Raw genomic sequence first — 71,305 nt, 5'->3', positions numbered from 1 at the left:
AGAATTAGAGCTTGGGAGTGTGTCTCAGTGTAACACATTTGCCTAGCTCGTGCAAGACCATACGTTCCAAATCCAGCAAGAAATAAAAGAGGGATCAGTTGGAAAGTTGTGGTGGCCGAAGCATCAGTGGCCCAAATGTACACACATGAATCCTTATGGCCTCTTACTCGCTCTCACAGTGAAACCCTGCTAAGTGGGGATGGGGTCTCTGGTGTTTAATACAACATGTTGGATGCCATCTCAGTATAAAGAGCCAGGCAGTTTCCCAGGCAGGTGACGTCCAGAGTCCCAGAACACCAGAATTCTTGAACTTCTGCTGAGTTTTTACATGGCCTGTCTTCACTGGACCCCACACATAGGGGGAGGAAAAGGCTTTGACTTGGGAATGGGCCGATATTGTCGATTTTCTTAACCACACATAGCTTTGGTTGTTCCAACGCTGTTTAAAGCCTCTGGTACTTTTTTTAAAATTATTATTTGTTTTGCTTGGTTGGTTTTTATTCTTGTTTGCTTGCTTGCTTTTGCCGCTATGTCTCACATAACCTGGGCTGGCCTTGAACTCCTGATCCTCCTGCCTTTACAGGAATGTGCAACCATATCTAGCTAAACCCTCACCCTTCTTTTATGACTGCTATTATTGGTTTTCTGTGGTGCTAGTGATCCAGCCCAGGACCTTCCACATGCTGGGCAAGCATTCTTCCCCTGAGCTAACCCCAGGGTCCCCGTGTTCCTTGATTAGCTGGTCCTGCACTGGTTAGTTGCACTGATGGCTAGGCTCAGATCACTGTCTAAACTTCATTCTTCATGTGTCTTCGCCTCTCCCCTGCCCCTAGTGCTTAGATTAGCCCCTGACGTTTACAGGCTAAATGCTGTGCTCTGGGAAGACCCTTACCAGGCAACGCAGAGATGAAGATGGCTGGGAAGAGGGCAGAGGATGCTCTGAAATCCGGTTGACCCAGGCAGCTAACATCACCCCCCCCCTTTTTTTTCCTGGCTAAATCCCCACCACACACACCCCAGTCCTCGCTGTGTCTCTGAGAGCCCTCTCTCATTTTGTACTTACATTTTCAGAGCCTCGCTCATTAAAGGCAATTTTGCTTTCTGTTTTTATGGTAATTCTTAAACTCTTAAGTGAAACTTGTTTGAAACGGCTGTCACTCTATTATTACAGAAACAATGTAATGAAAATACATTTTCCTGGAAGACTCTGATGTCACAACCAGGAGAGAGAAACTGATCTTGAACTTAAATATTTGAACTTGAAAAGTATCAAGACAAAGAGATGAGGGAAAAAATAACAAAGAACTGGCAAATAAAGGACATTAGGGGATTCAGTTTCTTAGCTAACCAACAGGAGTTTGTGAAGAAGGAAAGACAGCAGAGAAAATGGTCAAAGAGAAAGCAAAAGACACTTTCAAAACAGTCAAAGGACACAGACCTCAGATGGAAAAACCTCAGAACGTTGAATGAACTGAAAGTACTCCTGGGAATGACCGTGGGAAATAACAGGCTGCCCAGGATACGGAGTGCACCATGACAGCTTCTATGGAAGGGCAAGACCCTTAGCATTAAACAAGACAGTGATGGTGACTCCTACTTAGTCGAGTGTTAAGATCACCTCGTGCTGCGTATGAGATTATAGGCTAAACATTCGCAAGAACCTGAGTTCAATCCCTAACACTGTTAAAATAAAGAAGTTTTAAAGAAGGAAGGAGGAAAGGAGGGAAACAAAGCCATGAGATAATGGCTCATACCTATAATTTCTGTGCTTGGAACTCTGAGGCCAGCCTGGGCTACAGAGTTGGGGGGGGGCCTTCAAACAGGAGCGTGAGCACAGAGGGCAGTAGATTCACACTTCCCAGGTATAAGGGCATTTGAGTTGTTATAGCCTAGGACTCAGTGTCCACGTCAGCCATCAATCAAGTGAAAGCATTCCCCATCACAGAACATTCAGGAATATCATCTGCACACACCTTAGTGTAAGACCGTATTTAATGGCATGCTCTAACCAAAGAAGAAAGAAAATCCAAGAATGGCAGCCTAAGTCACAGAAACTGACGGGACCCAGGAGAGCGGAGAAGGGAAGCGGATGAGATGAATGGGTTTCTTCCCTGTTGCTGTGATGATCATGGGCAATGTACAGAGGAAGGTGTATGTTCGCTTCTGATTTCAGAGGGACAGCCCACAAGAGTGGGGAGAGGCACGGCAGCCAGCTGTGGCCACAGGAGGCCAAAATCACATCTTCAGCTACAAACACCAAGCAGAGGAGCCAAGAGGAAGTGTGAGGAAGCTGTGTGTGCCCCCCAAAGCCCACCCCCAAAGCCCAACCCCAATGACTTTCTTCAGCCAGGCTACACTGCCTCCCCAAGCAGTACCACCAGCTGAGAACCAAATATTCAAATTTCTGAGCCCATGGGAGACATTGCTCATTCCAACCACCACGGGAAGTCCCTGAATGATGGCTGTCGATATTGAAGAATAGAAAGTTATAGAAGGCAGAGCCCAGCAGGGGGGCAAAAATCAATGGAATTTCAGCTGAAATGGAAAGTCGTGGGAAACTGAAAACATGATGAAATCGAAGAGTGAAGAAAATAAAAGAAAGAAAGAAAAAGAAAAGTGTCTAGACATGTCTACAGTGTACGACTGTAGCCCAATATTTGGGGTGTAAAGGCAAGAGGATTAGGGGTTCAAGGTCATCCTTGGCTACATATTGAACTCATTGTCAGCATGAGCTATAAGAAACTGTCTAAAAAAAAGTTTAAATAAATCGAAGTTTCAAATTCCACATCAAAAAAAGTATCACAAGAAAGCAAACATTAGTGACCAGGGAGGTACTTACAGGTAACCCTGGAAATCTGTCTAAAGGTGGAATGTAGCTGGAGACTGTGCTTTTGTTTTTCAGCCGCCCAGACATGAATAATCACACAGAAACTCTATTAATTACAACACTGTTTGACCAATGGTTCAGACGTATTCCTTGCTAGCTCTTACATCTTAGATTAACCCATTTCTATTCATGTATCTATCACAAGGTTATGGCTTACTGGTAATGTTCTGACATCTTTCTCCTTCAGCGGCTACATGGCACCTCTCTGACTCTGCCTACTCTCTCTATCCTCTGTCTCTGCTCGGATTTCCCACCTGGCTTTACTTTGCTAAGCCATTGACTGAAACAGCTTTATTCATCAACCAATAAAAGGACATCCAGAATCAGTGGAAGGAGAAAACTGACCCCCCCCAAAGCTGATCTCTGACCTCTCTGCCCGTGCATACTAATTGTGTACCCAGAATAATAGTCAATAATTTAAAAAGAAAAGTAAGTATAGATGAGATATTACTGTGTGAGCAAAGGATTGTGCTCATGGCCTCGTTATTGTAAACCCTGGTTGTTGATCTTAGACTCAACCTGTAGTAAAAGCAGGGAAGGCTTGAGAGATGGCTCAGTGGGTAAAGACCCTTGCTATGCAAGATTGGCGACCTGAGTCCTATCTGGAATCCACTGTGAAAGGAGAAAACCAGCTTCCACAAGTTGTCCTCTGACCTCCACATGTATGCCCCCCACATCATTCACACGCTAAAAAGCAAAGCATGAAAGACGTTATTAGAGCTATAAACGACAATGAGAGTGTTTTCAATCAAAACAATGGGAAAGTAGACAGGAGTCCCTCTCTTGTCTTCAGGGAATGGTTCCAGGACCCTGTGCAGATGCCCAAAGTCCCAAACGCTCAAGTCTCTTAAGTAAAATGGCACTATAATTGCTTGCAACCTATGCCCATCCTGTGATTACACCCAGCATCTAAGGCAGTGGTGTCGTTAGACTATATCGTTTAGGGCGTGTTGACAAGATAGGGTGTGTGCACATAACTAACATGGGTACAGCTTCTTTCCTGTTTACTTTCAATTCCCAGTTGGTTGTTCCTACAGAGACTAAGCCCATGGCTACTAGCTATTGACTGTATAACACAGAAACCTGAAGAGAAGGAGGTGGGGAAGAGAGAGAGTTGCCACCTGGTCTCATGTGGCTCTCGTGAGCCATAGTGGAAGGAGCTGGTGGATGGATCTGAAGTGTGAGCTTGTTTCCAACAGTCATAGTTGTGGCTGAGATAGCACCGTGACTCTGTCAGGGAAATGAACTGGAAAAGGGCTTGAGTGAGCAAAATTCTTCTCCAATGTAGCAGAAAGTGTGTGTATAGATTTAAGATGTAAAATAAAGAAACGGTGACATTTACTTAGGGATTGGAACTTCGGGAACCGCAGCTCAGAAGGTGAGCAGCTGCTGCTCTGGGGATTGAGCTGGAAGAAAAGACTTTCATTGACATAAATATACCCAGGGCTGAGGATAGCTCAATAGGAAGAGCGCTTGCTGTGTGCGCCTGATGTCCTGAGGGTGGATCCCCAGAACCCACATAAAAGCCAGACACAGCAGTGGCAAGCACCTGCAATCCCAGCGCCGCCGCTGGGAGCTGGAGGGCTGGGGGTAGAGACAGGAGTGTGTCTGTCTAGGGGCCAGCTAACTGGTGTAAGCAGCAGTGAAAAGAGCTTGTCTCCAGCACAGTACGAAGGTGAGGACCCGCCTCTGAGGCTGTCTTCTGATACCCACGCTCATGCTGTGGTATACACACATCTACACACACATATTACGTACACACATACACAGAGAATTCAATGTGTCATATGCTCTGTTGATGTGTAATAAATAGAATAGAGATATATCAATGTGTATCAGGTTGGGAACCTCCCTGCTTCTGCTACTGTGGTCCTAGGAGGAGCTTGGCTCTCCAGGGCTGACCCCTGAGTGGGAGATGAACAAGGAAGAACTGGCGGGGAAGGCCCTGGCAGCAGTGTAGGGCTCTGCAGGCTTGTCCCTTGTGCCTGCCTGTAGTGACTGTCCTGAGCCCTCCAACCAAGTCAGAACTCAAATGCAGGTAGTCTGCACACAATTCCACAATTCTTTTTTTGTTCCCCAAGACAGGGTTTCTCTGTAACAGCCCTGACAGTCCTGGAATTTTCTTTGTAGTCCTGGCTGGCCTCAAACTCCCAAAGATCCACCTATCTCTGCCTCCTGAGTGTTGGGATTAAAAGCATGCGCCACCATGCCTGACTCTAAAAAGCATATTCTTGTTAGTGCTAAATATTGATGGCTTTAAAGAAATGTGTTTAAATGACCTACAAGCCATTCCGAGCGGATGCTCAACCACCACTTTGCTTTGTTGTTGCTGTCCTTTCTACGCTTTGTCTGTGACACCCAATTTTACATAGGTCTGATCTTTATACACGTTTGTAAGCATTCTTACCTGCTGCAAATGGTGTTACTTGCCTCATAATTATCGGTTTTAATGGCTGCATAATATGCAGGATCATTTTTAATTAATCACAGTACCCTGTGTTAACGGTTCATTATAATGTCAAGTGTTTATTATTTTTTCATCTCCATTATATTTTCATATGAGGCTGTCCCGCTTACATAATGCTTTGTCAACACCCTCAACACCTTCACAGGGTGTAACAGGGACAGGCATAACCACCTTTGCCTTGAAAGTGGGGAAGCTAAGGCCCAGAGAGATCGAGCATCATCCAGAAAGCAAGGATGGGGGCAGCAAGTCTGTAGTCTTCCAGGGCCCTGGTCTCCAGGCCTGCTTCTCTAGTTCTGAGCATCGGCTGGTACCTTCATGGTACCTGGTTTCTTCCATTTTACAGATGAAGACGCTGAGGGCCAGAGTGATAAGATAACTTGCCCAATGTCACATGGCAGAGTCAAACTGACTCCGAAGCCCAGATCTCTTCCTGATAGTCCCCATGGCCACTAAACTCAGAGGGAATCTCTCCTCAGGTTCCCTACCCCGGATGTGACTTTCTGGCTCTTGTCCTTGTCGGCTGTTTCTATACACATCCTGGTGAGGTTTGGCTGTCAACTCTGTTTCTGACATACACTTTGTGGAAACTCACGGCTGGCCCCAGAGCCAGCCATAGAGGATACAGCTTTTTGATGAGTCCGTGGGTGAGAGTCTTGGTGTTTTCCTCTTGTTTGGGCTCGTGCATCCCAGGCTGGCCTTGGGTTTGCTGCATGGTGTTGCTGCTACTGGTGTTGAACTTGATCCCAAAGTGCTGGGATTACAGTTACACGCCCCTTGCCCAATTTATGCGGGGCTGGGGATTGAACCCAGGGCCTCATGTATGTGAAGCTGACCTGCCGTCAACTGGGCTATATCCTTAGCACTTCCTCCTTGCTTTTCATTTCCAGCTTTCTCCCATTTGAGTAACTGGCACTTGTTCTCTGATAAAATGCACACAATGTAAAATTCCCCGTCTTAGTCCCATTGTGGGTGTACAGTCGGTGGCTCTTGAGTGTGTTCACATTGATGCATAGCCACCACCATCATCTAGCTCAACAGCTGCCTGCCTTTGCACGACTGCCTCATTTGCAAGTCTGTACCCATTAAACCCTGACCCCTCGTTCTCCATCCCTCCCCTCCAGCCTCAGCCACCATTCTAATTCTTGTGAATTTCACTAAGCAGCTCATGCAAATGAAATCATGTAATGTTTATCTTTGGTCTCTGGCTTATTTCTCTGAACGCTAAATCCTCAAGATTAGTTATCCATGTTAGCAAATACCAGAACGTTCACTGGTGGGTTGTGTGTGTGTGTGTGTGTGAGAGAGAGAGAGAGAGAGACAGACAGACAGACAGACACTCAGACACTCAGAGAGAGAGAGGAAAATCACCAAGTAGGTTATGCTAGCTGTCCAACAAGCCCTAGGCACCAACACTGGAATAGACATGCCACCACACCTAGTTTTTTATTTTTTTATTTATTTTTATTTTTTAAAATTATTTATTTACTTATTATGTATACAATATTCTGTCTGTGTGTATGCCTGCAGGTCAGAAGAGGGCACTAGAACTCATTTTGGATGATTGTGAGCCACCTTGTGGTTGCTGGGAATTGAACTCAGGACCTTTGGAAGAGCAGGCAATTCTCTTAACCTCTGAGCCATCTCTCCAGCCTCCCCTAGTTGTTTTTTTTTTTTAACATGAATCCCGAGGTTTGAACTCAGGTCATTGGCTTGCAAAGTCTGAGTTCAAAGAGGGCAGTGGATGCCCTGGAACTGAGTTACAGATGGTTGTGAGCTATCATGTATGTTCTTTGCAAAAACAAGTGCTCTTGACGACTGAGCCATCCCTCCAATCCCAAAGGTCTTTATGTTTTAAAAAGTTGAATACTAGTCTACTGTGTGTTCACTGTTTTCTTAGCCACACATCCATTTATGGTCTTAAGCATCATTACCAATGGTGTTGGTATGAACATTGGTGTATGGGTCTCTCTCTCTCTCTGTCTCTCTCTCTCTCTGTCTCTCTCTCTCTCTGTCTTCATTGTCTTTTCTATCTGTACCCAGATCTATTCTATCATCAGATCTATGCTGATAAGTTTAGAACAAAAGCCTTCAATTCTTTCTCCTGTTCTACAGTGGCCACCGAGCAGAATGAGCTCTATGTAAGAGTGGGTGGTTGGGAGGAAGGGCTTGGCTGCTGAGTGCATGCTTGGGCATGCACATATTAGCTTTTCCTCATTACTGTGGCAAAGTGCTGGACAAAAGCAACTTGAGAAGGGAGGGTTTAGCATGAATTCTATAAAAAACAAGGGAGTCCTGTATTAGGGAATGAAAGCTGAGATCAGAGAAACAGTGCAGCCAGCCACTAGAGACCTTTTACCACCACTGGATCCCCAGACCAAAAAGGATTCTGTCCTCAGACTGTCCTCTGACTCCGTCCTCAGGCTGACTGCCTCGACTGCTGCCTCAGGCTGCACCGCAGACTGCAATGAGCTTCTGCCTCCTCCCGCCTAACATTCCTTTCCCCACCCAGCCATATCAGGAGGGTTTATCTGGGCTCACACCTTGAGGAGACAGAGTCCATTGTGGCAGGAAGGCAAGTGGTGGAAGCAGGAGAAAGCTGCCTTGTGGCATCCATAATCAAGAAACAGATAGAGAGAAATGCTGGCACTCAACTGGCTTCCTTGTCTGGTTTTTGTTCAGTCTGGAATCCTAGTCCATGGGATGGTGTCACCTACATCCAGGATGAGTCTTCCCCACTCAGGTAAACCTTTCTGGAAACAGCCTCAAGTGCATACTCTAGGGTGTATCTCCTAGGTAATTCCAAATTCAGGCAAGCTGACAAGGAAGATGAGCCATTACAATATGTATTTTAAAAAACATTTCCTGGGCTAGCAAGACAGCTCCTTTCCCAGTCTGATGACCTGAGTTCAATCCCTAGGGTTCACAGCATAGCAGGAACAAACCAGCTCTCACAAGTTGCCCTCTGACCTCCATTCATGCACCATGATGAATGAATGAAATAAATTAATTAATTAAATATAAACTTAAGAAAAATCTTGTGTCAGGTGGTGATGGTACACACCTTTAATCCCAACACCTGGAAGCAGAGACAGGCAGACTTTGGGATCTTGAAACCAGCCTGGTCTACAGAGCGAGTTCCAGAACAGCCAGAGATACACAGAAAAACCCTGTCTCAAAAAACCAAAAAAAGAACAAAGAAAAGTTTTGTGAGCTTCTGGGTTTGTTTCCAGCCCCACAAAAGAGAGGGGAGGGGAAGAAATACTCTCTCACAACTCATTACAAAAGAGGGTAACCCAATCTGAAAATTAGCAAAAACAGGAATCTTTCTCCAAGAAGAAGAGAAAGTGGCAAATGAACAACATGAAATGATGCTCTGTGATTATTAGGAAAATGCAAAATATGCACGGTAAGACGCCCGCCACATCACTCCCACTGCACAGTGAGACGCCCGCCACGTCACTCCCACTGCACAGTGAGATGCCCGCCACGTCACTCCCACCGCACAATGAACATCTACCACGTCACTCCCACTGCACAATGAACATCTGCCTCATCACTCCCATTGCACAGTGAACATCTGCCTCGTCACTCCCACTGCACAGTGAGCGTCTGCCACATCACTCCCACTGCACAGTGAGATTCCTGCCATGTCACTCCCTCTGTACAGTGAGCGTCTGCCACGTCATTCCTGCTGCACAGTGAGATGCCTGCCATGTCCGCACAAACAAAGGTGGACCTTAGTTTACTCTATGAACTTCAGCTAGTTAGTTTACTCTATGGACTTCAGTTAGTTTACTCTATGGACTTCATTGACTGTAACCAGTGTGGCAATCTGGATTAAGCCATTGATGGGGAGACACGGTGCATGGAAGGACGTGGGGATGGGGCAGGATGGGAAATTTATGCTTTCCGTTCAACGTCACTATAAATCGAAAAGTGTGACCATCCCAGTAGGTGTGATTTTGTTTAAAGATTTATTTTTATTCTATATGTATGGGTGTTTTCTCCGCACACATTTCTGTATATCACATGCACACAATGTCCTTGGAGACCAGAAGAGGGTATTGAATTTTCCAGAATTGGAGTTATAGCTAGCTAATTGTCATATGGGTGCTGGAATATAAACCCAGGTTTGCTGGAAGAGCAATCAGTGCTCTTAACTATTGAGCCATCCCTCCAGCCCAAAAGTAAGGATATTTTAAAGAGATGATTGGGCCCTTCTTTCTGAATGACAGATTTTTGGAAAAAATGGACCCCAAGCAATTGGAGCTTCTCCAAGTCTCTCATCTTGGGCAAAGAAAAGGCTGAAGCCTGGAGCCAGCCAGAGTGGGAACTTGCCACCCAATAAGAGATTTCAAGAAGTTCTGGTAATTTTCCAGACCTCCAAGCAAGAGAGACAGAAGCTTAGACAATGATGATGGGTGGAACCATGCCTTGGTTGAGACTGTTTATCAAAGCATGCTTCTTGCCTTCTATTAATGCCAGGACACTGAAGGTGAGCTTTGGGTTCACTGGGCGCCTTTGCTCCTCTTCCCAAGGTGGCCACATGGAATAAATGTCCTGCTTTCTGGTTTTCACTAATACTTGTTTGTGTAATTGGCCAACTGAGGGTGAGTGGCTAAGCCTGGATTGCTGAAAGACTGTCAGGGCTCTGACCCTAACATCTCTGGTAACTGAAGTTCTCTAACAAGTAAGTTTAAAAACAAAAGGAAGAGGGTTGGAGAGATGGCTCAGAGGTTAAGAGCATGGGCTGCTCTTCCAGAGGTTCTGAGTTCAATTCCCAGCAACTACATGGTGGCTCACAACCTTCTGTAATGAGATCTGGTGCCCTCTTCTGGAGGGCAGGGATATATGCAGGCAGAACACTTATACATAATTAATAAATAAATCTTGGGGCTGGAGAGATGGCTCAGAGGTTAAGAGCATTGCTAGCTCTTCCAAAGGTCCTGAGTTCAATTCCCAGCAACCACATGGTGGCTCACAACCATCTGTAATGAGGTCTGGTGCCTTCTTCTGGCCTTCAGGCATACATGCAGACAGAATATTGTATACATAATAAATAAACATTTAAAAAAATAATAAATAAATCTTAAAAACAAAAAGAAGGAAGAAATCTACACCAGAGATAAGACCCAAGACCATTATCCTAGTTGACATGAGCTCACCACAAAAGGTCACATACTGCCTGAGTGCATTTATATCAAATGCACAAGAAGACATGGGTTGGGGGACTCTGGGGAATCAGTGCTAAATGGGAGAGGATCTTTTTGTTAGTTTGTTTATTTGTTTATTTTGTTTTTGAATACAGCATTATTGAGTAACCCAGACTGGCCTAAAACTTTGAATCCTTGCACCTCAAACCCCGGAGTGCCAGGATTTCCCAAGTATAACAACATGTCCAGTAGGGGATGCATTTTTTAAAATATAAAAAGTAGTGGAAGCCAGATAGTGGTGGCACATGCCTTTCCTTCCAGCACTCGGGAGGCAGAGGCAGGTGGATCTCTGGGAGTTCTGGGAGTTCGAGGCCAGTGTGGTTTCCAAGAGTTAGTTCCAGGACAGGCTCCAAAGCTACAGCGAAGCCTTGTCTCAAAAAACCAAAAAAAAAAAAAAAAAGTGGAATTGACATATTAGTGAATGCATCTAAAAAATAGGACCTTAAATAAATTGTACAGCATAAAATTATATCTTAATAAAGTTACTCTACAAAGAAATAGTGTTAAGTAGTTAGTCAGATAATTAGAATTGGAAATTGTTAGGGCTGAACCCCTCAACAGCTTATAGAACAGCTGGAACCGCTGGGTGGGGCAGATGCCTGGCTCATGGTCCTGTCTCTGGTCCTGGGGGAGACAACGATGTCCCGTACTGACTGCAGGTCATTACTAGATAACTATCAAAACCCTATTCCCGGAGCCAGCAAGGGGCTCTCTGATAAAGAACAAGAGCAGACTGTTGCACCCTCCTGTCAATCTAAAGGGGCTTGTCAATCCCCTGGACAGCAAAACATTCCTCATTAAAGCAGCCCATACTGAAGACTTTAAGAAATAAAACAAAATCCAACCTTAAAAAATGTATACTGGCGCATAGGCTGGCTCAGTGAATAAAGCCACTTGTCACGTAAGACTGACCTGAGTTCAGTCCCCAGAACCTACCGAAAGGTGCTAAAAGAGAACCACAGCCCTCCCCACCACTCCCCGCCACACACACACACTTACACACTAAACCTTTTGAAAATGCAAAAATGTTAAGTTGGCCATTGTCCAGTCTCACCCACGGAAGTGGTTTCCTCCACAGCACCGCCCGTATTCATTACCTGCTTTCATCCCTCGCAATGCCCACTTCATTCTGATAAACTCTGCTTTCACAGAGTTCAGTGTGCTGCTTCTGAATTCTTTCATGGAGAGCTGGAAGCCCCGGGGAGTCCAGAGTGGTGGCCTGCTAACAGGAGGACTATAGTCTCCCAGAAGCCTGTTCTACTCAGCTTCCCAGTGGTTAAGAGTCAGTCGGCCTGGGTAACCCTTGAGCCAAGGCTTCTGTGTCCTGAGTGATGGATAATGGGTGTGGTGTCTTGCTGGAGGTTCCATCCATAGAAAAGTCGCTGGCAACTCCTCTGGGACAGGCATGTGGATGCCAAGCATGATCTCCAGCTGTGACAGAGATGGAGAGGACACAGCTGACCTGTGGCCACTGAATCAGCAAGAACAGAGGCCTGAGAGAAAAAGTCAGCCACGCTGCCTTTCTGTAGAGTACAATTTACGAGGCCTGGCTCCTGTCCTCAGGAGACACAGCCAACCTGCCTGCTCTCTCGCCTGGAGACAACCGCTGGCCAAGGGCCTTCCTGGGGCCCACCAAGCCCATACTTGACCTCTCCAGTTTAAAAATTAAGAGGAAATAGAAAGATTGCTTGGAAATGTCCCTGAAGGTCATCCAGACAGTGGCTTCTAGACCCTTGATTTCACACACAGCCTATATCATTCTAAAACATCCAAGAAGACTTTCAAGGTTCACGATGCTTTGTTTTGCTAAGTTTGCACAACTTCCTGGCTTGGTGAAGTAGCTCAGTGTACACATGGTATTTACCTAGCATATATGAGGCCCTGGTTCATCCTCACCATAACAAAAAGAAAATAATAGTAATAAAAGGAAACATTTAAAATCATACGTGTATGGTCATAACATGTATTGTGGAGGTCAGAGGACACCTGGCAGTTGGTTCTCTACTGCCACCATGGGTCTAAGGGATCAAAATGATGTCCCAGGATTGCCTAGCAAGCATCTTCGCCCACTGAGCCATCTTGCTGGTCCAAAAGGCAACTTTTCCTTTGTCAGTCTACCTATTTGTTTGAGTTAGGATCTTACTATAGTATCCCTGAATACTTGTGTAATCCCTCAAACTTGTGTAATCCTCCTGCCTCAGACTCCCAAGTGCTGGAGATTATAGGCATATACCACAATGCCAAGGTAAAAGGTAGATTTAAGAACTAATCTTATGCCAAGCAATGGTAGTGTTTGTTTGTTTTTTGAGACAGGATTTTTCTGTGTAGTCCTAGCTGTCCTAGAATTCACTCTGTAGACCAGGCTGGCCTTGAACTCAGAGATCCACCTGCCTCTGCCTCCTGAGTGCTGGGATTAAAGGCATACACCACCACTGCCCGGCTACTTCCAGGATCTTAATGCCAAGCACTTAGAGGTTCGGATCCAGCCTCCCTGACTGTTGACTTTTGTGAGTTCCTTGCCTTCTCTGAGTCTCAAGTGCCTTCTCTATAAATGAATTTGATTCTGAGTATTTTCTCTTTCAAGAGAATTATTACAAAAAAGATAAAAGGCTCTGTGGTGGGCAGTAGGCCCTGGCATTTCCTAGATCTGCCTAAACACACTCAGTGACGTCAGATGTGCTTTGTAGGCTCCCTTGGAGCAAATCTCATTCTCCTGTCATGTGAGCATCCCAAGTGCTGGGACTTTGCACGTGTGCCCCAAACCCAGTTTGACTAGTTCTTTGCTTTGTTTTGGTCATTGTTTTGTTGTTGTTCTTGTTGGGACAGGGTCACGCTATGCAGCCTTGGCTCAAAGTTACTATGTAGATAGACCGAGCTGGCCTCCAACTTACAAGGGATCTGCCCACCTCTGCCTCCTGAACGCTGAGATTATAGAGGCGTGCCTAGCTGCATTTGTTTGTTTGTTTGTTTGTGACAGGATCTTATGTAGCCCAGGCTACTCTCAATTTTGCTATGTAGCTGAGGATGACTTTGAACTCCTGGTCCTCCCTACCTCCACAACCCAAAAGCTGAGGTTAAGGATATACGTCACCATGCTTGGTTTATTCCGCCCAGCTTAACGCGTGTTCGTTTCATGACAGAAGGCAAGGGCCTAAGGGAGCAGTCCCAAACACACAAGTCCTTTTCTAGTCCTTATTTCCTTCATGTATTATTGAAGTTTCCAAAGCAAGTTTCGAGGTTGTCCTAGTTAGGTTTTATTGCCGATTTGATACAACCTAGGAAGAGGAAAACTATCTAAAATATTGCCCCAATTAGATTGGCCTGTAGCCATGTCTGGAAGGTACTTACTTTCTTGGTGGAAGATTGATACAACTAGGCGGAGCCCACGATGGGCGGCACCATCTCTAAGCAGGAGAACCTAAGCTACATAAGAACGTTACCAGAGTGAGTCAGAGAACAATCTAGCAAGCAATGACCCTCCATGGTTCCTGCTTCCAGGTTCCTGCCTGACTTCCCTCAAAGATGGGCTGTTGCCTGGCAATGTAACTTGAAGCAAACCCTTTTCTCCACAAATTGCTTCTGGTCACAGAGTTTACCACAGTAATAGAAAAGCAAAGTAAAACAGAGGTCAAGCCTCAAGCCAAAGGCCCTAGTCACAGAATAGATGTCTCATGTGGCCCATAGCTGGTGCTAGCCTTGAACTCTTGGTCCTCCTGTCTCTAACTTCCTGCCTCTAATTTTGATATGCCATGTAGCTGCCGAAGGAGAAAGATGCCAGAACCTTACTGGTGAGCTCTTGGTGATACACAGACTAATAGAAATGCCTTAGTTTGAGATGTAAGAACTAGCGAGGAATATGCCTGGGTGGTTGGCCAAACAGTGTTGTAATTAATATAGCTGCTGTGTGATTATTTGGGTCCGGGTTGCTGGGAAACGAAAGTGGAGCCTCCACTTATAGCCTCCGTGTACATTTGGGCACTGAAATTACCGGTGACCGTCACCAGGCCCTCCTAGCTCCTCTTTTTTTCAATGGCAAAAAGCACAGGCTGCCCTGCCCACTCTCTTCACAGTGCTCTGCCCTCTGCCCTGCTCTGTCCTCTGCCCTCAGTCGGGCTGACAGTTGCCAGCTGGTGCCTATGACGGGAACGGAACTGGAAGAAGCTCCCCATCTTGTCCTGGTGCACAGCCTGGGCCTGACCTCCGCTGATGAGACTTTGCTCCCAGGATTCACCCTGCTGACTCATCTCCTCAGAGGAATTCACACTGGCCAGGCAGCTGACCAGACGCAGGCCAGGTGGCTCGGGATCAAACGCATGCCACCCATACTTCGCTAGGGTCACCCCAGAGGCACTTCAGATAAATGGAGGCAGGGGACACAGACTGCTGTCCGAGAGGCTGGTGGAATGGCAGAACCTGCCAGAAGCCCCCCTCCCGTCTCCTCTGCAGAAGTCTTTCTCCCCCATGCATCCTTGCAGTCAGAGTTCACCTGTGCCACAAACCAAGGAGAAGTTTCCATCCATAGAACATTCAAACCTTTGAGAACAAACATGGGGAGGGGGGGGGCGCAGGTAGAAAAGCCCAGTATCCTTGTCGCAGCTCGGTGGCCACAGACTGGCCTCAGATGTCCCATTCTCTTGCCTCAGCCTCCTAAGTGCTCCGATTACAAGCACGCACCATCATTTCCAGCTCGACCTAGACTCTTGCAACCTCAGTTTCCTCAGCTGATGGATGGGCTTGGTAAAGGCTATTTCCCACATGGTGGTCAGCGCTGGTTGAGATGAACCTCACTGCTTCTGACTGTGACAGACTCGTTCAACCTGAATGTTCTGACTGTTCTGCAGCCAGTGGCGCCCAGAGGGTTAAGGATTCCGAACTGAATCTCTCTCTCCAACAGAGGAGAAAATAGTGCCACTTCCGGGGCACTTGAAGGACAGATTGCTGGGGATGGGACTGCAATCGGGCCTCGGAGAGGGAGAAGTGATTGCTGCCCTCATTAATATTACGGCTGGCGAAGGCTGCGTGGGACTCAATCAGGTAATTGAGGTCCCAAATTTCGTTTCTATCCAGATGCCAAGATTAATCGAAGTGACTTCTTCAAATGAATTCTTCGGAGCTTTCGGTGTAAGCACGGCATCCTCTGGAGTTAACATTTCAGACCTGAGCACACGGAGGCCTACTCTCTGACTTGGCTAGTGTAAGCGTTAGGACAGTCAAGGTCAGGAGATCTCTGGGTAGTTGCCAGCTCTGGTTTGACTCTAGGGACAGTTCAGTCGTGTGAACCCCTGGACATCCACTCTGAGAAGATGTCACAAGTCAAGACCACAGTGGTGACGGAGGCAATTCACTTGGATCAGTATGGAAATAACAATAAAAGCTAACCACAATCCATAACTAGCCAGGCCGCAATACTTCCCAGTGGCCATTAGGGCAGGACGCTGATGTCATCCGTGACAAACTCTTACTAACATTCGTCATGTACATTGTCTAACGTGCCTCTTCCATCCATTCCGGATGTATGCCTTTCAGCTGGGCACAGCCAACAGAGCGTTGCTAAGTGTTGGGGGTCACTACTGAAAGACCCAGTGTGAGGAAGTGATGGTGGAAATCCCTGGATGTATCGACGGGTCCACTCCACTTGTGTCTAGTGGCTAAATTTGGGCTCTTCCAGACCTAGTGTTACAGAACTGAACTCTTGATTTGTGGGCTCTGAGTCATTTTGATCATTTGGTGTCAGAATTGAATTTGATTGCTGGACAGTTCTCTGCTGTTACAGAATTGGAGAAGAGACTTGTAAATTCTCTCAGTATTTCAACATTGAGATGCTATAAATACATAGCTAAATTTTCCTCTGAGTATGCCTGTGCTTTGTTTTTTTTAAATATTTATTTATTTACTTATTATGTATACAATATTCTGCCTGCAGACCAGAAGAGGGCACCAGACCTCATTACAGATGGTTGTGAGCCTCCATGTGGTTGCTGGGAATTGAACTCAGGACCTTTGGAAGAGCAGGCAATGATCTTAACTGCTGAGCCATCTCTCCAGTCCTATGCCTGTGCTTTGTGACACCACTGTACCAGAGATGACTTTTTTGAAAAATTAGTGTGTGTGTGTGTGTGTATGTGTGTGTGTGTATGTATGCCTTGAATGCTCATGTGTACAAATCAGAGAACAGCCTGATTTGCCTCTGCCTCCTGAGCAATCTCATTGACTCAGTAGTATGTTTTAAAATTCATTTTTTTTCCTTTTTTTTAGGGGGGTGGTGGTTCAAGACAAGAGTTTCTGTGTGTAGCCTCGGCTGTCCTGGAATTTACTCCGTAGACCAGGCTAGCCTCAAACTCACAGAGATCCGCCTGCCTCTGCCTCCTGAGTGTTGGGATTAAAGATATTTACATTTACTACCACTGTGGGGCTTCAAATTTTATTTTCTAATTGTTTATTGTTGGCCCATGGGAAGATAATTATTGTATTATCCAAAGGATACTTGGAAGCCTTGCTAACTATTTGTAGTTGATTTTTAGGTATTTGTTTTGTTGTTAGTTTTTTTTTAGATTTGACTTTTGTTTGTATTAATGTGTGTGTGTGTCTATGTGTATGTGTGTGTGTGTTTATGCACTTATAAAGAGGTGCCTGTGGAGGCCAGAAGAATACATCGGATCCCCTGGAACTGAAATTATAGGTAGTTGTGAGCTGCCTGACATGGATCCAAAGACCCAAACCTGGGTACACTGTAAGAGCAGCTTGTGGTCTTAAACACTGAGCCATCTCTCCAGTTCTTGTGGGCTTTTTTTTTTATACAGTTCTTGGATTCCATGTATATCTCAAACCATCAATGGATAAGGACCGCCTTACTTCTTGTCCAATAGCCATAGGCTTTAATTTTTATTTTATTTTATTTTACTTATATTGTGAAACTCTCCAGTGCAATGCAACATAACAGTGACAAGAATAGACACACCCACCTTGATCTAATAAATAAGAATGGGGAGAAGTTATCAGAAAAGCACTGGCTATCAGGGGAGAAACCAGTGGTGCATTCTCAGAGGGGAAGATGCACCACCAACTCCATACATATGGGGAAAAGCACAGCACACTTGCAGGACACAACCTGGGAACAGAAGGGACCCAAACTGACCTTAATAAGAACAACGGTTCACTGTACCTGTGAGATGGTGTCGTGGGTGAAGGAACCTCGCACTAACCCGGAGAGGACCAACTCCACAAAGCTGTCCTCTGACCGCCAGATGTTCATGCTGTCACACTTGTGCCCATAGGCATACGTCACACACCTGTGTGCATGCACACACACAATAAACTAATTAAATAATTTAAAAAGAAAAACAGCTTGTTACCTAATGCTTGCCTCTGGCAAAGGCCTGAAAGCTTCTTGTTGAGATCAGGCCTCAGATAAGAAGGCCATCGACCATCTGTGGTGGCTTGAATGAGAATAACACGCACACCCCACAGACTCAGATATTTGAATACTTGTCCCCAGTTGGTGGAACTGTTTGGGAAGGATTAGGAGGTGTGGCCTTGTTGGAAGAGGTGTGTCACAGGAGTTGGGAGAGCTTTGAGGTTTCAGAAGACAGTCTCACTCTCTGCCTCCTGCTTGCAGGAAGAACCCTGGATACATAATTAATAAATAAGTATGTTAAAAAACAAACAAAAAACCCAGAAAAAATCTTAAAATGTTATTTATTTTTTATTTTACATATGTGAATATTTTGCCTGCATGGGTATATTTGAATCATGTAGTTAGTTACAAATGCTTCTTGAAGGCAGAGATTTGGGAGGGAAGCCTCTGGACTACAGGAGACTATCACAGAGGCAAGGAAATACTCAGAGTAGTGGTCTCCAAACACTGAGAAACTATGGAGGCTGCCCACCGGCATGTGACCTAGGGAACTCAACAACCTGAACCCCTGTCCCAACCTACTGGTCCCTTTTTAAGCAACATGAACTGAAAAATAAAAAAAAAAAAGAAAAAAAAACTTGTGCCAAGTCCAGGAGAGCAGACAGGTACCTGGACCCTCTCTCCTTCCACACTTTCTATAGAACCCTAAGAGACAGGACTGACAAAGAGAGCAACCCCCTGTCAGGTGCAAGGGACCCAACATGACCCAGGGGGACCAAGGCGATTACTGAAATGGAAGGCTCCATCCACTCAGAACACTGGGAGCTGGGATGAGACAAAGGAGCAAGCCATCACCATCTCTGCAGAGCAAGGGCTTTTGGGAGCTCTGGCATCAGAGCCTGGAATGCTCGTCATGCGCAGAGCGAGTGGGAAAAAAAAAACAACAAAGGCCCAGGCTGCAGTTCATCACCTGACATGTCACCTTGGTCTCCGGCTTGGCTAGCCCCACTCTCAGATTCTCAGACACTTAACTCATCTCTGTGCTACAGTGAAAAACATCTCTTGGCTGTTACAGCTTCAGCTGGATGGAAACTGCCCTGGGCTAGAGAGGTAAAGACACTAAAGTATCTATCTGACACAGAAGCATGGGGACTTGAGTTCAGAATTCAGATTTTACAAAGCTTTATAAAAAAAATGCTGACGGGGCAGGGGAGGTTGGAGAGGTGGCCCAGTGGTTGAGCATGTACTGCTCTTGCAGAGGACCCAGGTTCAGTTCCCAGCACCCAGAATCGCATGGTTCACAGCCACCTAGAATTCTAGTTCCAAGGGATCTGACGCCATCTTCTGGTCTCCACAGGCTATAGCACACATGTGCACACAACTCCACATGGACTCACACATACATAATTTAAAGCACATAAATAAAAGCTGGGTGCAGTTTTGTACATCTGCGACCCTACAAGTGTGGGGTGTGGCAGAGACAGGCAGACCCCCAGAGCTCACTGCCCAGGTAGTTTCGTCAGAGAATCCTGGGTTCTGTCAGTGATGTCCTCAGTTCTAGACCTGGTTTCGATCTTCCTGCATTTCTGGTGCATTTCTCCAGCTTCTTACTGTTGTCTCTGGTCTAAAGCGCCCATGTTCTGAACAGTCAGCTCCCTAGTCCTCTCAAAACCAGCTGTGAGATGGAATCAGTCCTTCTCTCTTCCCACAGCCTTTGGGGCACCTTTCTACCACAGTCCACCCTTTCTTGCTTTTCCCGCACCAGCCCTTAACAAGACTGTCTTTATTTAAATTGATCGACCCTCCAGGGAGTGTTCCCTCCTCTGTAAATTAATGGGGGCAGGCAAGGTCACAGATGTGGTCCGTACCAGTCCACAGACCTATTTAGGGCGTACAGTATTTATTTTATTTAGGTGAGCATTTTAAATTGGGAACATCTACATTAAAGTCTTGAGCACCGTCTGCTCTGGGAAACCAGGGCAGCTTGGGGGAACCAAGGCATGGAGAGATGTACCTTCCTTTGGGGACAGTTCAGAGCTCCTGGTTTTTCCGTTTTTTGTTTTACTCTTATTGTATGGTAAAGCAGCAGTCAGAAGTCTCCCTGTTTGTTTTTCAACAGTGAATCACCAGATAAGATTTCGCCAACTGGAGCTGGAGGGTTGACTCAGTGGTTAGGAGCACTGGCTGCTCTTGTTCTCAGAGCCCACCTTGGGCAGCTCACTGTAACTCTAGTTCCAGGCGATCTGTTGCCTGCTGCGGCATAATGCTTTTGTACACTGCAAAGCTCTGTCTCTCATATGGATTTAATAAAATGCCGATTGGCCAGTAGCCAGGCAGGAAGTATAGGTGGGGCGAATAGACTAGGTCCTCTTCTGGGAAGAGGAAAGGCAGAGAGTCAGTCACCAGCCAGACGCAGAGGAAGAAAGATGAGAATGCCTTACTGAGAAAAGGTACCAAGCTACGTGGCTAAACATGGACAAGAATTATGAGTGGATTTAAGTCATAAGAGCTAGTTAGTAATAAGCCTGAGCAATAGGCCAAACAGTTTATAATTAATATAAGCCTCTGTGTGTTTATCTGGGACGGAATGGCTGCAGGACCAGGTGGAACAGAAACTTCTATCAACAGTTTCCTCTGGCCTACCATAGGCATCTGTACACACACACACATACACACACACACACACACACACACACACACACACACACACACACATACACACACGCACACACACACACATACACACACACACATACACACACACACATACACACACACACACACACACATACACACACACACACATACACACACACACACAATTTTGTTTCATCATCCTAGAGCAGGGGTCTGGCTCACTGTTAGAATGCTCATTCATGCCAGGCTTATATACCAGGTGGCACATACCTTTAATCATAGCACTTGAGAAGCAAAGGCAAGTGGTTTTCTATGAGTTTGAGGCCAGCCTGGCCTACAGAGTGAGTTCAAAGCTAGCCAGAGCTATATGTTGAGACCCTTTATCATGGACAAGTACATGGGTTCCAGAAAGAGAGAGACAGACAGACTAGTTATCGATTTCATCATCCTAGGGTAGAGGTGTGGCTCCCTGGAAGAGTGCTTGTTTGTCTAGCCTGGACAAGGCCCTGGGTACCATCCCCAGCAACCAGAGCCAGGGGTGGGACTGGAAGAAGATTTAATCATCCTTAGAAATAATTCATGCCAATTTCCAAAAAAAAAAAAAAAAAGAAGAAGGAAAGAAAGAAAGAAAAAGCATCATTGTTTTTGGGTTCTACAGAGCACCTCCTCCTCATCCGCGAACCAGGGACAGCAAGAGCCAGCATCAAAAGCACCTTTGCGAGGTAATCCGACTGAATGTGGGCTTCTGGAAAGCACCATGAATGCCTGAGCAAATCCTACCCACCTACAGCCATTTAGGCAATTTCAAACACATTTTCATGGCATAATTACGGGAGGACCTTGGTGGTAAAACATGCCGCTACGAGCTTGAGCGAAATCAGCACCGATTAGGAAGAAGAATGCCTCCTCGCCTGGGAGACCCGTATCGGCTTCTCAAGGGGTTTCCAGCTCGCCTTTTCCCACCTGCCCGGTTGGCTCCAATCAGTTCACCATCGGGTCACTGGAAGAGCAATACAGAGCGGGCCTCCAGCCCCCAAGGGAACTCAATTAGCATTTTGTGGGGACTGGGCAGAATGGCTCCTAATGCTCAGGGGTTTGAGCTTGAAAGCAGGAGTCATATGTGGCTGAACACGAGGGATGGGGGCCTCTGTTGTCCTTCAGGAACCCGCCGCTGGCCTTGCCCCCATTGACAAGGGTAGGGGCAGTGGTTCTCACCCAGGCTGCGTATTAAGTACATTCAGGGCCTGTATCTGTACTATTGCCGACTGATCTAGGCAGGCCTTCAGAGAGGGCCAGATGGTACGGGGTGTGTGTGTGTGTGTGTGTGTGTGTGTCTACATGCACACAAGTGCATATGGGAGCTAGAGGTTGATGTCAAATGTCTCCCTCAATCGATTCTCTATATTATTATTATTATTTTATTATTATTATTATTTGAAACAGGGTCTCTCACTGAACCTGGAACTTGCCAGTTTAGCTGATTGGCCAGCAATCCCTTTACAATGACTTCTCACTGCTGAGATTACGGGTGTATGCCACCATGCCTGGCTTCTTATGCGGATGCTAGGACTGAGCTCAGGACATCATGCCAAGGCTGCAAGCATTTCATCCGATGAGCCTTTTCCCCCAACTTCTCATAAGGGATTTTTCAATACTCGGATTGCTCCTATGTGCATCCAAGGCTGAGAACCATTAAGTAGCATGAACCATGATTAGCATGGTTCCCAAAACATGGTCACCCTAGCAACCACATCTGCATCATGGGAAAGCATGCGAGATGAATACAAATCCTTGACTTCACCCTCACAGACAAGGTCAGAGCTCAAGGCCATGATGGGTATTTAACAGTATTTCAGGTGATCCTAATATGTACTTAAATGGGAACCCACCATGGTCACAGCTGCAGTCAGTCTTTGGTTCCCATCTCAAATCCACTGCTCACAAGCTCTGTAACGGGAGGCAAGCCAAGTTCAGTCCATACCTCCAGGAAATGGGGGTATTCAGTGCAACAGTGCACCAGAAAGCTGGTGTCTGCTTTGGCTCCCCATCTTCCCCGTATACAAATCCTTGACCCTGTCCATCCATCCTGCACACATAAGCCCCTGTTCCTCCTCATTGCCCCTCTGAGTAACGTAGGTTCTGTCTGAGGCCTGAGACGAGGCCCAGGGTAACGGTGGAAGCCGTCACTGCTGTTCACTCACCGCTCAGCTCCTGAAACCAACAGAGTCAGGAGGCGCCGAACACTGTGGGTGCTGATAAGGGGAAATGCAAAGAGATATTGGGGGGTAAGGACAGACCAAGGGTCTCTCCCGCACAAATCCTCAGTCCTGTCGGCTCGTGGACACCTCCTATACTAACCTGAGAGAAGCAAAGAGCCAGAGTTGGGGACTTTGCCCACTCCAGTGTCCCTGCCAACCAACAAAAGGCATTGAACTTGTTGTAATGTATCCCAGAGAGTGGCAGTCTGAGAACAGGAGAGGCAAAGCAGCTACTGCAAATACCAATAAAAAACCTGGATTTAGAGGTGGAGGCACAAGGATCAGGAGGTTAGGGCTAGCCTCAGCTACAAAGCTAGCCCACAGGTCCAAGTGCATCCTGAGCTACATGGCACCCTGTCTCAAAAAACAAAACAAGGGGCTGGAGAGATGGCTCAGAGGTTAAGAGCATTGCATGCTCTTCCAAAGGTCCTGAGTTCAATTCCCAGCAACCACATGGTGGCTCACAACCATCTGTAATGGAGTCTGGTGCCCTCTTCTGGCCTCTAGGCATACACACAGACAGAATATTGTATACATAATAAAATAAATAAATATTTAAAACAAAAAAAACAAAAAACAAAAACAAGAAGGTAGTGGGAGAGGGGAATAAATGAGAACATGCGTATGGAAACACCATGATGAGACCCAGTATGCTGTGTGAGAACTTTCCAATTTTACTTCGTCCTGTGAACTAGCTCGGTAGGTACAGCACTTCCACCAAACCTTAAGTCTGAGTTGGATCTCAAGATCCACATGGTGGAAAGAGAGAACCAAGCCTTCGAGCTGTCCTCTCACCTCCGTGTGTGGAGCCACGGCGCACACATCAAATTAATTAATTAAAAAACCCAGACAGGTGTGACAGCGCCCACCTTTAATCCCAGCACTCGGGAGGCAGAGGCAGGCCGATCTCTGAGTTCAAGGCCAGCCTGGTCTAAATAGTGAGACCCCGTTTCAGGGGGAAAAAAATTTTAAATGTGAACAAAGAATGTGGTCACATGTTCCAATGGCTTTACCCCATGTCTCATGTTAGGGGTTTTGTTTGCTTCTGACAGGTCTCATGCAACCCAGGCTTTGAACTCACTAGGCAGCTGAGACTGTCCTTGAACTCCAGATCCTCCTGCCTCCACCTCTCAAGTTAGAGGGGGGCAGGAGGAGTCAGGTAGGGGTTAGGTAGGAGGATTGCTATGCGTTCTAAGCTAACCTGAGATACATATCAAGATCTGACTCAAAAGCAAAGTCAGGTCACTGATGAATAATGCCATGGTTCGAGTCACTAAATCCCTAATGAAAATGGCCCCGAAAGGGAGTGGTACTCTTAGGAGGTGTGGCCTACCTGGAGGAAGTGTGTCACTGTGGGGTGGACTTTGAGGTGTCTTTGGCTCAAGCATCCCTCAGTGTGACAATCAGTCGACTTTTTGTTGCCTGCAAGATGTAGCACACTCTCAGCTCCAGCACCACGTCTGCCTGTGTGCCACCATGCTCCCCATCATGGTGATAATGGAGTGAACCTCTAAAACCATGGGCTAGCCACCCCAATTAAATGCTTTCTTTATAAGAAGAGTTGCCGTGGTCATGGTATCTCCTCACAGCAATGGTAAACCCTAAGACACCTATTACGTTTAGTCTTTAATGTGAGCAGTGTCCAGAAGCAGTGTTCACAGGCACACACTTGTATGTGTACATATACCTGTACACACTGCACATGCCAACAGCCAGTAATGGAGATGTCCCTTATCAGGAAGCCTCGTGGCTCCTGACTATGCCCTCTGGAATCGGTGTGCAGTGTAAATTGGTGTTGCAGGAGATGCACTTAGGAACTGTGTGTGTGTTGGGCGCTGTGTGGGTGACCTCTTCTGCCCTGCATTTTCCCTTACGAATGCAGGGTTGAGAAGATGAGAGAGAATGAGTTATTAACTAGACCCGGCGGGCTAGTGAACACCAGCAAATCCACAGGGGCTGTTGGAACAATAAACAAGGCCAGGGCAGCACCTAGGCTCACGGGAGCAGCCCTGAGTGCCCCTGAACGGAGCCAAGAGGCCTGGAGGGTGGCTGTCCACATGTCTTTCCGAAGGTGCGCAGGGTGTCACTGTCGCAGGTGGCCACGCCCTCCCTCCTGTCTCCCGCTGCCTCGTTCTTTCCCTCACAGCCCCTCTCTTTGAGACTTCATCACAAACTAGCTAAATTGCCTGGACGAGTGAGGCTGGCGAGGAGAGGCTCTGCAGCCCCTGAGTTAAGGGGGGCTCACATGGAGGCTTTTGTTTTTACCAGAGGTGATCCTGGTGGGTATCAGCACATGGCCCAGCCCCCACAGACAGCCTCTCCAAACTCTAACACTTTTGAAGGTAAAACAAAACTGTGACCTGTCTCAAAAATGTTGCTTTCATGCACCGAGAAGGTGACGAGGCTGGAGAGCTAAGAGCACACAGGGCTCTTCCAGAGGACCCAAGGTTTGCAGCACCCACGCTGGATGGCTCACAAGTGCCTGTGGCTCCAGCCCCTGGAGATCCAATGCCTCTGGAGAAATCTGAACACACGTTCATCCTACAGGTCTAAATGCGTGTTCTATGTTGTCAGAGCTTAGAAAGACGATTGCTCTCTGCAAAACCATGAACAGTTAGTTTCACAGATGTCACGTACCAGAGGCCAAACCAGACACAAAAGAATGTGTGTAAGAATGTATTACCCCATTGATATGAAACTTGATCAGGCAAAACCAAGCAGTAATAATAGCAGCCATAATGTTGTTATGGGGATATGGGCACTTAGAAGGGACATGGGAAGACAGTGTAAAGTCAGAAGTAGCCTGAGCTAGGTAGTGATTGCAGGGGTACATGTTTTTAAAATGCTTCATCCAAGGGCTGGTGAGACGGGGAAACGGTTAAGAGAGTGTTTTCTTTCTTTCAGAGGGTCCAAGCTCTGGTCCCAGCATTCACAGCTCAAACCATTCATAACTCCAGTTCCAGGGCATCTGACACCCTCTTCTGGTCTTCGTGGGCACGCATTCACTTGCACATATGCACACAGAGAGAGATGCATACATACCTAAAACTAAAATAAAGCTCTATAAAAATCTTAATAATTATGAAACAAGTTCTGTGGAGAGATGGCTCAGTCAGCAAAGTGCTTGCTGTCAAGACCCGAGTTTAGATCCCCAGCACTCAGATAACAAGGTGGGTGGGGCAACCATCTCAGCACTAGTAAGGCAGAGAAGGGAGGGCGGGTCCCTAGGGCTCACTGGCTAGTAGTCTGATTCAATGAATACCAGGTTCCCTGTGAGAGAGGTGGGGATGGCCAAGACGGTTCAGTGGGTAAATGCATTTGTCCTTCAAGTTTGGCAACGTGAGCCCCTTAAAGGTCAGAGAAAAGAACCAGCTCCACAAAATTGCCCTGTGACCTCCATACGCAGGCGGTGGCAGGAAGACGCATGTGTACAAAGAGACACTCAACAATAAGCAAACATTTTTACATGAGGGGAGAGCAAACAAGAATGACGCCCTACTGTGACCTCTGGTCCCGGCTCACGCACACTCACAAATGTGCACAGAGACCCACGTGTGCATGCACGTGGGCTCCAGTTTTCAAGAGAAAAGTACTTTAAACAACAGCTCTTGCGTTTTGACTTCCTGCAAATGTGACGGCTGGTCCTGGAGGCATCAGAGAGTGATGTTACCAGTCACGCGCCCTGAGCCAGCCCGAGCCAGGTGAAGCTCAGTTTCCTACGAGGTGAGACGTGGAAGCCAACTGCTTAACCTCCCTGCCTCAGTTTCCAATCAGTCGGTCATGAGGAGGTAATAGCAGGGCCATCCAGGAGGTGTTTGGAGAACACAACCAACCCTCAGCTCTGGGCCCAGCGCATGGCAGGTGCTTGGTGTGGGTCACTGTCTGACACGTGATGAGGGTGGGTCACGGAGGAAGCTGTCACAGAATCCATAGTCTTAGGAAGGGGCCCTGGGATTAACTCCCCATGTCCCATTTGCTCCCTCTGCAGCGCCTGGTCTGATGCCAGCTGCATCCCCACGCCCCAGGAGAAGTGCGTTCTCATCGACTCACAAAAGCCTGGCCTGGGCCACCAGAGAGGGCCTGAAATGCTCGAAGGTAATCCATCAGTTACGGGTTATCTCGTCCATCTTTGATTTGGGGTTCACTGAAGCATGGCCGATGCCTGGTTATCTTGGGTCCTGCAAGGCTCTCCAGTAAATAGACTTTTGCAAGAAAAAAAAAAAAAGAAAAGCTGTCTTCGAAAAACTGAAAGAAATCCCCCAACAGCACGTGTGCATCTTCTCTGTAGCCAGTCCCCAAAACACGGGCGGGCTGGGAAACGCCAGAGCAGCCTGGTCACCCACAGCGGAGCTCTTGCTTGAGGTCATCTTTGGGAGCCCCAGTGTGTGCCCTTATGAGCCAGAAGTCCATAATGTGGGGTTCAGACTCGGGGGACAAACTCTGCCCACATGTGCTGGTTCATGCCACCGCTGTTGTGTGGCCTGGGACAACAGTCTGGGCCCCTCTAGATTTTGTCATCTGTAACGAAGGACAATGGTTCCCACCTTGGGGACAAACTGAGATGACATCTTTAGCATTCACAGGATGGTGCCTGACTACCAGCCAATAGGAAGTCCTGTCTATAGCTCCAAGTGACAAGCACCATGCCCTGGTCACTCAGACCCCTAAAAGTAACAGTACTGGGTATTGTTATTTAGTCGACCCCAGGGACTTGGCTCCTAGTGGATGCAGATCCCGTCTATGGAAGCTTCCAGAAGGTAGGAGATCCATGAGTCGTGCCAGTGAACAGTCATAAACTACAGGAAATGTCAATTAACTGAGTTTTCCTAACCTTTCCCACCCAAAGAAGGTGACCACAGACCTCAGCGTCATTTAAACATGACAGCCGAGAGGGCCTTTGCAGTCAGTGGGTCCAGATTTTCACTTATACATAAGGAACTCAAAGAAGGCAAGTGACTTTCCCAAGGTCACACAGCAAAACAGCTGAGCTGAGAAGGCGGCTCAGGGTTCACGGCTTTGCCCAGCCCTTTCCTGCTACAGCCCCTTCGCACTTCTCCATCGATGGGCTTTCTCCTGGGCTACAGGCTCATCGGATTCTCTGGCACGTTCTACTGGAGACCCATTTTTCTTACTGAATCAGGCCGCCATTCGGTCCTGAAAGCCTCATAAGTCTTCAATGGATGAGCAGACCCCTTAATCTATTATCCCAGAGTCCTATTTATATATGTTTATCCATATGGCTATATAAATAGGGCTTGGAGACATATACGTGGCAGGTTATTGCTGTAGCATGGTTGTTCTCCCCAAGAGGAAAACAAAAATGATGTACGGCAGAGGCTCTCGCCCGGGCGCGGGCTCCGGGCTGATTTATTAAGAGCTAGGTAGCAATCACATGCTCTGAGGTAGGGAATCTATTGCAAAGTGATCCAAGAGCAGAACACTCTGAGCTCCAGACAACAAAAAACCACAAGTGCAGGCATGGAAGGAACCCAGAATCTGAGAACAGCTGGTCCTTAAGTACCAGTCGCCCCTAGTATACAAAATGGTTCTCATGTGTTCAAGTGTGTGTGTGTGTGTGTGTGTGTGTGTGAATGCACAAATGTGTGTACATATATATGGAAGATGTCTGCTGTCTTCCTCAATTGTTCTCCATATTTTTTATTATTGTTGTTATATTGGGATTGGTCTCAATGTAGCCTTGGCTGACATGGAACACACTATGTAAACCAGGCTGGACTCGAACTCATAGAGATCTACCTGCCTCTGCCTCTTAAGTGCTGGGACAAAAAGGCTGCGCTGCCATACCCGGCTATGCACCTTGTTGATCTGGAACTAGACTGGCTGGCCAGCAGGGCTCCCTCAGCTCCACTGGGGTTGCTGGTGTGCTCTACCCGCAGGATCCAGAACCCTGTCCTCACATTTCTTCGGCACCTTCCCAGCCATCCCTTTCCCTCGCTCTCCCAATCCAGTCTTCTTTTGGTTGCAAGTTTAAGTTAAAAAGCTGACAGAGGGATCTTGGAAGTCTGTGGATCAAGGACAATAATGGGACTGACTGATATGAAGGCCCCACTCCCCCAAACCTTAGCTCTACCTTCCTGTCTCTCTCCACTTGGAGGTCTCCAGGTGGAAGGCAACGCAGCAGCCAACAATGCCTATAGTTCTCAAGTTCCTAGCTTCTCACAGCTTCTACAGACTGGCCAGCCTGTCTCTGCTCCCGCAACTAAAACCACAGGGATGAAACTCATGTCCTCTGCTCAGCACAAGTGTTAGGATCGGGTGATGAGGAACCAGGGCAGCAGGATGGAGCGAGTGTGGGAGGAGCCTTTCTCCAATGCCAGTCTCTCAGCAAGGTGACAAGGATGGCTTTCTCTTTCATTCACAGTGGGAAGCCACGGCCCTTCGATGTCTCAGCATCTTCAACTATAAATCCAAGTGCCAAAGGGCTCCGTAAAGGCAGCAGGTGGGGGGGGGGCATGGTGGTGCAGGCCTTTAAACCCACACTCGGGAGGCAGAGGCAGGAGGATCCCTGGCAGGTCAAGGTCAACCTGGTCTACAGAGTGAACTCCAGGTTAGCCAGGGATACACAGAGAAACCCTGTCTCAAATAAGGGTGGAGGGGTAGAGATGAGGTTGTCACTATTATTCACTGACAGATTCTGGGTACCTAATCAATGCCTGCAACATGGTTGTATCTGGTAACCATCTGTTGAACAAGCAAATGGAAATGCCCCCAAATCTGGGGAAGATTGGCTGAGAGGACAAGAAGGGTCAGCCCTGAGAGTATGTGTGGGCACAGCTCTCACATCCAGTGTTGACATCTGGGACACTTGGAACTGCTAGCACCTGTGTGTACAGAAGTGGCTTGCCCAAGATCATGAGGTAGCATTAGGGGGCTTTTTTCATTGCTGTGACCAAACACCTCACAGGAAACAACTTATGGATGGAAGGGACATTCAGTCCATCATGACTGGAAAGGCCTGGCAGCAGGATCCCAAGACAGCTGGTCACATCGTAGCTGCAGTCAGGAAGCAGAGAGAGAACAGGAAATGGGGCTGGGCTATAAAACCTAAAGGCCCGCCCCCAGTGACTCACTTCCTCTAGTGAGTTTTTTTTTTTTTTTTTTTTTTTTTTTTTGCTTTTCGAGACAGGGTTCCTCTGTGCAGCCCTGCCTGCCTAGGAACTTGCTCTGTAGACATCCTCAGCTACATTAGCAAGTTTATGAGAAACCAGCCTGGGCTATGTGAGACTGTCTCAAAACAAAAATAAAAACAAAACCAGAACAAGTCATCTTTTAGAACTATTTTAAAACTGCAAGAAGCAAGAACAAAAATCACGCCCCAAGTCCTGTTAAGGACAACCTACAGACTTGCATTGCGCTGAGGTGGCATCTACTCCCCTCCTACCTTCTAGGAGCCCAAGGAGCCTGAGACCACAGTACAAGGAGCCGTTCAAACCTGGTGCCATTTCCAATGACTTGGTTGCGAGAGGCAAGATTTCTCTCAATATTGTGAAATCAAAGCAAACAAAGGGTAGCAGTAACTTGTGGACGGAAGGAGCTCCCTGCCTTCCGTAGCCAGGGCCTTGGATCTTTATTTGCCCATTTGTGAAATCTATTCATGGATGCTTAAGGCTCGGGAAGAAAGCTTTTCTCGGTAGTGATTTCTATCTGCAGGAAAATGGCAGCTTCTAAGTGAGCTTCCCCAGCATTGTTTTCTCCTAGCATTGCCCTCAGAACTGAGAGACACACCCCTCCTGCTGCTAAGAAGGGATTTCACTTTGCACAGCTTCCCATTGAGGGCCTACTGTTCTCAGTTTCAATCCAGGGCACCACACCGAATTGAATCCAAATTTCATCTTTCTCAATAATCTTCATTTCATAGGTAAATTCTTACACACATCAACATACAACTTTGCTTGATTTTTAACTTTTTTTGTTGTGGGCTGAGGTCAAACTTCATGCATATCAGTCAAGAGTTCTACCACTGAGCTATACCCCTAGCCCAAGCATGTAAATTTATACAAATAAAATATTTATTTTGCCTATCTTTCATAATGGAGTTTGGGAAGATTTCTTTGAAGAAAAAAAAGAAGAAATCCATTATACTTTTATTTTTTTAAAAGAAAATTATTCACTGGACGTGTTGGCAAAAGCCTGTAATTCCAACATTCCAGAGTCAGAGACAGGTGGAGCTCTAGTAATTCAAGGCCAGCCTGGTCAACATAGTGAGTTCCAGGCCAGCCAAGGCTGAATAGTGAGGCCTTATCTCGATCTAAAAAAAAAAAGTTTATTCACTATGCTAAATAGTTTTATGTCAACTTGACACAAGCTAAAGTCCCTTGAGAGGAAGACCCTCAATTAAGAAAATGCCTGCACCTGATTGGGCTGTAGATAAGCCTGTAGGGCATTTTCTTAATTAATGATTACTTTGAGAGGGCCTAGCTCATGTGGATGGTACCATTCCTAGGCTAATGATCCCGAGTTCTATAAGAAAGCAAGTTGACGCAGGGCAGTTGTGGTGGTGCAAGCCTTTAATCTCAGCACTCGGGAGCTCAGGAGGCAGAGGCAGGTGGATCTTTGTAAGTTCAGGACCAGCCTGGTCTACAGAGTGAGTTCCATGATAGTCAGGGCTGCACAGAGAAACCTTGTCTCAAATGGATTAAAAAAAGGAAAGAAAGAAAGATAGAAAGAAGAAAGAACAGACAGAAAGAAAGAATAAAAGAAAGGGGAGGGAAGAAGGGAGGGAGGGAGGAAAAAAAAGAAAAAGAAAGGAAGGAATATTGGCTGCTCTTCTAGAGATCCTGAATTTAGTTCCTAGCAACCAACTGTAATGAGATATGGTGCCCTCTTCTGGCGTGCAGGCAAACAGGCAGACAGGACACTGTATACATAATCAATCAATCAATCAATCAGTCTTGAAAGGGAGGGTAAGCAAGCAGGCTGAGCAAGTCACATGGAGCAAGCCAGTAAGCAGCAGCTCTCCTCCTTAGCCTCTGCATCAGCTCCTGCCTCCACATTCCTGCCCCGATTGAGTTCCTGTCCGGATGTTTATCCTGCAGTGATGAACAGTGCTATGAAAATGTAAGCCCTTCCCTTCCCAAGTTGCTTTTGGTCTTGGTGTCTCATTGCAGCGACAGAACCTCTATGACATCCTCCATCACTTTTTTGTGCTGGGAACAGAACCCAGGGCATTTGGTGGCACACACCTGTAGTCTCCAGAGGCTGAGGTAGGAAGATTAAAAATTCAAGGTCAGCCAAGGCTACAAACACATTCCACTGCACTTTCAAGAGATTGTAGCCAGGCATGAGAGCACACTCAGGTAATTCAAGTGTTCAGAAATCAGGAGGAGAAGTCCATCGCCAACCTGGTCTCTAGCCTAGCCATGCCTACATAGTAGGACCATATCTATATCACCTATATTATCTACATCTTTATTATTGATATCTATATCTGTATCATCTATTATCTGTATCATTTATTATCTCTATTTATATGGATAACATTTATAATCTATACTGATATAATCCATATCATTATTTATATCTATATCATATATTAACTATAGTTATATATATCAGTTATATCTATATGATATGTTATTTATATCTATATCACCTATATATAGAGAGACAGAGACAGAGACTTCAGCCAAGCCTGCTGAAAGTACATACAAAATCATCTACTCAGGAGACTGAGGCAGGAGAGTCTCTGAGAATAGTCTGGGGACTTGAGCAATAATGTCTCTCAGAGTGAAAAAAAAAAGAAAAAACTAAAAAGGACTAGGGCTGGGGCTGCCCCCAGGAGCGCAATCTCCAGTTAGGAGTCATAACTGCATCTCCTAGCCAGCCAGCAACTGCACAGGACCTTTGCGTGGTCCTTGGTCCTGAGACCTCCCCTCATCCACCACCCATCCCAGCCTTCTCCCTCCCTGCTGGGCTCCCTATCCCCTCCCTGCTCAGGGCCCCTCCCCATGGGATCCCTTCTCCTGTATCTCTAGAGCATGATGCTTTGCTGGCCGAAGACCCCCTCTTAAATTCTCAAACGCTTGGCAGAACAAAAGGCTAGCACAGAGAACAAGCCTGCACGGCTAATGCTGGTTTGGTTTTGTTTTTTTCTGCCTTCCACACAGCAGGTCTCTAGGTAAGTGGGATGCACCTGTCTCCGTATGTATTTACATGCACATATGCCCCCAGACACAAGAAGTGGGGCCTGAGAGTTGAGGCCAGCTGTTCTGTGCCCCCACCTACGCCCTCCTCCCCTCCTTTTTCCTACTCTCTTTTCCCCTCCCCTCCCTAGGCTCACGATCCCAGTCCTGGTCTCCAGGACCCTGAGAATTCCTGTCTGGCCCCCTCCTCCTCTGAAGTGTCTTCCTTCCTGTCCTAAACTGTTGCTCTGAGTCCCCCATATCCCCACGCTTTGCCTCTGAGGGCCCGCTTTCTTGAGTAAGTAGCAAGCCAGACAGTACAAAGGCTGAATAAACAGTCAGTAGAAATTAACTTGAATGTTCAGGGAGAAGAACAAAGACTTCCGACGTGAGTCGGGGAAGGAATCCTAATTGCCAGGGAGAGAGGGGCGGCCCGGAGCTCTGGCTGCTGGAGACTAGGGAGCAGGGATGTTGACAGTGGAGGAGACAGGCAGGCGCGATGCCGACTTGAGAAGTGGAAGAGTGAGAATTCTAATTCAAGGAAGATGCTGATAGAAAGGGAATGGAGACAGAGAGGAGGGACAGCTGAGGGCCCAAAGGCAAATGGTAAGGCTCCTGCCTGGGCATCCCTGCCTTGGCCCCAAGCCCAGCGCAGATGTTGGGGTCATGAGGACCCCAACAACAGCCAAACAGACATGCATGGAGACTCGGGGTAACGGGACAGGCAGAGCTAACTGGCATTGTGTCCCCAGGGGGGAAGATAGGATGAGCCCCATGGACCCAGAGAGCGGAGGCGAAATCCCACTCTAGGGCCCGTGGAAGCAGATGATGTTCTACAGAGAAGCAATTGGCGGGTCCTGTGAGTGCTCAGAGTGAGGCCCCAGAGAAGGGCGCCTCAGGGCAGAATCTTAAAGAGGCGTGTATTGTGGAGAAGGTTCCTTGGGGACGGCCTGAGATGAGGGCATGGGCTTCCATAGCTTGCAGGGACTTGGAGGAGAGAGAAGTGGAGTCCGGAAGCTGAGGAGGCTGGACAGATGGTGCCAGGCAACTTCTGAGGAAGTGCCAGGGGACCGGCTGATCACAGCATCCATTCCAGAAATGGGACAGAAGGGAGTTTTCTGGACAGTCTCCCCTAGCAGAAAGGAGGTACCCCTGGGCCTGTGGTTGGGTCTATCCAGCTAGTTTGAAAGATCTGTCTAGCAGACTGCTGGAGGGAGGCTACACCAGACCACGGAACATCCAGGGACCAACAGGAGGGACAGTTGGGTCCCTGCTGCTACGGTGTTATACCAGAGTCCACATTCTTGGCTTCTGGACACAACACACATATTCGTGGCAGGAAAGTCAAGGTGATGACCCATGAGCTCGGGAAGGATCCAGGGAAGACACCAGGCTCTCATTCTTGAGCCACTTCTGCCTTTTAACGTCAGGTCAAAGCTCCCAGGAAGGGAGCCTATACCATCGAAAACCCCTGCTTCCTTCATCTGTGTGGCAAAAGACAGCTCCACGCTCTGTGGCCTCTTAATTCCGTAGATGGTAAAGTGCAGAGAATTAGAGAATCAATGGGCACTTAAGGAGGTGCTGGCAGGCTCTGGCCAACAGCGTATTATTTATTTATTCAGCCAGCCACGCTCATTTTTAAAGAGCTAACTTCCATTTTGTTTCTGACACCCAAAATAAATCAAACTAAAAAAACTGTATACATCACAGCTGAAAAAAAAATTATTTGCATGATATGTCACCCCTTTGAAGCCTCGGTAGCGACCTGCACAAGGAGTTTTGTCAGTGTCAAAAAAAAAAAAAAAAAGATATGAATTCATTCTGCACTGGCCTTCCCTGAGGGGACAGGTGGGATCGAAAAGACAAAACTAAGGTTTTAATTCACTAGCGATTTTCCCACCCCGTCTCCAGCTTCTTTTTTGATTTCTGAGCATCCATTTTCCTGGGTCATCTTGGGAGGGTTGCGAGATTTCCATCCATTAACACAGTAGTAGGTTGGTGAAATTTCAAAACAGGCTGAGATGTACGGCCACAATGAGGACACAAACTGCCCCCGGGGCTCCCGCAGAACTCCCACAGCCTCTATTCCAACTCCTAGCTCATGATCTGTCGCCCTAGAGGAGGGGGTCCTTTTGGAGGGGCCCGCTTTCTTTCCAGTGCTCCCCCTGGCCCACTTGCCCTTAGCCCACTTGAAAGAAAAACAGCCTTGCTACCCAGTCCATAGCAGCTTCTCGTTTTGGATATCTCCTTGGCATTAACTGTACCTGCATCAGTGACCTTCTTCCACCCTCCACCCTCCTTTCCTCACCCTCGGTGTTTCCCCGGTTCCTCACCCCACCCCAGCAAGCACTCTTGGCTTCCCAAGCTACCCCAAGGTTGATTCTAGGACAGCGGCTTTCAAACGCAAGTCTTCATCTAAACCACCTGGACAGAATGCTACACGGTTCTCGTTCAGTAGGTCTGGGGTACTAGCTGGAAATTTGCATTCCTAATAAGTTCAATAATGAGACCTCGCTCGGAGAACCTCTGTGCTCAGATAGGGATGAGGCCGTGGGAGGGGATATCTACGTTAGCTTGTGCTTTAGCGCCATCTAGTGGCTAGAGATCGCAACAGCCGCACTCTGCCCTGTGCATAGAAGAGACTCACTCCACTACAAAAAACATCGAAAACATATTCTCCTTTACTGATTCCTTTTTTTTTTTTTAAAGGCAGGCTTTTTACTGTTTAAGTGACCTCTTTCCATCGTCTGAAAAACTACAGGAGAATAGGATTATTACAAACTATGTCCTGCCCGATGTGGTAGGAACGAAACAGGAAGTTGGGTGTTTTGAATCTAGAAACTATGCAACCTTTGGTAACTGTCCTCCAGGAACATCTGACCTAAGGTATAACACTAAACACATGGCAGACAGCAGAACAGCACCCAGATTACACATTAACTCTAACCACAAGCCAACTCACCAGAACAACCAAAGACTCCATGTTGTTTCAACCCAGGGGGAAAACATACCTGCTTCAGAAGAAACTGAGGCCTGGACATGCGGCTCTGTTGATTGAGAACCCCCCTGGCTTGCGTGAAGCCCTAGGTTTGTTCTCCAGCGCCACATAAATTGACTATAGTGGTCACAGCTGTAATCCCAATCCTGGCAGCTGGGAGGTAGACGAGGGAGGGCTAGAAATTCAAGGTCATCCTTCTATGTAGGGAGTTTGAAACGCAGACTCAAAGAACAAAAAAATAGAAATAAAAAGGAAAGGACAGGGTCACAAGCTCAGGGCCTGCCTCCACTTCCCGGACTACAGAGTGAGTTCAAGGACAGCTCGGACAACTGTCTCCAAATGAAAACGTGAAAAGACTAGCGATTCAGCCTAGCAGGAGAACACATGTGAAGGTCTGTGTTCATGTCCCAGTACCGCCCAAAAAATGTAGCTTTCAAAGTCCCATTCTTAAAGATTTCTGGTTCCATGAGCCTGTGCTAGGACCCAGCCACTTGCAAGCATTATAAGTAAACTAAAGCAAACGGCCCGAGCCTCTAATGTGAGCCCCTGTCTGAAGGACTGTGATCTCCTGCAACGATGGTCTCCTAGTTAGCACTGCCCAGCAGAAACAGTCGGGGCTGCATGTGAGACCATGCATGTCCATTATTCACCCTTTAAACATCAAAGGGCTGGGGGCAGGACTGGAGAGGTGACACTGTAGTTAAGAGCACGGCGTGTTCTTCCAAGGGGTCCAGGTTTGTGTTCTTGGCAGCTCACAACTATCTGTAACTCCAGTTCCAAAGGATCCGACAACCTTCTTTGGACTTCTTCAGGCACCAGGCAGGCACTCATGGGATACACAAACAGACCTGCAGGCAAAACACCCATCCACACGAACTAATACGGTTTAAGTCAAAGAAGAAACTGAGGATGTGGTTTGGTTGGTAGGGTGCCTGCCCGCCTGCCCGCCTACCCGCCTGTCCGCCTGCCCGCCTGCCTGCCTGCCCGCCATAAAGGAAGTCCTAATGGCGGTGCAATCCTATGCTCTCAGCATTTGTGAATGTGTGTGGTGGTTTGAAAGAAAATGTCCCCCAAGTGAGGTGTGGCCTTATTGGAGGAAGTGTGTCACTGCGAGGGAGGGCTTTGAGGTCTCTTTGGCTCAAGCTTCCTCAGTGTGACTTTCAGTTGACTTCCTGTTGCCTGCAAGGTGGAGCGCTCTCAGCTCCAGCTCCACATATGGCTGCACGCCGCCATATTCCCCATCATGATGACAATGGACTGAACCTCTGAAACCATAAGTGAGCTGCCCTATTAGATGTTTCCTCTGTGTGTATGCCAAGCCTGATAGGGCCACAAAGCTGAGACAAACCCAGCCTTCAGGAAGCATCTCTGAGAACGTGGGCCAGTAATTCTAACAGATGATGGTAACCTATCTGGGGGCCATGCTTCACTACCCTGTGGGATCCTGGGTAACCGGGGGTGAGCTAGGGACTAGGCTCAGAATCAGCTGAGTCTGGCCTTGAATCCATGTCTTTTGGGATTCAGGTTCTGCTCTCTGCGGGTGTTTGGGTGCCCAAATTCCCAAGGAACTGGGCCTACATAAGCACAAGTCACTGAACCTGGTTCTTTATTTTAATGACCCAGAGTCTGTTCCCTTGCTCATCATCAAAGTTTGAGTACTTCCCCAGGGCTGTGGTGGTCCAGGCTCCTGGTGGAGAAACCCAGGAACAATCAGAACGCCTTTCCTGTTGTCCTGCCAGGGCAACCAGAGAGAGACAAGAACTCCATCCCAGCGCAGGCAGGCAGGACCAGCATTCCTTGCCCAGGGTACCCGGGCTCTCTTCCATGGCCGTCTGTCTCCACCAGATGTCAGTCAGGCCTGCTTTTGTCAACAAACAGCCAAGCTCTCACTTAGAGCATTGTCTTTGTAAAGAGACATTAAGAGGAATCTTCAGTTGGCCCTTGTTTGTGGAACAGATTAATGCCCAAATCAAACCTGGCAAGTTTATTAACATTCACTTTCATTTAAAATGCACAGCCAAAAGATATGGGCAGCAGTGGCACATGTCTTTAATCCCAGTCCTTGGGAGGCAGAGGCAGGAGGATCTCTGTGAGTTCAAGGACAGCCTGATTTACAAAGTGAGTTCTGGGACAGCCAGAGCGTTTACACAGAAAAATCTTGTCTCAAAAAGCCAAAGTGTGTGTGTGTGTGTATGTGTGTGTGTAGAGAGGGAGAGAGAGAGCACTATTGTATGGTGTGTGTGTCCAAGAGTACACTAATGTCACAGCATATGTATGGAGGTCACAGGACGTCAAGTGTTGGCCTTCATCTTCCACCCTGACAGGTAGGCTTGCACACCGCCACACCAGCCTAGCTGCCTCTGGGAATTGTTGTCTCTTCCCATCGTGGGCACACTAGGATTACAGATGCACACAGCATCCAGTTTTCTGTGAGGTCTAGGGATCCAAACTCGGGTCCTCCCACTTGGCGTTTGCACTGAACCATCTGTCCAGCCCATCACGTCCAGAGTGAGTGCTTTGGGGAACAGGGAGAGCAGGGAACTCACCCAGGTCAAGCAGAACATGGTGCACAGATGGCCCTGTGGCCAGAGTTCTGTCTTCAGAGAGAAGGTTGGGGGCTGTGGTGGCCTGAATAGGAATGGTCCCATAGGCTCATAGATTTGAATGTTGTGGCATTACTTGCAGGGATTAGGAGGTGTGGCCTTGTTGGATCACTGGGCGTGGGTTTGGGGGTTTCAAATGCCCAAGCTAATTCCAGTGGCTCTGTCTCTTCCTGCTGCCTGCCAGTCTGGATGCAGAACTCTCCAGCACCATGTCAGCCAGAGTGCCGCCATGCTTCCTGCCATGACACTAATGGACCAAACCTCTGAAACTGTAAGCCAGACCCAATTACATGTTTTCCTTTATAAGAGTTGCTGTGGTCATGGTATCTCTTCATGGCCACAGAACACAGGCTAAGACAGGTGTCTAAACCACCGCCACCAAGCAGGCTGAACTAGATCACATGACACACAACCCCATCTGGGTGACTTATGACCACTCTGTTTCTCGCCCCTACCTCTGTCAAGGGTTAGCTGAACATGGCAGACACGGAGCAGAGGGGGAAGGGGAAAGCAGGAACTGCTCTTGTAACTGCCGCCCCTGTGACGCATGCCACTTCTACCTCACAATCGGCCAGAAGGGACCCAGCGTCCACACTTAGGTCCAAAAGGGCTGAAGGTCACATTTCTGTTGTGGAGTGGATAGAACTCTTGGCAAGGGACACCCAGTTAACCAGAGGTTTCGAGCCAAACGATGCTGCCTAGCAGGCCAAGAAGACACACACATTCTCACATTTAAGGTTCTTGTGTCCTGAAAACAAAATCACAGCCCAGAGGAAAGATGCGGCAAATGAATTAGGGAGTAGCTGTGTCAGACAGAGGTGCAGTGAAGACAGCAAGCAGTTGGATCAAAATATGTCTTATAAGGTTGACTTTATCATTATTAAAGGCCACACCCTTTAATAATAATAAAGTCAACAATAATAAAGCCACACACCTTTAATCCCAGTACTTGGGAGGCAGAGACAGGTGGATCTCTGTATTCGAGGCCAGCTTGGTCTACAGAGCAAGTTCCAGCACAGCCAGGGCTACACAGAGAAACCCTGTCTTGAAAGTCCAAAATGAAAAAGAAAAAAATTCCTCTTGGGGAAGTTTTACCGCATTGGTGAGTCAGGTTGTATTTCTACTAACAATGCCAGGCTACAGTGAGAGCCAGATTCTTTGTCTATCCATGACAATGTCAATGGAGGGTTTTTCCTTCCTAGTTCATCATACATTAAAAGCATTCACCTTTTGGATGTGGAAAGTATTCTATACCTGTGGTGCCGAAATCTTGTTTTACTGTAAGCCTGGGATGGCTACAAATAACTTAAGTTCTCCGGAGCTGTATGCTGATGCTGGCATAACCAAAGCTGCACTCGCTATAGCTTTAACCCCAGAACCGAGGCTCTGCTATCACCAGCCACTCCTGTATCTCTGTGTTCAGAGGACACTAGCACCTGCATTGAACTGGGAGAAAGTGCAACATCGCAGCCCAGCCTTCCATCCCCAGCAGTCAGTCAAGGTCTCTCCTCCCATACACTTCTGGTTCATGCTAAGATGCTCCTTGATGTAACCCCACTCGTAACAGGAGCATCAGATGAGCTCGTTTGGAAAACCGCAGTAACCTGCCTCTGCAGAGCGACTTAAGAGTACATGCCAGCAAGCCCTTCATGATTAGCCCTCCGACTTGCTTTTCCTCGCCAATTCCCAACCTCGCCCTACAGAATCATCCTCCAAGGACAAGACCTTTCCTCCCCAGATCATGCAGCTTTGGCCCACAGAGCCTGTCTCAACACCCTGTCCATCCCAATGGAAGCACTCTGATGTCATCGGGACTGTGAAGGCGTGTGCCTCTCTACCTGCTACCTTCTGTGTCCTCTCCCTACACCAGACCCTGTGCTCTCTGGATAAAGAAGCCAGAGGAAGCTTGGCCACCACCTGGTGGTGTAAAATGAATGGGAAGAGCTGGCCAAAACGTCTTCCGAGCTCATGCATGGGTCCTTTTATCATGGTCCTTGGAGAGCGACCAATCATCCTCCTCAGTCCCCAACCCCAAATCTTTCCCACCACTGAAGAAAAATAGACTCAAGGTTGTAGTTTATACAATTCAAGATTTATGTAAGTCCAAGATACTTAAGTTATTCTTAAATTGCACAATGCTAAAGACAGCCTATAAAAGAGTCAAACACACCACTGCAAGGTAATTCATTGAGTTGTTTTTTTTTTTAAATAAATGTGTACAGAAAAAAAAAATCCCCAAATGGCAATCTCCTCATACAGCTTCCTGTCTGTGCACAGGCAGCCGCAGGAGCCCCTGGCTGGAGCAGCAGGGGCAGCAGGAGCCCCCCCACTGGAGCAGCAGGGGCAGCAGGAGCCCCCGGCTGGAGCAGCAGGGGCAGCAGGAGCCCCCCCACTGGAGCAGCAGAGGCAGCAGGAGCCCCCGGCTGGAGCAGCAGGGGCAGCAGGAGCCCCCGGCTGGAGCAGCAGGGGCAGCAGTCCCACTCTGTGGGATGGACTTCTATTTCCGGGTGAAGAATGTGGAAGAGTTTTGAGTTCCCTTTGTTCTCCAGTGTGTCTTGTACAAAATGTTACATTTTTAAACATATATTTACAGAGTTTGCACAAATAGAAAATGATTACAAATTACAACCAGGCTTGGCAAGATAATAGCTTCCCCTCTCCCCACTCACTGGGGTCAGGTGTGACGATTGCTCCATATTTACATCTATGTTTAAAAAAGTCTGAGCTCCTTAGAGACCTGGAGGAAGTATATAAAAACTGGCTAAACACCGTCAATTCATCCATGTGAGCTATAGAGGGATCCTACCAGTCAGTCCAAGTCTCATTCCCTGAATAAAGACTCTGAAACAGACCCTCTCAGCCAGCCCCACACCCGCCTTGGCCTGCCTGCTGCAGTGTGTGGGATTTGGGAGGGGAGAGGGGATGGAACGGGAGCAGGACACGCTGGTTAAGAGACCTTCCTTCCAACAGCTGCCAGCCGGGCTAAGCCAGCTGGCTGGCGAACCACCATCCTAAGGTTTTACGCTTCCGCAGGACTATAGAATGGGGGAAAGAAGACTCCAGAGAACAATGTTTGTTACTCTGATGTTAAATCTCTGTCCTGAGTGCCAAGCCCAATCTAAACAGTGCAAAAAAGACTGAAGTAGCTTAGGGGGCCGAGGTCAAAGGTTGGCATAGTAGCTGTCCACCCACTGTGCAAGGCCTCGCTCCACCAGCGACCGGTTTATCAACACCACCTGGAAAACAGAGTTCTGTTGAGAGTTCCGTATGGCACCGTGGGGCTAGGTCTCAAGAGAGCGTGGGTTCCCCTACCCAAGTCCCCAGTCATCAGCCAGGGACAGGTGCAGACCCAGGGCGTAACTACAACAGGCTTCTTTTTGACATGTTGTTGCCACTCTAACAGCTTGAAGAAGCCTGAGCCTTGACAGTAGGACAGGAGCAATGGACAGAGGTCTTGGGGGCGGGGGGTCTAGAGCAGGATCTCCCTGGCTTGGCACTAAGGGTACTTTGTGTTGGAAGGGGCTGTCCCAGAAGTGACAGGTTCAACAGCACTTCTAGCTTCTACCTGCTACACGCCACTAACATCACCACGCCCAGCCACGGAACCCAGTGTCCCCCGTGGCACTGGTCCACAATGCTAGTTCCCAGTTAGCCACTGCTGCCGACAGCAAGCTGGGCAGAAAGGGGCAGACTCACTTCATCTCCAACCACACTCCACAGCCGAATCAGAGGAAGACCGGTCGCACTGTAGCGTGTCACCTGGAGGGGCATGGGGCATAAAAAACAGCTTAGGCTATAATGTGCATGCTTTTAAAACTTGAGGCAAGTTCTACTATGTAACCCAGGCAGGCCTCAAACTCAGCCTGGAGTGCTGGGGTCATAGGATATGCCAGGCCTGGCTTATGCGCTTCAAGCTTGTGGTCACTCCAGGCTCATGGCCATAGGACAGAAGGAATTTAGATATCAGATCTCAGGAAGCCTGGACACTTGGCTGCACTAGGTAGAAGGCTCCACTGAGCCCCTGGCTGCTGCCAGCCTCCTGCCCCAACCACACACCTGGGCCAGCAGTGCTGTATTGCCTGTCATCTCACTCATGGCTGCATCTGCCTCGGGTGAAAAGTGGTCGTCATCTTGAAGAGAAGAAAAAGAGAAAGGCGTGTTCAGATACTCACTGGGGCAAGACAATCGTGTCACGTGCAGGCTACTCCAGATGCTGCAGACTTCAGGGCTGTGTCTAGGAGAGCCACCTTGCTGGCAGAGCCTATGCCTCTCTGACGTAGGTGGGTGAACAGAGAAGCCCCAGCTGCATGCATCCCCCAAGGCGTAGCAGACAGAAAGGCTGCCCTCGAAGCAAGCAGGCCTCAATCCACTTATCTGGAGGCCAGCTATGCAAACAAGTGTGTGCACCTCCACCAAACCAGCAACGCCCCAGAAGACAGGAGGGTATGTCCACTTTACGGGCCAAGGCTGATCCTCAAAGGCCAACCAGCTCCCACCGGGGCCAAGCAGCGTGCTGACCTCCTGCCCAGACCTCCCCGGAGCCTCAGGCCGGCACTGGGTAAAATGCAGAGCAGCAGACCCTGGATGAAGGGCCATAACAGTATTGGCATGGCCTGGGGACTTGCTTGAAATCCAGGATCCTGGGCCCCAGTCCAGGCCTACTCAACCAGAAGCTACCAGTGGCACCAACCATATTTACACAGGCTCCAGATGAGAAGGAAGGAGGCTCCAAGAAAGCCCGGTGCCCACCAGTGCCCAACCCGCAGGTGGAGGCCCCGCCTGTTACCTGACAGCGGAACCACACAGTCCAGAAGGACTTCTGCTCCTTGGAATGGCAGGGTCACAAAGTCAGACCTGGAAAGGCAAGGAAGGGAGGGTTCAACACGGACCACCAGTACTTGAATTTACCTTCCACTCAGCACAGCAGCCTATGAGCCAGGATGATGTGCACCCCCGAATGCAGGCGGGAAACTGCGGCAAGCCTGACTCGGAGGCCCTTCTTTCACCAAAGTCTCAGTCTGTCTCACTTCCGACGCCTGACACCTGGGGCTTCTCCCGCAGACCAGCCTCTAGTTACGTGGAGCTGAGGCAGGTCATCGTGTGTCTCTAAACCTGACTCCGTTAACACAAAGCTGGCAGCAGGAGGGGAGACTCCAGCCCCACCTGAAGCTGGGCAGAACTGAGCCATGCACCCCATGCCATGCAGGGTGACTGGTGACTAGCCAAGGAATCCCACTCACCTAATTTGCCGGAGCACGTCGACATTCACCCTCTTATATCCACCATAGTCCACGTAGCGAATCTCCACCTCATTGGTCTCCTCATAGGAGGCCACTACCTGGGCTCGCCACCAGGCCCCGTCCGCACCAGGGGCAGCGCAGATAACAGTTACTGCAGGGCGGGAGGACAAGCGTGTGGAACACAACGGGCCTAGGCAGGGCTGTGAGGGCTTCCCTGGTCACTGCTCCCCACCTTCCCACACGGGCAGAGGCAGGGACAATACGAGTCCTCCCAGAGCCAAAGACAAACAAGGGAATACCCAGAACATGGGAAATCCTGCTTAGTATATTCCCAAAGCGACCAAACCCTGAAAGGCCTTCCGCCTAGACCCGTGAATCTGAAATCTACTGCGGCCTGAAACTAGCACATGACCTAGTCAAGTAAAATGTAAAACTCAGCAAACGGGGTGAGGGCTGGCCTTTTGTGTGTCTGTGCACGCACATGGAGGGCAAGGACAGCTTAGCTGTCATCCTTCCAGACTGTGTCTTTTTGTTCTTTTGTTCTTGTCTTTTAAAAGATGGCTGGGAGGGTGAACCCTAGGATTCTGCCTATCCCTGCCTCCCCAGTGCTGGGATCGATCACACACACACACACACACACACACACACACACACACACACACACACTTTTTTTTTAAAATAGGGGGAAATCAAACTCATCCTAGAAAGCATTTTACTGAGTTACTGCCCAAGCCCCTGTGCCTAAAGAAAAGTCCCCAAGAGAATCAAGAACTGCCAAATGCAGAACTCAGTGGCTCAGCACCTAGGGTCCAGTCTGCTCCAGTCCACAGCAACCCTGATGGGGAGCCTGACCAGAAGGGCATCTCTAGCTCCCAGCATCTAGCCTCGGCCTCAGGCAGCCATCAAGCTGGGCATCCACAGGATAAAGGTCACAGAAGCACCCTTAGAACCTCCAGTAGCCGACTATGCCTGGTCCTGACAGACAGCAAAGCCCCGGTGCAGTCACCCTTAGACTCCAGCTTGATCTGCACCTCTCACTAAGGCACCGGAGAACCTGATGAAAATGAAAACCTCATCCTTCCAAAAGGGGACAAACAAAACCGCAACAGATAACTTCAAAATGTTCCTCATGTCTCAAAGCCCACAAGGAGAATAAGAGGAATGCTGACATTTAGTCCCTTCCCCAACGATAAAAGCAACAAAGGTACCAGTTACATCCCAGCCCCTGCTCAAGCCTTGTCTGATCAAGTCCCTTTGTTTCAGAGATAGTTTCCTAACCTGCCACGTGGCAGCAACAACCCATTGCAGAGGTGACAGATATATGCTTCAAGTGCCCTATGTGACACGGACTGCATCGTCATTCTACTTCCTGGTGACGAGCCTGGGTACCACTTGGTATCACCCCACTTAGAAGACGCAAAGCCCTGACTCCATGGCTCCATGGTTAGGAGTGCTGGCTGCTCTTACAGATGACCTGGGTTTGATTTTTAGTACCCACATGGTGGTTCACAACCACCCCTAACTACAGTTATAGGGGACCTGAAGTCCTCTTCTGGTCTCCATGGTCACCAAGTATACATGTGGCACACATACATATATGCAGGCAAAATACTCACAAATAAATAAATGTAATTTTAAAAAATTTAAAAAGAAGACAAAGTGTTGGGGCTACGATCTGAGTCCATGAGAAAAATGTCGCTCCAATCCTACTGCTTTGGTCAGTCAGTGGAAATGCTAGCTAGCTAGAAGACTCAACCCAGCACAATTCCAGGACAACACAAGAACTCAGGGATGTTGTCATTTGAGGGAGTCTCAAACAGTCTTTTCCTAGTCCAGACCAAGTGTGGGATGGGCAACCCACCTGTTCTACATGGCCTGACCAGAACCCAGGACTCTCCTTGATTGTCTTGGCAGCACTTACTTTCCACTGGGGTGGGCAAGGTGGGGATGCCAGGCTGAGAGTAACAGAGGTACATCTGCTGGTCCAGGCTGCGCAGTGCGTGGAAGGTGGGGTGTGTGTGCTGCTGTACAAACAGGTGCCCAGCATTGACCTGGTTGACCACGATGACTTCCACGGTGACACCATCAGGCAGCATGAGCTGGAGGAGGAAGAAGCAGCCAACATTGTATCAGTTCTTCTCGTGTTTGGGATATACCCCGAGGACCCAGGGCTAGTCTGTGAGCTAACACAGCCCTGGCACCCAGAGTGCAGAGGTCTGTTGGCTGTGTGCTGTAATACCAAGACCTGCCAATAGAGGCAGCCTCTCCTCAGGATCAGACAGAGGGACTCCCCAGTCCAAACTAACTGTATGTGTAGTGCTCTATCCTCACACAGGCTGGGCAAGGGTCCAAACCCTGGAGCATGCCTGCTCTCCCTCCCTCCTTACTTCTTTTGATGTAAGACTCACTCAAGGAAGGCAAATATGGGAGTGAGCAGTTTGCTCAGGACATGCCTGAGAACACCAGGTGGGCAGCCTCAGGCCCCTGCAGACCTGCAGCAGACTCCAGAAAGCATTTCTCTGCCTCTGGAAAACAAGTGGCGGCCACAGTACAGGCCCGCTGCTAAGGTCTGCAGAACTGGCGCCCTATTTACTCCTCTGTGCCTTCTACCTGGCCCCTAAATCATGCTCTCCTCCACCCCCACAGATGTCCCCTCATTCTTTGCTTTGGGTGGGGTCTGTAGGTGGGCTCAGCTCTAAGGCCGCCTGTGAAAGGGCCTAGCAGAGGCCCCGGTGCTCTCTGATTGGCTTGTGCTCCGGCACCATTTTCCCCAATGCTAAGCTAAGGTAGCAGAGCAGGGCTCTGCACACAGGAGGGTTTGAATTGCACCTTCCTGCCTGGTGGCCCCAAGAGCTTCCTTTGACTTCTGTGGGTCCTCCCAGCCCTGCAGACTTCAAAGCACCTGGAGTCTCCTTTCCAGTCCCAGAGAGCAAGCAGAACACGAGAGGAAGAAACCACATACACTAGTCACTCCATTATTTAAAAAGTGAGGCTACAGCCAAGGCGCCTGGGAAAACCTGACTCCGGAGTAAAGCATGGAGTGGGGCCCACTCCTGAATGCCCACAGTGAAAAAAAGGAACACCACCCCACCTAACCCCCTACTGTACAAGGGACTCTGGTAGGGGAAGACAGCTCAAACACCTCTGCCCTAGACAAAACCCAAAGGGGCGATTTTCCTGAAGCAGCCTGCTCAGCCCTGCTGTGAAATGCAATAGTAGTCTGCAGCAAGAGAACTCTGTGCATCTACTCTCAACAAGGGGCCCCACCGAAGGCCTGAGGCACGCCTGCTCACTGCTCGGGAGACAACAGCTTCTCTAAATTCTAGGGCTTCCAGGTTGGGGACTCTGCATTTAGCAACTACAGTCTAGGCAGTTCCTGGTGAGACGAAGAGGAGGGAATCCCGCATCAGGGCCACCACTCAGCCCAGCTGACTAGAGAGAAGAAAGGACCCATCTAAGTCTCAGCGAAACCTTTCTTGGCAGATCCTACCCAAGGCCTCTGGTAACAGGCAGTGACTCTAGGTAAAGCCCCAGCTTTTAGGAGACCACATCCAGTCTCCCAGCTCTGACTTCTTTAGGCAAATGCCTAGAGAAAAGAAAGCATGACCAAGGGGCAGGAAAATATAGTCCTCCCAGTGTGGGGTCAAGAGGCCCCGGCCTCTTGTCAGTATCTACCCTGTCTTCAGAGAACACACCGGCTGGCATGATCTGAGCTGCCTAGAGGGCAGGGCTGAGCATGGACACGCCCGTGGGCCTGTTTGACCCGTGTGCTAACAGTCTCTCCATTGGGATAAGTTTAGGGGAAGGGACAAGTAGGAGGATGCCGGCGAACATGCTCACCCAAGACGTCATCGGCAGGGAAGGCAGGGCCAGCGAAGGCAGTGGTGGCGCGTAGATATTGGTGAGGTTCAGTTCCTTAAACTTCTTCCCAATCAAGTTCAGAGCTTTGTCTACATGGTGCTGAGAGCCTAAGGGACAAGGCACACGGCCACCGTAAGAGAGAAGTGACAGCAAGCACAAAGCTACCCACATGCCACGCCATAGGATTCTAATGTGCCAGGGTTTCTAAGGTGCCAAACAGTTGGCTTCGCTTTAGGAATAAAGTTATTTAAATCCACTCACCTCTGACCTTTGCCAATCTGACCCATGCTTTGAACACAAAAAGAAGCTGACAGATGGGAAAGGCACGGATGGCTTTGGCCAGAAGGCACCTGTGCTCTGTGAGGGAAATCTGGGTGACACACACTGTGCCCCAGGACCCTGGCCCTATCCATTGAGCACCCATCCTGACCCTGGCCAGACAGAGAGATGGTGCAGAGGGCTAGTGTCTCCTGAAAGCAAGCACCTGAACTGAAAGAGCCCGAAGAGGTCTCCAGTGTGCCCTCTACCTAGAAACCTACGGTTTCTGTTCAGAGGCTAAAACTCCAAATGGACAATTGCAACCTGGACGCTACTGCACAGGGGAGACTCAGCACTGACCTTCTATGTGGCAGATCTGGATGTTCTGGGTGTAAGGCAGGGTGGAGATGTAGATCTTGGCACCTGATGTCTGCTTCAGAAAACTCACGTACCGACCCTGCTTGCCAATCAGTCGACCGACTAAGTGCTTCCAGGGGGAGAGGGGGAGAGGTGAGGAAAACAGGAACCCAGCTCCTCACTACCCAAAGACCTAGGCTTGTTTTGTGTAAAGTCAAGCTCACAGTTACTTTTCAGAACTGTCCTAAGCACTTAGGTTCAACCATAGAACCTATCGAACAGACAACACGATCATTTTACACATGAAGAGAAACAAGCCGGGACACGCTCGGGGCCCACCCAAGACTACACAGCTGCTGGGCAGTCCAAGTGGGCAGTCTGGCCTGGGACTCAGCATCTCATCCCAGCCATGTGGCCAAGATGCAGAGCATTAAAGAAGCAGCACCCCTCCTACACACACATGTACGTGCACACACGTATGCACACACACACACACACACACACACTCACTCAAAGCTTCGCTGCTAGAAGGGTCGACTCTAATTCCTCACATCCTTGCCCCTCTAGTGACCACAGACAAAGAAACAGGTGGGGCAATGGAAGCCTAAGAACACTCAGGCTCCCACCCCGCTGCGGAGGGACAGCATGTCCGAGGGACAGCATGTCCAAGGGCCTAGTGCACCAGAGTTCAAGGCAAACAGAAGACACCAGACTTAAGCACGATGTAAGACAAGCTCTGCAACAATTCTAAATGACCCCGGACCTGGAGGGTAGCAAGGGACATGGTCCCTTCACCCAGAGCCTGCCTTACCATGCCCTCTGTGACCACTGAGGGCAGGATTGCTAATAAGGTCACTGGGGAAGAAAAATTACCACGGGAGCCAGCAGCCCGGGGTCAGCATAGGAGTCTTGACCCCAAGTTCAGAGTGAGCCAGGTCTCCAGCTCAGCACGGAGCCAAGTGCCCTGGGAGTAAGCAGTCTGCCAATTCTGAGTCCCAGCGATAAACACTAACAGGTTGTTAAGTTCTAAGAGCAAGGGGCTGGAAACCACTGGGGACTGGGGAGCAACAATGTCCATACAGTGAACAATGCAGCTAAAGCAATGTAAAGACTAGCATGGGAAGAGTAAATGGTTAACTATGCACAAGTATTAATTAAAACACCACAATATTGGTTTTAACAACCAGAGTGTGAAGCAAGAAGGAATGGGTGTGCCCCTAACTGCTGCCAGGCGGGCTGGAGCTGACCTGCCTTGGCCCCTAGGCTCTCCGTTCTCTACAGTTTAAGCTCCCCTGTTATCAGTACACCTCACAGTGCGGAGCTGGTAGGGTAAGCTCCCCTGTTACCAGTACACCTCACAGTGTGGAGATGGTAGGGGTCTGAGCGCAGCCCACACAGAGGAGCCTGGAGGACTAGCAAAGCATGTGAGCGAGTTAGAACCCATGTCAGACGGCCTGCCTGCAGCTTCCCAGCCTGGCTCATCAAATTCACAGACCTTCTTTAAACCTGGCATTAAGGGAACTTTGACCTCCCACAGAAACTGGCCTAAAGGAATGTTACCACCCTTACCTTTGGCACCTCTATCTCCCAGATGATGAGGTCCACCTTCTTAGGGCTGGAGCTTGCCTGGACATTCTGGAGGCTGTCAGGATTTGTAAGCCCACAGCAGCTGTCCACTGAATCCATGCTGTTCCCGTCAGAACCTGCTGGGAGGAAGCGGCATATACACATACACACACACAGAGACTCCAGCTCAGCCCTAACTATCACAGCTTCCCAAATCCCCAATATGGGAGGCCCTGCACACCTCCCTTCTGCAAGCCTGGCAGACACCACTCAGCTCACAGACTAGAAGGCTCAGTAAAACCCAATGAAAGGAGGCCTAGGGTACCCATACACCTAATTTTAGCCTGTCACTTAACAGTCCTGCTGGCTTATTTGGCAGCCGTACCTAGCCACAGCTGCTGGGTCAGACTCACACGTAATAAGCTAGGAAGAGACACACTCTGTGCCCAGGGAGAGGCATATACATGGTGTAGCGGAGAGGGAAGCTAACAAGATGGCCCACAGATCCACACGGGCCGGGAGCAGGCCTTGACCCTCTTGTCACGACCGCCCGTTCCCTTTCCAAGTGTCCCGGCCTCTCAGGTCAAGGACCTCCAAGGCCTCAGGCCCAGGTTAGGGATATGGGGATGGGGGTCTGGGGTAGGTTGGCAGTCACAGTGATAGCCTACGGAGGGTCCCATTCTCAGTCCTGATCAGGGCCCGCTGGTCTCGGCCAGGTGTGGACAAAGGCTGGTGAGCTTCCTCCCTTCCCCGCTGGGCTTGGCTTGTGAAGCTCTGAATATGGGGTGGCTCAAACAGCCCCTGGTAAGCGAGACAAAGGGTCTGTGACTCTGACACCAACTCTGGCTGTTCAACTCTTCCCAGGACATGACAAAAGGACCATTGCAGAAGAGGAAAAGACCAAAGGAGCACCAGGGACCATCAGCAAGGTAAGATACTCGGCTCTGGCAGAAATACCAACTTAATGGCCTGAAACAGATCACTCCTGAGAGCCGACTAATTAGGCTATTTTCTATCCAGTTTTCCCAAACTCAGGACTAACACTTTTCCAAGCAAGTAACGGTCTAGATATAAAAGACTAAGGCCTAATGGAACTCTCCACCCCTAGGCAAAAAAGAGAAGAGTCACCTCCAAAGTGACCTCCCTCAACACTAGGCTTGAGGCAAGGACCCCACCCACCCACCTACACACTCAAGAAAACTGCTTGGCCAGTCTTCTGGAAGCAGACTGGTTGGGGTTTTACTGCCACAAGGCCCTTGGCCTTTATCCAAGAGAACAGGACTGGCCAATACCTGCAGTTCAGTGGCTCCCAGGAGTAACTCAGAACCATACTAGGCCTTCAGCGGGCTGCATTCATTGACCAGTTTCCAGCTCCCTGGGCCAGGCAGTCCTGTTCCTGCCCCCCCTGAGCCTCAGCCCCAGGGGGAGCGCACAAAGTAGGGTTAAGGCTAACCTGAGAACACCAGTGCTCTATCCTCAGGCTATGACCAATGGGAAACCCTGAACCTCCCGCCCGCTGACTATGGTCTCCTGCTATGCTCAGAAGCCTCAAGGCATCTCTGCACAGCTGCTATAAATCTGTCCAGAGCTGGAACAAGGCTGAGGAGTTCATTACAGTAACAGGAATCAGGAAAATAGAAACTCCTTTACTCAACATGTTTTTAAAAACCTTTCTTTTCGCACATTTTAAGATGCAAATTTTTTATCTTAACATTTTAGCACTCCAGCATTGGGATGTAGTTTACAGTATCTGGCCTCCCACAGTTACAATGGGCAGAATTTGCCTTCTTTTAGAGCTACGTAAAATCATCGTGGTCTCAATCAACAGCATCTTGGGGTGACAAAATCCAAAGTGTGGTGCCCCCCAGATTCTAATGAAAACAGTAAAACACCCGAGAAAAATTCCCAAGCTTCCTGGATGAAACTGAATGGTTGGGAAGAAACAAGCCATGAGTCGCTTGGAAGTCACTGGGAGAGAATCAGAATACCCCTGGGGAGCTAGAGCAGGGTCAGGAGCTGCTGACCTGTATGTTAGCGGTCTGAACTGTCTACGCTGGGGTCAGCACTCGAAAAACCCAGTGCACCCTCCGTTACCAAAGTGCCCTCTCTCCCGGGGTGGAACTGCAACTGCACAGAAAAAGGACGGCTGAGGCTCTGCAGAAGGAGGTCACAGCAACAACCCAAGACAGCGCGAGCCGCCCACCAGTGCTCAAAGCTATGGCTGTCCTGGGGGAACTTACCCTGCGAGGGCTTCTGGAGGAGAGCAGGTGGAGACATGGAACAAGCACGTGAGTAAAGGAAGTCAACCATTAAGAGGTGCTCACCCATCCCTGGAGCTTGGGAGGTACCGTTAAGGGGTCCTCATCCTTAGAGGCCCACCAAAGAGTGGGTGTCCAAATGAGAAGAGGCACTAAGGCTGGCTGGTGAGCCCAATAGCCCTGGTCCCTTCTAAAGGTTGGGGGAGCGTCCCTGGCTAGACAATCCATGGACAACTCTCAATGCCTTGGGGCCTCATGGCCACCTGACTTCTCGGGTACCCACCACCTCTTGAGGTGCCCAGTTGCGCAGGTGTCTGGATAACATAGACATGGGCAGCGTCACTTCGTGGCCCACGAGGCAGAAGGGAAGGGTGGCCAGTAGCTTTGGCCTAGCAAATAATGGGAGCCCTCCCAGATTCACCAAGAAAGCACCGTGGTCCTCCTACCTCCTGAGTGATCTGCTTCTGCATCCACGGTCCATCCATCCTCAGTCCCCAAGTCTGAGAACTCCTCCTTCAGCACCCCATTGCTGAAGGGCTCAGTACTATCTGGCAGTGGTGGGGTGACAGCTTTGTCTCCGGGGCTTGAGTTGGTCTCTGTGCAAGAGTCTTCAAACCCCGAAGTACTCAAAGAATCTGAGCACGGCCCCAAGGTGGTCACTGAAAGGACACCCTGCCTGTTGTTGGACATACAGGTGACAAAAGTGTCATCTCCTCCTGGGGAACTTGCCCCATCCAGAGACTGTCTCAGGAGGGGAACTGGTGCTGGGCAGGGGGCCAGGGAGATGTGATGTGCAGAGTTCTTTGGCTTCTGGTCCTTGGTGGGGCTTGACAGAGGACTGCTAAGACAGCTCACATAGGTCTTTGGTGGCGAGGCTTCTGCTAATGGGCTGGCAGTGGCGTTTGTGCCGGAAGCAGGATCTGGGGTGTCTTGTCCCAGGCCAGTTTCCTGGCTGGCTGGGACAGAGCTCTCCTCCAGCTCCTGAGGCTGAGTGGCCGGGGTTGGATGCACTTGTGCCATTGTCTTGCCCATCGTAGTGGCCCGCATCTCTTCGGTCGCTTCCAAGATCACCTGGGAGATAATCTGGAAAGCAGCCTGCTCAATCTGATCATTTTTTGGCAAGGTCTCCTCTTTGACCCGCTCACTAGCCAGGTCTCTGTTCCACGTATTGCTACCTCTGACCTGGGGTACCAACACGTCCTCATCCTTAACCAGCTCTGAGTGAACCGGCTCCACAAAGCTACCTGGCAACTTCCCAACAACACATTCTTCCTTCTTTGCAAGCTCAGTCACCTTTGGGGGGCCACCGCTCACCTTTTCTCCTCCACCTCCCCAGGGGGCCAGGCTTGGAACCTCACTTTTCTTCACTTCTGAGATGCATTCCTGGGACAACAGGACTTCCTCTGGTACACTTTCCCCCAAAACAGCGTCTCCAGTCCCCTCAGCCCCGCCTGTCTCTCTTACTTTCTCTCCAGAGGCTGCACACTGGCCCAGCCAGCCCCTTCCAGGTGTTTTGCCCAAGGTAGAATCTTGCTTATACCCTTCCACTGCTTCTATGGGGAAGGACACTTCCTTTGGGAGAAGGGGGCATCCAAGAGGAACAGATTTGGCTTCGTCCCCCATCAGGGAGAGTTCCACCTTTGAGTTGTCATCTCTACATGGCTGCGACCTGGTGTCTACATTGCTGGGGAGGCAGCCTGAGGACTCTGATCTTCGGCGAACCTGACGAGTCCTTGGCAAGGCTGGGGGTTCTATAGAAGATTTGCCCACAGAGAGCTGTTCCGGTTCTGGAGGCTGTGTAACACTGGGGGGCACAGACAGGACTTTAGTACAGGCCTCTTGACTGGGGAGTCGGTCCTTGATGGCAGGGCCAACCTTCAGTGTCTCCATCTGCTCATCACTGCGGCTGAGTCGATCTTTTTTACGAGAGAAAAACCACCACCAGCCAAGGAGTGCTAGCATTCCAGGCAACGCCAAGGGGAAGAGTGAACGGAACTGGATTGCCATCTTGGAGGCGAGGTGAAGAAGCTACCTATGCCTAGGAAAAATGAGGATAGGAAGAGATGTTACATAAGCCAGTTAGGCAGTATAGAAAGCTGGGCACAGCAGTGGTGCACCCCTTGAATCCCAGCACTTGGGAGCAGCGGTCAGGGTCAAGGCCAGCCTGATCTACATAGTGAGATTCTGTTTCAAAAAAACAAAACAAACAAAACCAACTGGGGGTACAGGGACTGTGCACTGATGTGGGGACTGTGCACTGACAACCACTGGGGGTACGGGGACTGTGCACTGACCCAGTACATTACACCTGCACATGGGTTTGTGTTTGGTTGCAGAGAGAGACAATGTAGATGCCTCAGCACTCCCTGACTGGCTCTCATGTTCAGCAGCGATCGAGAACACTTTTCTAGGACTGTCGTTCCTTCAAGGGTGGTCTAGCGACCAAAGCCGCTACCCACACCCTAAAACCTGCTAGAGGCCCAGCCCTACTCAATCACGTTTGCACTTTAACAAGATCCCCAGGAAAGCTCGAGGCACCTAGATACCCCCAAATGAAGGGGATGACGGAAGTGCCGGGAAAAGAGGTCAGCTGTTGAGAGGTACCTCGGAAAGCAAAGCAAGGAGACTGAGCAGTGGCCAGGGCTCAGGTGACCTGCAAACACCCCTCCGTGCGGGAGACGCCTATGATGCTATTGTGGCGGCTTCAGATTCAAACAGCTCCATCCTGCATCATTTCTTCCTCAACCTGCCCATCCATCCTCGTTGGGAGCCTATCACCACCTGGGCGGCTAGATAACCCAGCGCAACGCAGCTGAGGAACGGGAACCTAGCTTCCACCTTACTTGCCAGCTGATCCATAAGGGAAGATGTGCAGTGTGAGCCAAAAAAAAAAAAAAAAAGGAGAAATGCATACTACCATTTTAGGGCATTAGTAATAGCCTGGAAAACATTATAAGCATACCCTATACCCTATGATCCATCTACAAACAACATTTACCTGTGCATAGGCAGAAGCCCTTCAGAACCCCCACCAAGGTTATTGTTTGACACCAAGTTGGAATTAGCCCCTTTCAGAGCAATGATCACTAAATATACTGTAGAATCGTCACTAATTGGCTGTATTGGTGTTACGGAAATTGTGCACGGACGGAAAACACTGTAATGATGAAAACCAAAGCATAGCTGGGGTTGAGGTGTAGAAACCTGACTCAGACTAAGCCTTCAGCTGGTGGAGAAAGGCAGTTTCTGCAAACTGATTTTGCATAATGCAACTGTGAACTCATTACTAGTATGGTCTTTTTAGTTACATAGATTTGTTACAACTTCTAAGGCCACCAGGTTCTCCCAGCCAGCCCTCACTGCCTACCTGTTACAGGCCAGGGCTGGCATCCCCCACCTCCACCCTGAACACTCCAGCTGCCCTTCCCCCAGAGGCTCTTCCCTACATATAATCCAGACATTTTGGTTACCCTTCCGTCCTGTACCTTTGACCTCCTGGCTGCTGCACCAAGTTCCCCTCTCCCTTCTCCTTCTCCCTTCTCCCTCATGGCCCAGCTGAGCCTGGGCACGTCCACTCGGGACTCCCAGATGGCCTCTACCTACATTCTCCCTTTTACCACAATAAACTTTCTCCTCCACCAAACCTTGGAGCAGTCATGTCTTTCCTTTTTATTTCTTTATTTCATTTTATTCCTTTTATTTTTTTTTCATTCACACATATCACCAAAGAAGCTTTAAGATTTATTTTATGTATCTCAAGTGTTTTGTCTGAATATATGTATTTGTGTGTGCCTGATGCCTTTGGAGGTCAAATGAGGGCATCAGATTCTGTGGAAATCGACTCGTGGGTGGTTGTGAGATACCTGTGGGTGCTAGGAACCAAGCTCAGGCCCCTACAAAAGCAGAAAGTGCTCTTAACCACTGAGCCATCTCTCCAGTTCCCTCTTTGAGGAAGTTTTTACTTTGTTTTATTGGTATCCCAGGTTTTATTGGTATCCCTTGGACTTTCAATTTTCCTGTTTCAGTCTCTCAACTACTATGACTATCACTGAGTTACAAGTATGAGCCACCACCACACCCAGATTCAAGGAAGTTCTCCAGGGCCTGAGGCCAAGGTGGCACCCAAACCAATTCAATCAGAATCTGAGACCCAAGAATCAATACCAGGTTTGCTTGGTTTAAGCCCAGGTGATCCCAGTATTCAGTCAGGCTTGAGAATCTTTGATCTGCAACATCCTCCACACACTCAAAACACAGCAGCAAGATGGGACTCACTGGATCCACGGTCAGTGTCGTTCACACAAAGGAGTAAGAGTAACGAGACTGTTCAGGAGAGAAACTTGTACCTGGCAGGCAGAGCACACAGCCCAGACTCGGGAAGGCGGTGCCCAGCAGGTGCGTGCTGACAGGAGCAGCACTGGAGTCTGAACATGGCCTCACATTTCTATGTCTGACCCCTTGCTAATAGGCAATCCTTCCCAGCAGGACTCACGTCTGTAACTCCTACAGAATTCTAGCGTTCTCTGGCCTCAGGAAAAAGACTCAGTGGAATGGAGTAGACAAAAAGAGAACAAACCCACAGCCATGCCAACAGAGAGCAGCTCTCCCTTCTAACACAGAGAAAGCCAAGACCAAGGTCATGATATGTGTGAGAGACAGCTTGGTTCCTCAGACAGAAATGGAGAAATGGCTTCCAGTCCAGTAGGGAGGAGCTCTGCTCCCTTTGAAACTAAATTGAAGCCCACAGTCCCACCTTCTCTGTTAGAGGTCACTCCGCTCTTACCTCCTCAAACCCCAGGAGCTAGCTACGCCACAAAGAGAGGCCCGACAGCAAGCCCTCCAATCCAGCTTTAGTCCAGGACCTGGCTGGTCCACACTATGTCCAAGGCCCACCATGCCAAGGGCTCCCTTCCATTACTTCCCCAGCTGTCCCCAGTCCTAGTTCAGACAGAATGCCCAGGACCAGCACCTTCCTGCTGCTCTGAGCTTAGCACCACCACAGCCTATCTAAGACTCCCTTCCCGCTGGACTCATTCCCAGAGACTGAAGCTCTAAGCCTCAAGCCTACCCAGTACAGATAACTCTGTTGTAGGACTTCAGCTGAAAGGACAGCCCAGGAAAGCAGTTGTGGTGACATTTCCCATCCCGTTTCCCTCTCTTGTGCTAACCTGAGACCAGCCAATACAATGAACCTAGAAGAGATTCACAATGCCCACTGCTCCATAGCCCAGAGACCCACTGCTCAAAGGGGTGAGCGCTCAGGACAAAGCCCCTCTCCCCAGGGTCGTTTCCAGGCAAAAATCGAGAGTGAAGGATCCCCCCCCACAGAGAGCAGGGATTCTTTGTCCCTGCTTCCCAGACAGTGGGTGGGGCAGCAGCCATTCTCTGCTGAAAGGAGCCCCTGGGACCGGCAGCTACACACCCAAAGGCCTTGTAGGCAGACCTAGCTGTCTTTTTTAAGCATGTCTGGTACCAGGAGGCACCCACAGGGGGCTCTCTATGGCAACTGATGCCCCTCCACCAATTCCACTTCCTAACAACCAAGAAAACAAACAGCCTCTCTTTTCCTAATCTCAAACCAGTCTCGTGTCAGTCAAACAGCCCTCTTGGGAATTTATAAAAGGCCACTCCCCTACCCCCAGTGTACATGGTCTGACATATAAGGGTTGACATAGTAAAAAAAAAAAAAAAGAGGTGACATAGGATGTGCCAACCTATGTAGGACTGCTGTGCATGCACCTACAGGAATGTGCGTGCACGCGCGCGCGCGCGCACACACACACACACACACACACTCCTTCAGCCTCACAAGGCTTCCCACTACCTTCCTTCCCTAACGAAGCCTGTCAATTACTCTTTGTCCCAAGCATTTGGGTTTTGGTTTTTGTTGTTTTTGGTTTTTTGAGACAGGGTTTCTTGGTGTATCTCTGGCTGTCCTGGAACTCGCTCTGTAGACCTCAAACTCACAGAGATCCGCCTGCCTCTGCCTCCCGAGTGCTGGGATTAAAGGTGTGCGCCACCACCGCCCAGCTGGCATTTGGCTTTTAAACCTGGACTTCCCGAGATATAAGTGGACTGAATACAACAGGGCCCAGAGCCCCCACACTCTACACTCAAGTCAACTGGAAGCTGCCAAGGCCAGCTTCTCCCCACGGGAGGCAGGCTGCCTGAAATCAGGGAAAGCCTCCCACAAGGATGCTTACAGACCTGCCCTAGGCTGATGAGGAGGACACTCAGCTATTTTGAATCTGCTGGAATTAAACTGTTGCCTGCTTATTTTTAGCAGGTCCATTTGCCCAGGAATAGATGCATGCTGGCTTGTGGCCAAGCAGTCACACAGAGCTGCAGGCAGGCACGTGCTACAGCCAGCAGTCTCTGCATTCAACTGCTCACTCCAGGTTCTAAAAGGATCCCTTCTCTTTCCACAAATACCTGTGGCTTTTCAGAACGGCCTTTGGGGAAATAATGGCCTCACTCACAAACCTGTAACCGCAGTCGAGAGCCTTCTAAACAAGAAAACAATCGCTGGGAATGGCAGAGAACGGTGTTGGCCCTCGTGACTAAGCCGTTACTGGGAAAAGGGACTACATGTAAGGGACAGGAAAGTCAATCATAACAACAGCAGCTTAGGAGCCAAGCTTCTTGATTGGAACTCGAACATTCCTCCCACCATCCCAGTGACGTCTCTTCGGAAAGTGTGTGCCCTGGTCACTCCATCTCCTGAGCAAAGCACAGCCAGCTCTCCCTAAATGAGCCTTCCCTTCAAGGCATCCCCCCCACCAACACACACACAGAGGCAATCAAAACCGAAAGCCTAGCTGGCACTCCTTTATTTCCTGTATGGAAGAGTAGCAAGGAGCTTGCAAGGGAAGTTCCCTGGGGTAGGAGCCGAGGAGAGGAAGAACATGCACTCGGGGTTCCCTGTCTGGCTACAAAGGAAAAGACCCTCTAGTTTCCATCAGCAGCATCTTCTGAACTCTTGGGCTAGCTGCTCCCTTGCTTACTCGCTTATCCATATCTGTGCATGATGCTTGTAAGGAGGAGTTCTTCTGCCAGAAAGCAGCTCAGGTCCGGGGAGAAGGCTATCCCAGACTGGAGCACACACCTGCACCCAAGTATTGGAAGAGTACACCAAAGCTTTTTTGAAGCCCAGGATTAAGGCTGAAGAGATGGCTCAATGGTCAAAGGCACTAACTGCTCTCCCAGAGGATATAGGTTCTGTTCCCAGGACACATAAGGGGGTGTATAAGCATCAGTTCCAGGGTTTCTGCCATCCTCTTCCGGCCTTCCAGGCACACATGCAGTATTCACACAAATATGCAGGCAAAACACTCATGCACATAAAATAAGTAAATTCTTTTTAAGGCCAGGATTTCTATGAGTTGCAATACATATGGGGGAGAAATGGCATTATCATGGTTCTGATACCTTTAAGAGCTTGCTCCAGGGGAGCAAACGCCCTGGGCAGGGCCTGAAGGTGTCCTAGCAGTTGACCTAAAGAGCTGGTGAGGAGGCCTGTGACCTTTATAGTCAAGGTAGTGGCAGCCTGGTCAAAGTGGGGCAGATCACCAGAGGTAACACTGGGGCAAGCCCCATGTGGTGACGCCTGTCCAACACTGGCAGTCAGCCACTTTGCCACATGTTACTGAGCTTACTGAGCACTTGAAATATGACAAAATGGGACTGAAGAACTCAGTTTCTAATCTTACATAAAGTTAATTTAAATATCTACATGCTGGTGGCCCCAGTCCCGAGGGCAGCACAGTACCAGAGGGTTTTCCCAGAAAAATCCTGACACGAGAGGTCCTGACCAAAGTCATGAAGCCAGCACCTACCTTGCTGGCAGAGTGCACTTTTGCCACTGAGGTGGGGGGTGATGGTGAGCCGGGGCCACTCTCCCACAGCAGCATGGCTGGGGCCCAGGATCACAGTGATGGAGCCATGCCTCAGGTGTGCCGGTCTTAGCCCAGCGCTGGTGTTCCCTTCATCCCTGGGGGGCTGAGCAAGCTGTGACTCATGACAGTGCCTCAAAATTCCACATTAGCTCATAATGGGCTAGCCAGCCTGCCCAGGGTTAGCCCTAAACTCTCCATTGTGACAGTCTGACAGGACAGCAAACAAGCCAGTACAGGCAGGCAGACAGGCTGACAAGACAAACAGATGCACCCCTAGGGTAGCTCTAATTCCTTGCATAGGTAGGCCAGCTATCAGGACATAGTGGAATACTTTCTCAACCTGCTTCACAGTAGGAGGACAGAAGCTTAACAAAACATCTAAGAGAAAGACCTGTTTGGTGAAACTTCTCTGGCCAAAAAGGAAAACTAAGGTCTAGAACCAAGCAGCTCAGTTAAGAAGAGCTAGAAGTCAAAACTCCTATCCTAGACACAGTGTCTTCCTTGCCAGCCCAATCAGTAGTTAACTAACTTCTGGTTTAGAGAATCTGGTAACAAGGGCTGGAGAGGTGGTGGCTCAGCTGTTGAGAGCACTGGCTGTTCTTGCAGAGGTCCTGGGTTCAATTCTCAGTACCCACACAGTGGCTCAAAACCCTCCGTGACTCCAGTCCCAGGGGACCCGATTCCCTCTTCTTCTGTCTCCTGAAGGCACTGTATGAACATGGTGTGCATACACAGATACAGGCAAAGCAACCACACACAAGAAGTAAAAGAAAACCTGGTAACAAAGGGAACCACCACGCAAGAAGAGCGCCTGCCTCTCTCTGCTGGCAGGTCCAGCCTCAGGCCTCTCCAGTAATGTGGGAAAACAGTTCAGCCCTCCTACGGTGGTCTCCCCAGTCCTTTATCTCGGGAAGAGGTGTGGTTTTGAAACTTGGCCATCCTATGGTCTCCCCAGTCCTTTATCTCGGGAAGAGGTGTGGTTTTGAAACTTGGCCATCCTAACTCTGTCTTAGGTTCTTTATTATTACTTGGCCTTACAAGTGAATCCTGTCAGGCTCTGAGGGGCGATGATGCAGGAATGTACTCCTGGGTACACGGAGTTCCCACCTCACCACAGAAGGTACCACACAAGCCTGCCCCAGAGGTGTGAGCAGTGATCTGACTACAAGCATACTTAAGAGATCATAATCCCAGTACTCCAGAGGCTGAGACAGGAGGATCACCAGTTAGAGACCCTGTCTCAAGACCAGCAAATAAAAACTAAAAGATCGTGTGTGTCTTCACAAAAGACAAGAAAAGATGTTGATGTGTGGTCAACAACCAATGCAGCAGCAGCAACCAAGAAATCACAAAGACATAAGAGGAAAATTTTTATTCAATAAATATTTATTGGCAACCCCAAGTACCAGGCAGTGTAGGGCAAAAATGAATGAGAACGTGAACTTCCCATAGCTTTCTGGAAGTCAAAACCCATGACCTCTTCCCTAGGGAGCTGTCCACACTGCCACTGACTGGTCTAAAGGACAGGAGAAATATCTGGTAGTCGGAGGAACAAACAGAAGGCAGTGTCAGTTCCTTGGGCGGGGAAGTTCTAGTGTCCTTGTGTGGGACTGAAGGGACTTTATAGACTGGATGCCGAGGAGCAAGGAGAGCTGGGTTGCACTCAACGGCCACATTCACCACCACCTGGGTGCTCAACTGCAGACCGCCTCTCCATCACAACTCCCCAAAGATGCCTTCTGTTACCTCGGTGGAAGGGACCTCCTGGCTTAGCTGTCCCTGCTGGACAGTCCTGTATCCAGTCACATCCTCTCACTGCACACTTTCAAAGGGGCCTGCTCTCCTGCACTCATCGGCTAGCCACCCACCTGTGTGCACACACGTTCTCAGTAAGGTACTAGGGGATGCGTTCCACCGAGACATGGGGATACATCCAGGAAGGAGCAGGTATCACACCCAGGAACGAACATAACAGATGAAAAGAATTCCCAGGCGGAGGAACAGGCAGAACCAACAGAAAGGGCTATATCCCCAGAGCAGCACAGAACTCTTAGGAGGACCCGATGTGCTTAATCACAAAAGCCTTCCCACCAACTGGCATAAAGCCTGCCACAAAGGCAGAGGCTCAGGAGAAGCAGGGAACTAGTAAAGACACAGACAAGTACAGAAAGCAGGTAAGGTGAGGCATGGTGGTGCGTATGTGTAATCCCGGGACTTGGGGTGGGGGTGGGGTCTGAGGCAGCAGGATGGTGAACACCAGACAAGCCTGGGCTACATAGTGAAAAAGAAAAAAAAAATTTGGGAAACTGCAAACTTTGCCTCAGAAAATGTTTATGAATAGCAACTATCAAATTACGCTACTTCTATACTGAGACAAAGAGAAAGAAGGTATAGGAATGAACAGAGCGTTCACTTTGTCACAGCAGAAAACCAGACAGCATTCTCTAAAGGAAGAGAAAAAGGAAGCAAACAAGCAGACCAGAAACAGATAAAAGTCGACAGGACAGCTAGGAAGACTGGAGAGTCGGCTCAAGAAGTTGAGTTCCGGTCCCAGCACCAACGCTAGGTGGATCACAACTACCTGTGAGTCCAGCTCCTTGGATAGATACTCTCACATAGGCGTGAGTGCGCACGCGCACACACACACATACACACACTAAAAATAATACATAGAGAAATAAGGAAGGAGGAAAGGGAAGGCCTAAGGTAGCTTCCAAGGTGCTCTAGGACAAAAAACTGACTGGGAATAAATTATCCAGGGTTTGTCTGGTGCATTCTGGGAAAGCCCTGTACAAATCACAGTCCCAGCAAAGAACTGTCCTTTCAAACTTTGTATATAGTCAAAAAGTCAGCTCGGTCTGCCAAGGCATTGGATTCAACCCCCAGAACAATAAATAAACAACAAAAAAAAATTCTGACTGATAGAGTTTTTGAGAATCATGGCAACATTCTCCGCACCCTTAACTCAGCAGGGCCCATCATTTAATAAAGGTATCAATACCCAGGCAGCAAAGGCGGAGGAAGGGATGGGACTCAACTTTCAGATAAGACAGTCACTGAAGAACTCGATGTAATATGCCTGTCGTCTCTGAACCGCTTGAGAGCACAGCCTTAAGGCACCCCTGGCGCAACCCCCATGAATGTAAAAGTAATGAGAGGGTTAAGAAATGCTTCCTTGTCTTTTGTGGGCCCTCCAGCAGATAGGAGAAAGGCAAGGGAGAGTCTATGGGATGGGAAGCTCTATGTAGAAAGAGGAAGCGAATGTGCCTCTAGGAAGAGGGGCCACCAGAGCCGCGGAGCTGAACAGTAGGGCGCCATGCCAGGATGAAGGTGGTGCAGAGAGAGAGAGAAAATATGTGCCAAAGTCCTCAGGCAGGAGCAAGCTTAGCTCAAGGGACAGCAAGGAGAGGCCAAGAGAGAGTCAGAGGAATGGCAGGCTCCACGTGCCCCACAGAAGCTAAACTCAAGGAATCATGGGACTCACAAAGTAAGCAAGCAAATAAATAAATAAATAAATAAAGGAAATGTACTTCCAGAGGGGCAACCATTCTCCAGGGTCAGGGTACTTTGTTCTTACTTCATAAGCTGTCTCCAGATTTTAGTCTAGAATCATGTTGCCCCTGGCTAGAAACATAACTGTGTTTTCTGGGTAAACTGACTTATTTTTTACTCCAAATCTCAGCAAGCACCCTTGCTAGGAAGCCCCGCAGCTACATTACACATTAGTTTAGAGAGCCACTGCTGGACCAGTGTGTTTAGTACTACCCCTCAAGTGGGTCCAGCCCCTAGGGATAGGTGCACACATGTATAGTACACGCACACACACACACACACACACACACACACACGCACACGCGTACACACACACACAAAGGCTCTCTCTAGTCCTTGAGCCAGACCTTGCAACAACAATCTTGCTCTCCAGCCAACATAAACCATAGGCCACAGAGGGCCTTATATGGCTTGAAGCTTTCTTAATCAGAAACAGATAGATGGGCTGGAGTTGGCAGCCGGGTTAGAGGGAAGGAGAAAGGGGGAGAGCGGAAAGAAAAGTATGAGGAACAAGGCAAACTTGTCAAACTCCTTTTTCCTCCCTCTTCCGCCTCAGTGGCTTCCTCCCAGAAAAGGATTCCTAGTGGGGTAGGGGGTGTGTGGGCTGCTGATGTGCCTCAGAGTAGAGCCTAACACGCGAAAGTCCCTGGGTTACACACACACACACACACACACACACACACACCTACTGGAGTCACTTAGCCACCTCCTGTGTTTGTATTTTGATGAAAGCCAGAAGACACCAGCAACTGGACAACACACAGTTTCAGGTTTTATGCTTTGTAGTGGCCAGCCCTAAGGCTTGAACAACTTCACTAAAAAGGCAGAGATGGGTGGGAAATGGGGATTAATACGTTTTTCCGGGAAATTCACTACTGGGGTGTCAAGGGGCCTCATTTCCTAAGACAGTACCTGACCCATCTCCCTAGCTCACTGACAACGGCCTCAGCCACATGCCTGCCTGGTCCGGCTCCAAACCCAGAACAGAAAAGACAACTCAGAGACCTCTTACTGGGCCAGTGCTGAGGCCATGGCAGTTTCTAAGGGTGGCTTTAGTCTCCTCCTTCCCCTGATTAGGAGCAGTGGCCCCCATAGGACCTGTCCTGGACACACAGCCACATGCACTTGTCGCTCCTGGAGGATGCCACCTGCTAAAAATAACCACAAGCTCGGTGGAGCGGGTCACACCAAAGCAAAGGACAACGCTGGGAGGTTATTCTCAAGAGCTGGCCACTCTCCAGGGCAGCTGGACAAGTCAGAAGTCTGACGGAGTGACAAGAAGATGAACAGCAGACCAGAGCTGCCTCCAAATGAGGTGCCATCTCAGCCTCACCAAGGTGGGAGAGGAGACCAAGGCTGGAGAGAAAGGTCTGGGGGCTGCCTTGGATGATCTCGCTGTCTCCTCCTCTCTTGGGTAACAGCCTACTGAGGGCCAGGGGGGATGGTCTCATGACCTCCATGTGAGGTCTGACAGGCAATGTTATTATTAGCCAAGGAATGAGTGACTTCAAGGTTGTTTTGCAACCCGCTCAGTTTCCCAGACCCAGAGGCTTTCTTATTCAGTAATTACTTGTGCATTTCAAAGGTGCATTTCCCTAATGATGGACAGGGCTTTGTAAAGGGTTGAAAGAATAAGATCCGAACTTCAGTTTTCTGGGAAAAGGGACCTGAACAGCTCCACAGGGTAGTAATGAGGCTTAACTGACTCGAAATAAATGCTTACCAGGCTCTGTCTGTGGGATGAACTCTTCATTCTTGAAAACTCCAGTTTCACATTGTGGACGAAGAGGGGGTGATAATGGAGCAGAAAATAGGGTCTCAAGGACAGATCCATATGGGGAAGAAAAAAATACATCCAAAGTCAGCCCAAAACTGAGAGTGTCCTGGGGGTCACCTTACCTATCCTCTTTGGGGATTTCAGTTTCAAACTAGAGATTCTTAAACTCGGAGATGAAAGGATAAAAACAGCGTGGTTTAAAGAACAAAACAAAAATCTACCTAGGCAGTACAGAGGTGTCTAGTCCTAGCTACTCGGGAAGTGGGGGAGGGGGGTTGGGGAAGTTGGGGAGGCCCAGGAGCCTGGGACCAGCCATGGCAACACAGTAAGACCCCATTTCAACAAATTAATATAGAGCATTCTAATAGGTGCTCATCAAATGTTGCACATTTGTAAGATTAAGTTCAATGCTACTTCGGAAAGATCCACACAAAGCAGACCCAGAACCAGACTGCTGTTTGACGAGTTTCTTCCCAGATCAAAACATTCCATCCTGCAGGGATGTATACAGGTATGTATGTAAACTAAAAACTAGCTGCAAGAACTCCTTGAAACCGAACAGAATCACTAGGCTCCTCCCAGTCAGAATAAAAATGCTGAGTCCCTCTCACAGGGAAAAGAGCTGAACCACAAACAAGATTGGAAGGGGAGCTGCAGAGACTGCGACCAGACCACTGCAGGGAAGAGGTTGAGACCAGAGTCACCTGGAAAGGACGCTCTCCAACCTGTCTGAGCCGCCTGCAGGCTGAGCAGTGTGCTCTAGGGTTCCCAGCTTTTGCAAGTTGTCACTGGTGCTGGGGTGGGCCTTGGTGATGAAACATGTCTTTGCGTCACTTCTGCTCCTATAAATAACCCCTCACCCATATTCTTATAAGTAACACCAATAAAACTCGTTGGTCCACCAACCTGGACTCTGACGGTACCCACCCTTCGGTGAGCCATGTGATTCCTATGTGAGTTAAGTAGACTTCTGTCCACTCCACACAGGTTCATCCCACACCAACATTTCAGGGGCAACACTGCTGCCTCTCTCTTCCCACTGCCTTCTGTAAAAGTACAACTCTTCACACTGAGAGTTGCTAAGAAGTCAGATACAGTAGCTCATGTCTGAAATCCCAGCACTTGGAAGGCTCTGAGGATGATCTAAGGCCAGCTGTGGCTACACAGTTCACGCCTCAGATACACAGGCAGACCTGGCCTCAGAAGAAAATGTGTTACAGGCACAGGACAAAAACTCAAACTACTTGAGTGGAGAGGTTTCACAGAGGTCCTTTCGGAAGCTATGGGGTGTAGTGACACATGACATTTGGAGACCAAGGATAAGGAATACAGACAGGTCTTGGCGAATCAACAAGGCCCTATACAGTAATGAGCAAAGGTCTCGAACCAAAATGGCGAAGGGCTTCAAGTCTGACCACTGTGCTCCGTGCTCATGTCCCCAGGCCTCTCACTAAATTCATTTCTCAACCTATTTCCTAAGGGACCATGCCCCTCCCCACTGTAGACCAGAACTTGCTTCTAACCTTCCATAGGAAAAAAATCTATGTCACCCGAGTGGTTGGGGTTGTGAGCTATTAACACTAAAACCCAAACGTGTGGTGTTTCAGAGACTTACAGAGAGGCAGCTAAGATTTTAGAGCAGGACAAAGAATATTCTAGACCTGCACCAACCAAAACTTTTCATGGTGATGAAACGTTGGTGACTTGCACTGCCCAGTGTGGCAGCCCAAACACATTCCTCTAGCAGCCCCCGGGCCCCCAGGCACCATGCCCTAACTCCCACAATCAGAATACTTTTTAGGTATAAGCCTGAGATTATCAGTGCTTGCTCATGTGCACACTCTCTCCCTCCCTCCCTCTCTCTCTCTTCAGCCCATAATCAGAATACCTTTAAAGCCTTTAGTTTACCAAGTCTCTTCTACCAATTGGAAAAAAAACAAAACAAAACAAAAAAAAAAACCACCAGACCCTTAGAAAGCCAGGAGGCTGGTTGGAGCTTGGAGAAATACATGAGGCCCTGAACTCTGGCCAGCCACGGCCAGCAACGACAGGCCCCCCTATCCTGAGCATACAGACTTTCCCTCCAGAACTCACCTTGCTTTGCTCTTGATACAAATGGGCCTCAGTGACAAGGCTGAGTGGACACAAGTGGCCAGGAGACAGGACAGGGAACAGAAAGTTTACAAGAACTGCAAGAGCATCCAAATGGCAAGGCCTTAGAACGACCCACACCATCAGGAGGAAGAAGACAAGGTAAGGAAAAGGTGAACAGTGGTGCTGTGTGCTTATAATCCCTTCACTTGGAAGACTGAGGCAGGGGGATTGTGGGTTTAGGCCGGCTTCACTTATCATGACTGTCTAAAAGAAGAAGAAGAAGAAAAAGAACACTTGGGGCTAAAGTTCAGTGGTTCAGCATTTACCATGCATAAGGCCCCTACGTTCAAGCCCAAGTACTTGAGAAAGGTGGAGAGGACTACACCAGGAAGGAAAAACAGAACTTGCCCTAGTTAGTAAGATTTAGGACTTAAACACACCCCACTATAGAGATTAGCAACTCTCAAATAGGATGAGATGATTTCAGCGGGGCATGGAGTCCACAGAACCCAAGCACCTCCCCATAATACGGTTCCTAGGATGAAACAAATGCCAGACACAAACTTCCCCCAAACAGGAAAAGACTGGGCTGCAGCGGCCTAGGCATGACAGACTCACGCGGAAGATTAGGAAGGAGTGGCCACGGAAAACAGGGCAGCTCTCCAGGCACATGAGCTCCAAAACCTTAAAATGCCAGTTTGATGGAGACTATTGACCCAGGGGGCTAGGTGGCAAAGCACGGGGAAACCAATTTGTCTTTCTTCTAAGCAAGTTACTAGGTCAAAGGCTAGGGGAGGGGGTGCTTTTATATTTAAATAATCAAATGACTAAGTCAAACACAGGGATTCCTTGGGAGAGAGGGACACTATACTAAAGTGCCTGCTATATACCAGGCATAGTCCCAAATCTCAGATATGATCTCCATCCATATTCAGGATGAGAAAGGGGAAACTGGAAGTGAAAACTACTTTCCTCCATTAACCATGGCTACGACCAGCCTCTGGGTCAGGTCCAAGTATAATCTGGTTTACTGGTTAGCAAGACATTGCTGTAAAGTATTGATGTTCAGCAACCTGATACATTACTTTCAGCATCTGAGCAGGCGACGTACATTAGAGATAGCTGTATGTTGGCTGTCGCCCTGCATTGACTAAGCGTAAATGCAATTTCTACAAACAGCTGGGAGATGGGCAAGACTCCCATAAGGAACTCCACATGGACACAAACCCACTAGGTCTAGAGCAGGTCTCACCCACGGGGTTGGAGAGCCACCTGCACACCCTACAGAACAAGGCCTATTGAATTAGCAAAATGGCTGAGGCTTCAGTGATTTGCATACCCGTAGGGTCCTCTAACCCAAGGCTATTTTTCCTATTTCACAAGACTACACCCAGGAATTACCCAGAACCTACAAAACAAGTTAGAGGTGAAAGAAGGCTCAACAACACGTCCAAAAAGCTCCCCAAACATAACCTCACTTGTTCCTTGGGCTCAGAAAAAGTACTAAATAAACTGCAGGTGAACCACTTAAATGTCAGTAACAGAAGAAGCCGATAGAACAACTACTTCACAGAGTTCTAGATGCTCTGTACCTTTAAGAGAGGAATGGGCAGGTGGAGCCCTAAGACTCTAAGCCTCACTTTCTAAAGTTAAACGTTTAAAACAAACAAACAAAAACAAAAACCAAAACACTTCACAGTTACTAATCTGGAAAGGATTTTGCAGTTAAATGAGTGTGTAAGGTTAATTCCCAGAAGCAATAGCTTTCTGTGAACTGTGATCCTGCCTGTCAATTGTAATACTCGAGTATAGAGGGAGGTGGCAAACCAACAGAGATAGTTATATCAGGTCCAGCAGCCCTAATTTCACTGCAGGAGTTAAATTTAAACCCCAAGCAGCCTCAACCTCAGTAGGGGAAAGATCGACAGTTTAACCTCACTAATTGCCCTACACACTGGGTTTGAGAAGCCTCTACTCGCACCTGGAGCGAAATCCACCGGTTTTGTGTTAAGCACAGCCCAAGGTGTGCTTAGAAAGATATCGGTTGCCCGAGGCATTTGCCCGGAGGTGGGGAGGGGAAGGAGGAGAAAGGCCCCGTTATGTAGAGGGCTTCCCAGAGGTCTCTTCTGCACGGTCCAATACCATAAGCACCTTCCCTCTCGCAGAAAGGAAACAAGAAAAGCCATAACCTAAGGCACAGGAGTAGTTGGCACCGGAGTGTCTGCCCCTTACGCGTCCGGAGATCTCTCGAAGCACATTTTTAACTATGACCCCGGCAAAGTCCCTCCAGATCACCGACCTGGGCCGGGAAGGAACGTGGAGCGTGACATGTGACACTGGACTCCCCCCAGCCCAGAAGTCAGAGGGCACCTCGAGCCAAAGGTCCTCCACCATACGGGACACGCTTATGAGGCCACAAACCCTAATCCCCTTAAAAATACCCAAGACCTCGACTTCCTGACCTTAACTCGGTTCTTACGGTCCCTTGACCGCCAATAGGCTTGGGACCTGTCTTGCATCCCATCCTCCCCGCTGCGACGGCAGAGCTCGCTCCAATAGTTTGCGGCACTGAACTCCAGGAACCTTGCCTACCTGCTCGGGTTTGCCACAACTGCCAGGCCAACCCAGAACGAATCAACCGGGCCCAGAAGTTGGAGGAGGCTCTGAAAGTGACCAATTCCAACTCCGATCCCTCAGTCACGAAAGGGATCGATCCCCAAGGACCAGCTCTCCCGCCTTGGGCACCGGGTCCTGGACAGAAACCGCTCCGCTACCTCCCCTCCAAGCTCAAACTGGGTACACACGACCTTTGAAAAGTAAACGCGAGCGAGGCTGGGCGACCTTGGGTGGGACGCGCTCGGGTTCACTACCCAAAAAGGGTGAGCCAGCACTGGGAAAGTTGAGGCGCACCGGGGCGCCCGGGGAATTACGTCCCTCATCCTCATCCTAGAGGCCAGTGATGTGCGGGGGATGGGAAGGGGGAGCAGCGGCTCGGAGTGGCGCCCCAAGCTCGGTGCACGCGATCTGTCAGCAGCCCGCTCGACGGCGGAGGAGCAGGGGGCGCGCGGGTCACCGAGGCACAGACCCGCCCGCTTCACAGCGGGCGCCGTGCACACACCGCACCGTTCCCAGCGCACCTGGCGCGCGCGTCGCACCCTGCACCTGCACCCCAGGCTCCCCATCACCCCCCAACTCGCTCTCCCTCCGGGCCCGACAGGCGGGTGCCCGCGCCAGCCGCTACTTACCAGCTCCCGGGCGACCGTCTAGGTACACAGTCCTCCCGCCACCGCCCCCCGGCCCCCACCTAGCCCCGCGGCCCTGCCCTGCAGCGCTGCGCCGCGTTTCGGCCGTTCCCCCACGTGCTAGCCCAGGCCGGGCGAACACAGAGACATTAAATACTGGGGACGCGCAACGACGTGCCCGCGGCGCGACGCAAAGCCCCGCCCCTCGCCCTCGGGTCTCCGCGGGCCCCCCTCTCCTCCCTTGCCCGCTCGCCCTCCTGCGCGTGCGCGACGCCGGCCGCTCCCTCCCCCCGACTTGCGCGCGCCTCTCTCCCAGCTGCGCCAAGAGGGGCGCGGTCTGGAGCGCTCCGCTGACATCCCGGCGCCGCTCGGGCCCGCCCTGCCGGTGCTCTCGCGAGAGGAACTGCAGTCGGAGCGGGCGGGGGAGATGGTGGTGGGTCCAGCGCGCGGGTCGGGCTGGGTTCCCGGTGCCTGCATAACGGGCATAGTGAACTTGGCACGCGTGGGAACTCTGCCTCTTCCCAGGTGTCAGGCAGGATTCTGCCTTCGGGTGGTGTGTCCCCTGGAAAAGGCCAGGGAAGCTGGCGGGGGACAAGGCTCCCCTTGTCTCGGATTTTAACCTTGCGAGTATAATGTAGCATTGAGA

General features: G+C 49.2%; 1 protein-coding gene across 5 annotated transcripts; it reads right to left on the bottom strand.

Moving 5' to 3' along the window:
* Positions 1-40,629: 40,629 nt before the first annotated feature.
* Akap1 (A-kinase anchoring protein 1) lies at positions 40,630-70,807 on the bottom strand. Of its 5 annotated transcripts, XM_048446861.3 has the most exons (12): positions 70,663-70,684; positions 65,270-65,363; positions 52,546-54,137; positions 49,845-49,981; positions 48,279-48,405; positions 47,640-47,767; positions 45,721-45,898; positions 43,800-43,950; positions 43,346-43,413; positions 42,616-42,689; positions 42,256-42,318; positions 40,630-41,795 (listed from the first exon to the last, which is right to left on the bottom strand). In XM_048446861.3, exons 3-12 carry the CDS (start codon positions 54,104-54,106, stop codon positions 41,721-41,723), a joined length of 2,562 nt encoding a protein of 853 aa, XP_048302818.3. In that variant the 5' UTR covers positions 54,107-54,137; positions 65,270-65,363; positions 70,663-70,684; the 3' UTR covers positions 40,630-41,720. The 5 variants fall into 5 exon arrangements, with proteins under 5 accessions (XP_048302818.3, XP_048302816.3, XP_048302820.3 ...); XM_048446859.3 differs by lacking the exon at positions 65,270-65,363 and having other exon boundaries at positions 70,663-70,807; XM_048446863.3 differs by lacking the exon at positions 65,270-65,363 and having other exon boundaries at positions 49,845-49,978; positions 70,663-70,807.
* Between the last annotated feature and the right edge of the window lie 498 nt (positions 70,808-71,305).

This window comes from Myodes glareolus, chromosome 9, assembly GCF_982192425.1.
Source record: "Myodes glareolus chromosome 9, mMyoGla1.1, whole genome shotgun sequence".
Classification (NCBI taxonomy): Eukaryota; Metazoa; Chordata; class Mammalia; order Rodentia; family Cricetidae; genus Myodes; species Myodes glareolus.
This window is presented reverse-complemented; position numbering and strand designations above follow the sequence as displayed.

Coding starts and splice junctions, on each gene's coding strand:
- Akap1 (XM_048446859.3), bottom strand. CDS start 54,106: ATGGCAATCCAGTTCCGTTCACTCTTCCCCTTGGCGTTGCCTGGAATG. Junction 43,414..43,799: donor GACGTGCTCCGGCAAATTAG/GTGAGTGGGATT, acceptor TTGCCTTTCCAG/GTCTGACTTTGTGACCCTGC. Junction 41,796..42,255: donor GGAGTGTGGTTGGAGATGAA/GTGAGTCTGCCC, acceptor TCTGTTTTCCAG/GTGGTGTTGATAAACCGGTC.